Raw genomic sequence first — 72089 nt, 5'->3', positions numbered from 1 at the left:
ATGTCATATGCTCATTCTTGCAATAATCAATCAACCTCAGTTGAAGAAAAAGGATCCAGAAGGAGAAGACGTTTGGCTTATACCCCAGTTGAGTTGCCTGTGGGAGTGGAGCTGAAGCCATCGCTAGACCGTTATTCCGCTGCTGTTGTTTTTCTTTTCTTTTGTAAGTATGTAACGTTATTATTATGATGGATTTGTATATTAAATTGTCAGTTTGTGTACCTCGGCTGATTCCTGGACGAGGATTTTATGCACAAATTAGTTCGGAAATTATTAGTGAATTTCCGGGCGTGACACAATATCCCATCCCACACAAGTTAAGAATTTAGAGTCTAGTCAAGTATAATACACGTCCCAGTGCTCAATAACCGTGAGCACGGCTATTCGAATAGATTTGGTTTACTCACACTGCAGTGGATGTACACTTTACCCACACTCCGCGACTGCCCAACACATGAGCCTCGTCCCAACACATGAGACGCGTCACGGCAAAGCTTTTCGATAACCTCGCATTGGCAGTACCCGCTCCATGAACTTTAGCCCTCATGCACTCTAGGCGTCATACGTTTCTAGCAGTGAGAGGAGTTCTAACGCTCCCGGGAAGGGAAAAACACACATTCCTACGTTGCTTCTTGTCGTTGAACCCAGTCCATCATGATTGTTCTCTTATGGGTATCCTCATGTAGTATTGCCAAGCCAGCCTCTGACCATCCGGAACATCCGCCAGCAGACTGCTTGCCGCATCACACACCTAAAAGAAGACCACTACGCATGGATACTGCCTCCGCTCAGCTATCTACTCCGCTAGGTCTATACCCATACGAGAAGTGCGGTTGTACGGGGGTCGTTTCATGCTTAACTTCATGGCTTGGTCCTTAACTGACCAGGGATGGCACTAGCCTTTTCCGGACACCACCCAAATCCTCCAGCCGCCCCAGTCGAAAACAGTTGTTTCACTTTATTTTCCTTTCACAAATCATGTCATCAATATCATGGCAATGTGGCGCTCATGTCTCCACATGCCGCATCTCAATTACCTTCCCAAAGGTAATTGCCCAAGCATATAGCATTTGATAAATATGAGTATGCATGATTCTAGAATAACATTTCTAAGTAATGGTCATAGTTGACTAGGGACTCATACGTAATCATGGTAACAAAGATTTAAGGGTAAACAATAATCAAGGCATGGCATATTCACAAGTAGGATGTTCATCATTGCATGCAATTTTATTTGTAAACAAAACAATTTCGCAATTGGGATCAACATGTTCAAGGAATAGTGATGACTTGCCTTGCTCGAAGCTTTGCGGGTCTTGGTCCTCGCTCGTATCCGCAACTCCCTCGGGCTCTAAAATTACGTGCGAAGAAACGATTTGAATTCGGTTAGAATTCAAATAAAGATCCAAGTAAATCCAAGAAGATATCAAGCGCGGAAGTCGGTTTCTTACATTATCTATTTTCGTTCGGGAAATAGAGCTACTCCGTTTGTTTAACTCTATCCATCCCCAAACTATTTTGTGGCATAAATATTTTATTAGCGCAAGTTTTTAATTTAATCCGCCCGGGTATTACATCCATATAATAGGTTAGAAATTTCTATCGCAAGCTAAATATCGGACAAAATCCTAAAATTATCTTATAATATTGTACGATTTAATTTAGTCTATGACTAAACGATTAAATATAATACACGGCTAAAATTCCTAGTAATTAAATCCGAATTTCTACCGTGAATCGATTACTTATAGAGATTACCCAAAAATAATCTATAATTATATTAAATTTTGCAATTCTACGACTATAATTAATCTATAATTAAATTCTAATTATTTTAAAATTTCTAAACTTCCTTAATCTCCCTCTAATTTCTATTTATTTTTCCTTTTCTTTTTCTCTCCTCTTTTCTTTCTTTTCTTTTTCTCTCCTTCTTTCTTTTCTTTTTCTCCCATTCCTTTCTTTTCTTTTTCTCTCCTCCCTCCCGGCTTCTTTCTACCTCTCTCTCGGCTCTTGCTCACCCGGGCGGCGACGGCGGTGGGCGCGAGGTGGAGGGGGAAGACGGCTCACCGGCGGCGGCGGTGGTGGCGACGACGGCGACGGCGGCGCAGGACGCGGCGCGGCACCCGGTGCGGTGTGGCGTCACCGAAGTCGGCGGCGCGGCGGCTCAAATGCGGCGGAGCAGCGGCGCGAAGGCGGCGGCGCGGCGGCACAACGGCGACACGGTGGAGTGAGTAGAGGAGAGGAGGAGGGAATGGAGTGGGGAGAGGGAAGAATGGTGGGCTTTTATAGGGGAGAGAGGGAATAAGGGGGGAGAGGGAAGAGAGGGGGGGGCGGTGAAGGGGGTGACGCGACGGCGGCGCGGCGGCGCGGGGCACGAGGCGGCGATGGGACGCGCACGCGGCGACAGAACGGCGATAGCGACGGCGCGGCAGCGGCGGCACGGGGCGCGAGGTGGCGATGGAACGCGCGCGGCAACGGGACGTTGACGGCGACGGCGACAGCGGTGGTGCGCGGCTCGGGGCGGGACGCGACGGGCGGCGACACGGGCTCGAGGCGGTGACGGCGACGGTGCGACGAGCGGCGATGGCGACGGGCGACGCGACGGCGACGGCGCGCGGCACATGCACGAGGGCGACGGTGGCACTAGGACGGCGCGGCGCGGCGCGGGGCTCGACGGCGATAGGCGTGCGCGGCAGAGAAGGAGGATGGCTAGGAGACGCACTCGAGCACCTAGCGGGCAATGAATAGTGATCTTTCCTATTTATTCCGATTTTAGCCTATTTTCTATTTAAATATAGCCCTATAAATTCTAATTTTTGCATAAATGAAGTTTACTCAATATTTGTGTTATTCTAACTAAAAATTCACCCTAGATTAATATTACCCATATTTTATTTTTATATAATTTATTTGAATTTTTAATTAGGGTTAATTCTTGCTCCATCGCACTTAACTTTAATTAGTACCATTATGGTCACGATAGTATTTTATTTATTTCTATCCTCACCTAATCTTTATTTTAAATTATATTTATTTTGCCAATTTATTTTTAGGGTTTATTCCTAATTAACTATTCTTTTCTCACGACTAATGAACTTCGAAATCAAATCCAAATAAAATAGGCGAATAAAATCGGCATGATGCAATTAATTTAAAAAGTTTTCGAAGGTCTGTATTTTTAGAGTTTTGTTTTTATTGGTCAAATTTTCAGGGTGTTACAACCCGGCGCGTTCAAACATTTCTGCCGCCGAGCTCGCCGTCGCGCCAGCCGCCACCTCTCCTCCTCTCCCGCCGCCACCGTCCCTGCTCCGCCGCCAGCCACCTCTCCCCCTATATCGCCGCACCTGCTCGAGAGAACCAGGAGAAAAGAGAAGAGAAAAAGAAAAAAAAAGAGAAATGTGGGACCCACACCATTTTTTCATTTACATGTGTGCCCCTCCTTAATTTTAATTATTTTTGCTGACTAGGATGCCACGTTAGCGAAATCAGGCCTTTATACTGCCTTGGGACCTTTTATGCACGGTTTTACATAGTTGAGGGGTAAACATTTCTGATTTTGTGGTTAAGGGTCATCAAAAATCTCGGTGTAAAGTTGAGGGAGGGCCCGTGAACTTATTCCTAGTACCCTTTGATGTGCTATGTTAATCGGCCCAAAAGGGCAACACTCACTGCCAGCCTGGAACGGCCCAGCCCAAGTACGGTTATCCTTTTGTTTTCTTTTTTTTTTTTCCTTGAGAAAATTTGTTCAATGCCAGTAAGTTCACTCGTGATCAATACTAGTAGCTAACATACAATTGAAATCTATTCTATATCTATCCTATATAGTTGAACAAATGGTTTTATTACTCATTCATCATTCATCATGTCACATATCCAATGATCGAAAATCAACCGATGAACTTGATCCGACGGCTCCTATTGATAACAAATCGTGCACCTCCCCTCCCCATCCCCATCAGTATCGCACAAAACGCGTCCCCACCCGGCTCGCGGCGCTGATCGCGCTCCTCCCTCCCTCTCGATCAGATCGCGCTCGCTCCTCTCCCTCTCGCGCCGCCGCGCGCCCATCACCCCTTCCACCGCCGCCGCACGATCGGCGGTAATCCGCCCGCCGTGCGTCCACCCCAGCACCCCACTCCACGCGCTCCCTCCCTTCCTCCGCGCCGCGCCCCACGCCCGTCACAAGAATCGTTGCCGTCCATGCCGTCTATCCTCAGGTCGTCGTCGATCTCCATCGCGCCGCCATCAATGTGTTAGGGCCACGCCGATTTCCTCCCGCGTGGGTAAGCATGTGCCGCCACCACGCTGATTTCCTCCATGTCGCCCTCCGCCGTCGTCCAGGACCGTCGCCCACGGCGCCGGCGATGAATCACCGCCGCCGTCCTTCAAGACTGTCGTCCACAGCGCCGGCGACGAATCACCGCCGTCCTCATCGTCCAACACCACGACTCGGCCCTTCGTCCTCCACGTCCACCGCGCCTGAGCCGCGATTCACGATCGTCCTGGAAGAACGCCGTTGCAGTGCCCAAGCTCAGCCTCCGTCATCGATGATTGCTGGTCTGCGGCACTCCATCGACACCTACGGCCGCGTCCCCCTGGCTCATTCGCTGCTAACTCCGCCGACGAGGTAACTAGATTTATCAAGCTTTACTGTATCAAATAGTTAGCTCTGTGATTGTTGAACCATAATTTTGTTTCGATCATTATTTTGATCTGTTCACGAAAATCATTATTTTGATCTGAGCTTGCTCTGTTTCTCTCTGTTTCTCTTACTTACGGATGTTTTCTACAGATTGTACTGCAAGGTGCAGCAGATATATTAATGGTCACCACTTGCATTGACCCATTTGAATTGATGGCATGTTTAAAGGTATGTTGCATCTTTTGTACTGCTGCTAAACCATTTTTATCTTTCTGACACTACAAATATACAGGTTGAGAGCCAAAATGCTCATCAGTTCTGCATACAGCCACCTGGTGAACCTGTACTTTTTTGGTTTATTTGCTACATGGAGGATCGATAATTTAATCAAAACACCAGTACTCAAGGAATTTTGGGGAATAGGAATTTTGAAGATGGAATGTTTGGATGCTGGATGCTAGCGGACAGAACTAATCCAGTGCCTGAACTCTGCTTGATCTAACCTGGTGGCTCACATTGACAAGTGAGTTCTTGTGTGGTAATTCTTGATATTCCAGAATGACTGATAATCATTTCCTTTGAATAATGTTCACTGTTATTTGTTTCAGCAATAATAATATATTTGTTCTGCTATGGAGAAACACCTGGCCCTTGCGTATAGCAGGCTCAAGCTAAGGTGATCTTCATTTTACCTTGATGAACCTTAGAGAAAATAGGTGTCCATGGGCACAATGTTCTAAAATACATGGAAAGAGTGGTTATTACCAGGAGTGAAAGTCTCCTACTACAGCATATCAGGCTTAATCAATTCCCTGAAACAATGCTTTTGATCTGTTCTTCACACGTCTTCCTGACCAATTTGCTAAACAATTCAAAGAAATACCTTCTTTACCTATATGCACACTCTTTTTCTGCTAATTATTAATTGCTATTGTATACGAGTAGTGCACTACAGTTACTTTATACTCCATCATGCAGATAAACCATGAGCCAGTACTGTGTTTTACTACTTAATTTCCCCACCTCCTTTTCAGAATTTAAGACATCATTTTTTTTCTATTCCAAACCGTGTGTTATTTTACTTATGTAGGAAATTTCTTCTGCATCCTTTTCCTCAAGGTGTTTTGTCACTTATCTCATTTCAAGATATTTACATAAGGATGTATTCGTAATTCTAAAGTAGAGTCAATAATTCATAGTCTGACATAGGTTTCCATGATGGAAAATGATTTTTATGTAGGACTATTGAATGGACGAGTAAGCTATTTATCAGTTGAATTTGTCAAAACAGAAACAAGTTAGATTCAGAGTGTTAATAGATACAAGATTTATTGATGTATGCTGCTATACTGTACGTCTGTACGAGGTGCACTAATTTTCAGTGGCTAATTGATGGGGATAAGAACTAGAAGCAGCTAATTTTTCTTCTTGAATACAATATCAGAAATGCTGGGTACACTTTATCTGATCATTGTGTTAAAAAATCATTGTGTTAGGCTGAAGGTGTGCGAAAGGTTAAGCTTGTATACCTGGGGTTCAGTTGCCTGCTTGAATTCTCCGGTCGCAACTTAGGAAATATGAATGTGCAATTCAAGAAGAAATATATGCCTAACTTCCTCTTTGTTGAATTTAAATATTTGCTAACCTTTACTACTTAATATATACCATACTACCTTAGCAAATTAATCAGATTCGTCATAATTTTGGTTTGTTCTGATCAAGCAAATGATTTCCTCTAATTGATCTGTGCATACTGAAGTTAGGACTTCATGGGCTCGAGTTCCCACACTGCCGCTGGCTTTGAGCCACCATGCTGTTGTAGGTCTCCTAGCAGCTTGTGCTCAGATTTGGAATTAAGAGAATTGGGGATAAATCATAGTGTTCTAAGCTGGCTATTGTACTACTAAAGGGACTAGGAATATGATTTTCTTAGTTCACATTCCACCCAACTCCCATGATATATATATAGGCCGGGTTTAATTAGTTGATTACAATCAAGTGTAATGAAAGAAAAGTTCTGAAATTAAGAACGGGTTAAACACATCCCGATAAAACATGATGTCAACGGGACAGCCTGGAGAAAACCCATGTCTCACATGAACCATCGTTCTCATCCTTTACGCTGTGAGCCATTGGATTCCCTTTAAGTCAAGTCGTCTAATCGCCGCCCACATTGCCAACTTCTTATCTGAACCTGACAAATCTAGAGATAGTCCTATTTTCTGAACTTTGGCCGTGACATCTCCATTACAGTTATCAACGAAGCATGTGTATAGTTATAGTCTTCTATCTGATCTACCAGCTGCTTGGTCCCTTAAACTGGTATTGGAAGTAACATGTTTCTTAATATTTCTATTGGGACGCATTAACTCAGATAGTTGCCCTCCATGTGTTGTTTTGTTAGATGTGGCAATATTAAGATAAACCTCATATTTCTATCCTTTTGACAAGGTCATCTTTATTAATCTTAAGGTGCAGACAAGTGGTGAAAATGCATATTTATAGCTCGTGTGTTGTGATGGTTGGCTAGATGTAGTAGATGGAGTTGGCATATGGTTATTTGGAGGTAACTAAATGCATTTTTTTCTGAACTGCTGTTTTGTTGTATAACCGTTTAACTCCATGGTTTTTTGAGTGGACCAACATTGATGGAATAATTAATATTGTATTCTTTGCTACTTACCTCAAAGATAGCAAGTTTTTCTTGTAATTGTTACAATAAACTTTTGACTTTGATTGAATTGATTAGCCTTTGTCGTAATGCATCCTCTAGCTTAATTTACTTATTCATTGTTGTCACATTTGAGTTGCAGGTGTGTGAAAAGGATTCCAAGGTTATGAACAAAGAGGCTTCAACACAGTTGCGGTCCTGATTGCTTGTGTAATTTGGAAGGAACAAAATAATGAGTCTTCAATTAGGAAAACAAGAACGGCTGGAAGAATCATTGCCGTGGGTACCTGCTGGGGACTGACTAGGGAGTCTTGGTCTTTTAGGTCACAATTCTGGTTTTGAGGGTAGTTTATTTATTAATACTAAAGTCCTTGATGATCAACAAGTTTCTTCTTGCTAAAACAAAATGATCTTCTGATACAGACAAGAAGCTTCTTTTCCATTGCCAATGGAACTGGTTGCACATGCTCTTGTCTTCCTGCAGAAGTGTTGCTGGCATCTATGTTACCCCGATACGAGGATACGGATACGCGATACGGGGATACCGGGATACGGCTATTTTTGAAAAACATGGATATGGGGATACGTCTATATATACATAATAAATTAAGAAAAACAATGCACTCCTCAAAGAAAATGGGAGAATTGATTGAGGCCAAAATAATGAACATGCAAATAATTGAAAGATAACTAATAGAGCAAAACACAGATACATTAAAGCTTAGAATTGTATAGCTTTGATCAGATCAACAGTACTGCAGTAGTACTGGATCTTCAAAAGTCACTTATGGCTTTGTAGTCTTGTACTTTGCGGTGTCCAAAATCACAACATCAAGATCCAGGATGCACTGAACCATCAATACGTGAGACCTCACTTGAATGAAGTAATCCCTGACCCCGGAGCAGCGGTGGTGCTGCGCGCGCTAAGCTAGGGGGCGTACGGCGTGTGGTGGCGGCTCCTATCCCTAATTATTTCTTTTTTCTGAAAATCGGGAAAATAGAGGCTACGTACAGGATACGTATCGGAGCGTATCCGATACGGATACGCTTCTCCACAGCCGTACCAGGGTATCCTAGGCTGGCATTTGTGATTTCTGTATTTGATTTTACTGATAAAAAGTGTGGATCATGCAATTTATTGATAGGGGCAATGTTTGCTGGCTGAAAAAAAATGAGATGTGATTTCTTAATTGTGATCGTTTGGGATTACATTTTAAACAGATAATGTCCTGCCGGTTGACATTCAGTATATGGAGATAAGAATCTAAGTATATAATTATTTTGAAAATTATAGTATGACAATATTTTTCATTTGTCAAATAATAATTTTCTTGAAAATGCGTTACAATACATTGTTAAATATCATCGTAGCGTTAGCACGGGCATATTACTAGTGTTTATTTATTACACACGTCTACTACACACACATCACACACACATTTGCTAATACCACTTGTCGAACCATACTGTTGAATTTATAAGCACATAATGATTTAATTTATTTTATAAATAAATCATAAAATTGCAGATGTAAACTAGTATAAACGCATCATGAGATCTACACATGTATATTAGACAGTAAAGCATTAACAGATCAAATATGCGCAACATGCTGAATACGTACCAAGGGTACCAGAAGACCGGTTGCTCAGTAGGAAGTACTTGTGGTTGCGGACATTGACGACGGCGTGTAGCACGCGTGCGAAGAGGAAGACGAGCCGTTGTGGTCAAATAGGGAGCGGTCGCGCAAAGCGCTTCCCAAAAACCTTATTGCCGCCTTCTCCCAGTGCAGGACATCGAAGGTGAAGGTTCCAGAGATCTACTCTCCCGATCGCCGGTGCATGCCGACGAGCGGGATGGAGTAGACTACGAGTGACGGCGCAATGCAAAGGAAGAGGCAAACCCTATATTGATTTCGCGTGTGTTGCATGGAGATGGCGGGAGATATCAGGACACCTATACTATCTCTGCTCCGCGTAACCGAACCGGATAAGTCGCGCGTAACTTATCCGGACTCCACGCCGTTTCACGCACCGGAGTATTCGGAGTGTTTCCAAAACAAACAAATCCGAATTTCCCACAGCAAAACAAAACTGCAAAAGGAGGGCCGTTTCACGCACTGGAGTATTCGGAGTGTTTCCAAAACAAACAAATCCGAATTTCCTGCAGCAAAACAAAACTGCAAAAAGAGGCTGCATTTGCGCAAGGGCAATTTTGGCGGACCATTCGACGCGTAGCGTACGTCGTGCACGCGCGCCGCCATGCCATGCCAGACGAGCGAGCGCGCGCGTGTTCCCCCTCTTCTCTCCACCTCACATGCTTCAAGTGGCTAGGAGAGCATCCTCCCTTGTAAGGAGGTCTCCTTCTCCTAGAATAAGTAAGGTGGTATTAAACTCCCCATTAATGCTATTTCATAAGGTGGGCTTTTGTGATTTTTCAAATAATTAATTTTTGAATGGGCTAAGGCCCCTCTATTAATTCCAACAGATACATGACCGAGTCTGTCCTATGCTATTGGATCATCTATTTTCTTTTTTTTAAAAAAAACCCAACATACTGCTAGAGCAGAAGGGTTCGACAACTAATTTTCTCTTTTACTGCTTTTCTATAAGTGTGAAGAAAATTTGTATAGCTTCCTTGCACAGTACAGAAATTTGTCTATATGTTTTAAGATTTTTGCATGTTTTAGTTGTTCTCAAAGTATAGTCTCTCTCATATTCCACATAGAATATTCTGTGTTGTTGATTTGTGTATGTGCATCATTTTTTGTACGTTTGTGCAAAATATATTTTTGAGCCATTATCTTTTGGGTAAGTGGTTCTTTTTTCATCTGCCGCATAAGAATATTTGCTTCAAAAAACAAAAATATGAAAAAAAAAAAAGAAGGAGAGATCTTAAAACACATACACTGGCTTCTTTTCTGTGCAGGGAAAATAATTGAAGTGCATGAGTTAAAAGGCTTAGCATGAGATTCCAAATTATTTGGACCTACTAGTACTCCCTCCATTCCATAATATAAGGCACAACTACTTTTTTAGATGTTCCATAATATAAGGCATGCATGCATGCATACACTTAACTAGGACCTCTTCTCCATTAAATTATTACTTTTTTAAATCCTCCACCCTCAAGATCTCTAATTCTATTGGATGCATGCATTATATTTATTAGGGTGATCCAAACTAGGAGATGATAATAATGGTTTCTTGGTCTTTGGGTTAAGGATGGTTGTGCCTTATATTTTGGAACGGAGGGAGTACTATATTCATCCTCTTGCTTCATTCCATAGCAACACTTATCCTCCTCTTGTTTTTCTTTTTTTCCCCCCTTTTTTTCCACTAAGAAGAACACTTTATTAGTTATCCAACAAAATGACCCCACAAAAGGTCGATTCCAACTTCCAAGCACCATTAGTACTACCAATTAGGCCATTAGAATCACATCATCACAACCGTGTTAAACATGTTGAGTTGTGTAGGCCAAACCCCCGAAGTGGCAGGCAACCTTTATTCCCAGTTCCTGTCCCACAAGGCCATCCCGGACAAGCAATTCTGGAATTTGCTGAGCTGAAAAGCAGTACAGCTAGTGGAAGAAGTAGCAGCAGCCATTATTCATTGTTCTTGCCTCTTATACTTCATGTCCACCACCACCAGCACAAAATACTCAGCAGCTTTATTCAGCACCAGATTGCTCGTAATCCCTGGCTTTCATCATTGAAGATTTGGCATTGTGCTTCAGTGCAGGAATAAAAGGGTTTTTGTCAACTGTAGGCCATGGCTAGTGATGCTGTAGAAACTAGTGGCTGTTGCTTTCAGCCAGTGACATTTCTTCGGATGGTTTTATTGTACCATTTGAAGTGGAAAAGAAGGGCAAAAAGTGGAGTGATAGTTGACATGATTTGACATTATCGGTTAGTAGTAGTAGACATTCACTAAGTTCAAATATTCAAGTGACAAAGGGCCTGAACAATCGGATTAAATTTCATTATCGGTAAAAGTTCAGTCCTGATGACGAACCTGAGCCGCTCATATAAAAGAAGTTCACTCCAAGTGATGAAGAGTTTGCACTGTCGGATAAAATTTCATTATCGGAAAAAAGTTTCTGTTTAGTACTCCTAGTGATGAGAGGCCAACTGGACTGAACTTGCAAGAATTTGGGCACTGTTTTGGTACGAATTCTAACAGAGATTTTAAAAAAAAAAACATCCTGCATTTACTTAGCAGAGTATTCCGTTCTCGCCGTCCAGCCAGGGGGGACAATTTCATTCAAATTTCAAATTCCTTATCAGGGTAGTAGTTGTAGATTAACCGCAAGATTTTACTTTTACCAACTTACTCTCCTATACTTAATTACAGTGAGACGCCAGTAGTTGACAGCATCATTGGATTGGGCGTGCAGCAACCAACCAACGCGTACGCCAATAAGAACATGGCGGATAGTTACCAGCTGAGGCTGAGCTGTTGTGCTCAATAAATTCAGCGTGTACGACTGAAATCTGAAACCCAAGAACAGCGAAGCACACAGTTGTCACCCGCTTGTCTGCTTCCCTGCACTGCAGTCTGCACCACATCCAAACCTCGCCGTTGGGCGTTAGATTCATCACTAACTAAATTAATCATCTTGTGCTAATCATCGAGTTAATAATCAAAGCATCCTACCAAACCGCGTCAAACGGACGAACATGTAGCGTGCGGAATCCGAAACGGGTCAAACAGCTGCAGATAATTTTACTGTTTATTTTGTTCATACCTGAGAGCATAAGCATGTGCTCACTTGCTCAGCATCAGCAACAAATTTTACACCCTTTTCTTTTTCAGTTTTTCACACCGCCCAACTGTGCAAGATGAACTCTAGTAGTAATAATTGGATCGAGTAACAAGAAGAAGAAAAAAATTGGCGGTAATAGTAATTCACCATCAACCTGTCTCTGTAACTGTAACAAATGGAGAACGAATGGATGGCAAAATGTACATGGATCAAGAAGAAGAAGACGAAGACGAAGACGAAAACAAGAACAAGAAGCAATTACAAATCATTGCCAAGAACTCATCAATGGAGGAGGATTTGAATCGATCGAGTTCAAAATCACTTGCGGTAGCACTCGGCGGGGAAGCCCTGGGGGAAGCGCCAGCCGTCGGCGCAGTAGTTGTAGGACATGTAGTTGCGCTCGGCCCACGCGACGGTGCCGAGCTCGGCGCCGTCGAGCTCGCGGTGGATCCACGCCGACGTGCCCTCGGGGCACCACGACGACGACCACCCGCCGGCGGGATTGTTGTTGACGCACGCGTTGGCGCTGTACCCGCGGTACGACACCACGAACGGCGCGCCGCTCCAGTCGATCTTGACGTCGCCGTGCCTCGTCGCCCAGTAGCTGCCGTCCCACAGCGTCGCGTGCAGCCTCATCGGCTTGCTCTGCGGGTACGCCAGGTCGTCGTACTTCTTGAACGTCCTCACCGGCACGTCGTCCACCTGGAATCTGTATCATAGCGGAAGTAATCAGTAATTCAGCAAATTAACGCGATGATTGTTTGATTGACGAAGAGAGGATTATTGAGTTCGTTTTTGTGATGCGTACATGATGTTTTGGGGATTCCAGATGATCTTGTAGGTGTGGAAGTCGGCGGTGGGGTCGAACCAGAGGTAGAACTGGTGCTCCTTCTTGCCGTCGCCATTAGCCCAGACGTTGGTGTTCATGACGTAGGGGTTGCCGCTGAGGTTGCCCATGAACTCGATGTCGATCTCGTCGTGGCCGTCGCCCTCGCCGGAGGAGAGGTAGAAGGAGGTGACGGTGCCGGCGGAGTTGCCGCCGACGAGCTTCATCTGGACGCTGAACTCGCCGAACAGGTAGGTGTCCTTGGAGGTGAACCCGGACCCGGAGCTCCGGTCCAGCGTCAGCGCCACCTGCTGCGTCTTCCCGTCGTCGCTCACCACCCTCACGTGGTCGCCGGCGCCCACCACGTCGAACTTCTCGTAGAACCCCGCCGCCGCCGCCGACGACGCCGCCAGCCACGACACGGCCACCGCGGCGGCCACGGACAGCGCGAGATGCTTCGCCATGGCTACTGTACTTGCTTGCTTTGTCTTTGGGTGGTGGATGAGTGAGTGGCACGGCGAGGGGGAGGCCGGATTTATACTGGCGCGAGGAGGAGGAGGAGGCGCTGCTCCGGCGGCGGGTGGTGGTGGTGGTGGCGCGGTTTGGTGACGTCGCTGTCGGGTGGGGACGAAGGCTTGTGGGCTGTGGCTAATCTACTACGTTAACAATGATAATTAGCAAATAAATAAAGATGATTAGCGCTAATGTTGGGAAGTTTCGCTACGTGTCCCAAAAGGCAGAGTACCGGTGCTCTGCAAAAAGAAAGGGAAAAAAAAAAAGAAAGAAAGAAAAGAAGGAAGAGCAGAGTCAGTCAGTTTGAGTTGCTCTGTGTTCTTCTGGAGGGGGTTGGGAACACCTTCCTTCACATGCAAAATGGAGTGACGAATTAACGCATGATTAATTAAGCAGTAACTTAAAAGATTTAAAAATAAATTAATATGATCTTTTACACTAACTTTTGTATAAAAAATTTTTTTTAAAAAAAACACACCGTTCAATAGTTTAGCAGACGTGTATGCGGAAAACGAGAGAGGTGAGGTTAGAACCTCAATGAAGAACACAAATTTGGTTCCAAAATTAGGATCGGAGAATCTCTTGGTGACTTGTATGATTGCAGCCGAGTGCCGACACATACTGGGGGTAAATTAACAACTTCCAAAATGTGTACTTTTTTTTTTGAGAAACTGTTTCATTGGTTAGGTGTATACATGCTGGACCTTTTGAGTCATCTGGTTGGTGCCGATTGATCCAAATTCATCAGTTCGTTTGGTTGGTGCCAATTAGTCCAAATTCATCAGTTCAGTTCAATGGGTTGGTGCTAATTAAATCCAAATCCATCAGTTTAAGTATTGGAACTATACATCTGGATTAATTACAACATATTCGTAATAAAAATAATTCAAGTTTAAATGAAGATTGAGATAAACAATTTATACTATGAATAAGATAAAGCACCTTGGACACAAGTAGGGGAAACAAGAACTGAAAACAAACTTAAGCAATAATTACTTGTAGCTTTTTTAAGATAATGAATAGAAATTTGCACGATAATATTTTTAGCTTCACAAGAAAGGATTTCTTAAGAATAAAAGGGATACACTCAACATACAACACTACGCACGCACCCTAATATTATTCTTATACACTCTCCTTAAGAAAAAAAGAAAGTGACAACAACAAAAGCTGAACTGGAGTGTCTTAAATGCACTACTTTTGTAATTAGCCAGCTGGTTAGAGATAACTATACAAGCTTAAACTTAAAATGTTAATTTGATTAAAAATAAATCTAGTGTACACTTATCTACGGCTCCCATGCATGCTAGCTTGGCATCAGTGTCCACTACGGACAGTGGCTTCAGACACTTTTGACTGTAATTTCTGGGCCCCAAATTACGATCTTAAATAAATCTATTGGTGACGCGTTACAGTCGCCGACACAGATCAGGTTAGCTACTTTTTGCAATATATATATAATAATAATCCGGCATATTTTGGGACGCGGCGCTTTACTAAACAAGTTCGTTGTTGGCTACGTAGCCAGATGGCACTAGATATTGTGTGTGGTTTAAGCAAGGGAGTCAAATTTAAAAATAAAGCCTAGCTAAAATCTGCATTTATGGCTCAAAATATATATTATAATCTACGAAGAGCTAGCTTTTAGCTTAATTGATGTACTAACAACTGATTAATGTACTAGCCCGAAGTGTTAATAGTTAACAAAGGACAGGGGTGCAATTACAAGGTAGCAATCGCGGGGATATATATGTACAGTGCGAATTACAAGATGTGTTAGGACACAATCATAGGTGTATGCGTGTGCATATGTGCATTTTTCACTTAACTAATTGAAGAAAATAGTGGTCTCAAGCTAGCTACTACTCCCTCCGTTTTAGATTATCATTTATCATTTTAGGAAATTTTACACCAAATAAAAAGATGAGCAAAATTCTATCGTTATTATCCTCCTTAACTGCATTCCAATTATTTCCTAAAACATCATCAACTCTTGGCCGAGTTTAGTTCCAAAATTTTTCTTCAAACTTTCAACTTATCCATTACATAAACTTCTCTACACACACAAACTTTCAACTTTTCCGTCACATCATTCCAATTTCAACAAACTTCTAATTTTGGCGTAAACTAAACACACCCCTTATTAATTAACAACTCAACGTCTAATAACAATTGTGCATGGCTGCATTATTGATGAAGGGTAAAAGTATAATGTCAACTCTAAAATTAGATCAAATTGATCTACATGTACACCAAGACCAAGAAAAACTAATACTCCCTCCATTCTAAAATATAAGGCACAACCACCCTTAACCCAAAGACCAAGAAACAATTATTATCACCTCTTTGTTTGAATCAATCCAACTAATACAATACATGCACCCAATAGAATTAAACATCTTGTGAGTGTATGATTTAAAAAATAATAATTTAGGAGAGAAGTGATGCTTATTAATTGTCATGTATGCATGCACGCCTTATATTATGAAACACCTTTAAAAAGTAGTTGCGCCCTATATTTTGGAACGGAGGGAGTAACTCTCTCAGGGCAGTCCCAACCTATAACACTAGACATGGTTTCCATAAACTCCACATCATCAAGAAACTAGTACTAGACACTACTCTTCCAATTCAAACACCACTATTCCATACTTCAATTTAATGCTACTTATCTCACATGATGTTTTGGATGTTGTGTAGAAACCATGTCTCATGTAAGACATGGTTTTCTTCTTTTTCCTCATTTATTCACTTGTCACATTATTTTTTTTTGTCCTAGGTGGCAACTTATTTAATGCTATGGACACTATCCTAGTCATTGGGTTGGGAATGCCCTCATACTATATTTACTCTAGCAACAAACTCAATGCATACACCATCCCCACTATTTTCTAGCCAATAGCAAATCAAGATATTGTATGTGGGTTATAAATGCTTGTGTGCATGGATGCATACATCAATATCCATTTACTCCAACGCACAAATAACAAATAGACCTAATGAATGAATACAAATATGTAGATCATTTAGGAATAACTTAAAAAAACTATATGTAGATCAATTTGGAATGGAGTGAGTATTTTGATAAAAATGTAAGTGCTACAATAATAAAGTATTGTGAAAAGAAGGGACGATTACTAATTGGGTGCTAATTATTGGTGTTAGTTGGTGAGTACTACTACGTGGTGTAGTAATTGGTTAGGCTCTCTGCTTCAGGGATCAAATCAAACCGGTCAGGCCGCCCATGACCATGAGAGGATCGATGAGCGATCGATTGATTAATCAGGAGGCGAATCTGGATTAATTAGCTGGTGGGTGTGTAGTTAGCTTCAGATTGGAGTCTATCGATGTCGATCAGTCTAAATTAACAGCCCGGCCGCGATAGCTAGGAACGATTCCATCGGAAGGTGGATATGTTTTGACAACATAAATGTGAGGGCATGCAGTGTCAATTTCACGAATCAAGATCCAATGCACGCAGTTGCACACAATCTGATCCATCCATATTTTATCGCAGAGTCTAAATTGAATGCCAGAGTCTAATAAATGACTGTTTTCTCCTTTTTTTTTTAATTACACGGTAGACGCATACGCACACCCACACGTATACACACCACTATACATGCAACAACACACTCATATTTCTACGAATGTGTCTTCTATTACATGCTCTAAGAGACGGAAATCAGTGGCACATCCTTAATCTCCACTAAAATCCGTTTGAAAGCTATTCGTGGGCATCAGGATTTGTACCCTGGTGGGTGGAGTCATGCACCCATAATTCTACCACCACATCACTGTTTTCTGGGGGGAATTATGAAGTGAAAACCATTAAATAATTAAAAAACCATGAAAAACCATGTCTGAAAGTTTTCTAAAAATTCATAAAAAAATTACTAGAGATAGATATAGGCATGAAATTCATCCAAACCAAATCTCAATTCTAAAATCAGCTTCATTTTACAGAAATTAAAAAGACAAATTTTACGTGAACATATAGTACTATTCACTCATTTTTTTTATATTTTACTTTCAAATAAGTTATTGCATCTGAGATTTGGTGAGAATGTAGTTTATGCCTAAATCTGTTTGCAGTAATTTTCTCATAAATTTAGTGAATTTTAGATCTGGTTTTTACGAGTTAATTTTTTTTTCATTTGATGGATTTCGCGGGATATGTCCCTGTTTTCTATTCCCAAACGGTCAAAAAAAGAAAACGAGCATTTCAGATTTACGACTGTATATGATCTTCGATATGATGAGGTCCAAGTTTTTGCATGGACATATAGGCAGATGGGAACATGCGCATGCGTGCATGCGTGCAAATGGATATATATGGATGCGTCGACCTGTGGTGGTTTGCGCGTTGCCCTCGATCGATTGGCGGCCGGCATGCACACATCATGTACAGCTGATCAGCACTCCGGTCGGGCCGGCTGCAGGATCGCCGATTCGCCGTTGCGCCGTCGCTCTTGGCTTTTGACCCAACAACCGCGTACACGGTACACGCGCATATGTACATGCAGGAGCAGGAGTGTGTAGCAGCCTACGTACTACTACGCTCGATCGATCAATAGGTCATGAGATGTACGTGTACGTATGTATATGCAGCTGAGCTGACGATATGATCGATGTGATGATGAGTTCGGTTGCCGGCGACGAGACTAGCTATTAGCTATGTATACGTAGTCGATCAATATATATGCGTGATATGGATGCATGGCGGTAGCTAGGGTGTCGCCGATAATATGCCTCAGCGTCAATCGTACGTGCATGTATGCGGTTGTGTATACATGTGTGCCCGGCTCTGCATGCCCCTGCAGGGGAGGTTACCAAGTCGATCGCCAGCCGCGATCGACACACCGCAACATCTGTTGTGTAGCTACCACAGGATTAGATCATTAGAGAGGTGCGTACTTCACTACTACGATACCTATTTTCCTATGCGGACGTTTTATACGGTTGTCCGGCCCATCTGTAGCCCGACGTCTGAGGAAAATCGGTATTTTTACATACGGGCGACCCGACGACCGCACGGGATAATTGATTATCCCGTACGGTTGTCTTATGCCACCCGCACGGAAAAAAAAACCAAAAAAAAACATGAAAATAGCCGTTGCCCGCCGGATCTGGGCGGGGCCCCACCTGCTCGTCGCCACATAGGAAGGGAGGCAGTGGTCGACGTGCACGACATGGACGACCACCAGGAGGAGGTCCGCCGCCGCGCCCGACCGTCGCCGCGCCTGGCTCGCTGCCTCGCCAGCTTGGTGGTCACCGCGCCTTGCTCACCGCCTCTCCCGCTCGCCGCCGCGCCCGGCTCGCCACCGCGCCGGCCCGCCATCTCGCCCGGCCGTCGCCGCGCCTGGCTCGCCGCCTCGCCGGCCTGACAGAGGGAAGGGGGGAGGAGTGGAAGGTGTGGAGGGAGTTGACTGAGGGGAAGAGATAAGGTAGAGAGAGAGGGGGTAGTTGAGGGAGAATAAAAGAAAAAAAAGTAAGAGAGAGGATGTGAAAAATTTGAAGTGGATGGGAGGGAAAGGAGAGAGGTATTTTCCTATGCAGTTCACTTAAAAAGCCCGCACGGGAAAATCGATTTTTCCGTGCGGTCCACTTAAATCGATCGCACGGGATAATGATGATTATCCCGTGCGGTCGGATTAGGAGGCTCGCATGGGAAAATCGATTTTCCCGTGCGGGCGACAGCCCCGCGCCGCTCCCCTTATTTTTCCGTACGGTTCCACTTACGAACCACTTGAAAACAAAAAGGGGCGGCGTCCAGAAAAATTTATCATGTAGTGTGCTTGGTCCCTTTATTTATGATTAAGCTATAAATTTTATCTACGATGTACTTCATAAGAAAACTTCATATATGAAAGTTTCTTTAAAATAATATATATTTTTTCTCTCATGTTTAATTATAATAATTAAACTAAATCAATCATATCATAATGTTTTTCTATTTTTACGTATCATAAGTTTGTCTTTATCTTCAGCAAAAGCGAACACAACCGTACTCCTCAAAATCCAGCAACTAGATGTCTTGCAAAAAAAAATTCAACATGATGCAGCCTAGGTATCATCATATTAGTAGCGTTGTGCCTTCCCATGCATGCGCCAGTGGGCAATGCAGTGCACAGTTCGGAGCTAACCTTTACTTGCTGTTTTTTTTTTCTTTATCGATCTTCTCTTTGAAAACATAAAGAACTTCAGCTTGATCGAGTTTCTTTGGCCTTAGTTACCACTAGCTAGTACTCGAACAAGCAACGCTTTTAATTACAATCGACTATCGCTACTTAAAATATTCATTTTGAAGATACCCATATAGGCGAATCATAAAGCGAAACAACGGCATATAAGATGAACCATATGAGAAAACACATTTTCGTAAACAAGTGACTTAAGTGGTCGACATGTACATTGTAAATAGTTTGTTTTCATATGAGGGGTGCTTAAGTGGTGCACCTTTTGTAATTAATTAACCTAATTTACATAGTCAGTCCATCTAAGTGTTCGTCTTTGTTTAATTTATTCACCGAGGAACACGCGTAAAAATGTTCACTATGTAAGACCTCTTTGTCCACGGGCTGCTCCATTCAGAGTTTCAGACCACTCTCTTCGATTCAAAAACTCACAAAATATAGTTGCATCAGGCCATGCACCACTTGTCAAAGAAAAGGGACAGCCTCCACGATTTAACCATCGCTGCTCTATGGCTGCCATCACCACTGCTCCCTAGCCCTCTTCTTCTGCAGTGGACGAGGCGACTTCACATGCGGTGGCGACGATGGCTCAGGCAACCTCTGCTGCAAATTGGGTTGTAGCCTTGAATAGACCAGTATCTTGGCACCGGAAACATATATAGGAGAAAGGAGGGAATCGAGTAGATGAGGAGGAGGAGGAAGTAGCACGCGGATGCCTAGCTGGAAGGCCCATTACACATACGCATCACGTTGGATTAAAACTGTCCTAAATTCGAATCAAGTTGTAATTCATCCGATCAAAAGAGTTCGGGTGTTGAATATGAAAGTATTTGAAGCAAAAATTCAAATGGGGGTTAATATTATCTTTGTTCCTTGAGAAATTTTAAAGTACTTAAGAGGCACTAAAATTTTTAGTGGAAATTTACGTACCTTCTAATATCTGGAGGTACTAAAATTTTTAATGCAAATTTTCGTACCTTCTAGTATTGAAGATACTAAAAAAATCTAAATTTTACGCTAAAAAATATGGAAGCTCATAAACAACCGTAAAATTACTCTTCTTTCCTTGAATGAAATAAAAAAAATACGCAAATATTAAGGAATGACCTAGTATCAAATAATTAGAAGCTTTGAATTCAGGTCGTGTAGCCCACCACCTTATGAAGCTAGCCGGAAAACCCCTGAACGTTTCTCTTCTTGAATGAAATCGCTTAGCACCTAAAAAGAAAAACAACTTTTATGAAAAAAGAAAGGGGGGAGAAACACCTGGCGCGCAGCTACATGTACACCCACCATTTTCTTTTCTTTCAATAAAATTAAGCTTGTAGTACATTTTAATCACCCACTAAATCAAGCATGATCGGCTTAATTCCTGATCAGAACTTGGTGGTGGCGCAGGACCGCGTGCAGTGGGATACGCATGATTTCATCATGCACGACGCCCATGAAAAGAGAACACAGTACATGTGGCAGCATGTATGGGAATGGATAGCACTAGCTAGCTGGGCCCCCCGTGACAGGCACGGGCTCCAGGAAGAGACCAGCCGACGTTCACGGGTTCTCCATATGGCATTGGGTATACCTGTCCCTTGTTCCAGACGTTACTACTGTCTAGTGCTGTCTGTGACAGGTTTGTTTGGCAAATGGAATTTTTCGGCAGATCAGCCGGTTGCCCGTGCACCTTCACCGCGCCCAATTGCGAAAATGCATGTGATTCTTGCGAGGTTTGGTTGGTGCGACACGCACATCCTGAGACTGAGAGGCCGGGTTTCTGTGCATGTCCGTCAGGCCGTCTGCTGGTGTTGACCTACCAACCGTCCCCAAGTTCGGTTCGGTATATACGTGTGCGTCCGGGAAGGCTATAGCCATTGATCACTGATTCCTTGGATATATTGTTCCGTATATATATCTGAATTGAGAGAAATCAATGCCCATGTTCGGCACACATTGTCTAGCTAGCCATGCATCACAAAATTGTTAATTTTGTGCATGTTTTGTTTCCATTTTGAAAAAGAAAGGAAAGTATAAATGCGCGTCAGGTTCAGGTTCTTGACCCGGCCGCGGTGTAGTTGGCGGCGCATACATGCAGCGCAGCGCTAAAGTTTAGAGCGATCGAGCCCATGTGCTGTGGGACGCGTTGTCCCCCGAACATGCTTACGCTCCGCGCGCCGGTGGACGCGGCGCGGCGCGGTGTATGCAGCGAAGCGAGGAAACAGCCTGTACGTGTGCCATGCTGCTGCTGCTGCTACTGTACGCGTACGCGCGTCGCCGCCGCACTACTGTCTCTCGCCCGCGCGGGGGGCTACGGTTGGTGAGGCCGTTGAAAACGCGCGCGCACCGCATCGTGTACCTAACCGATTTTCCACTACAAAATCAAAAGCGAGAGACGAGCTAGCTAGCTAGCTAGCTGCATGATCATATCAATGCACACCGCACTTGTATCATTGCCCGCGGTTTAATTTCCAGCGCAGACTGCAAATTAAACGGCTAAATTCGGCCAAAAGGGAGTCACTCTTTGGTCGGTCCACCAAATTCCACAATAGTCCCGATTCATTAAAAACCGGAACTAAAAACGATTTTTAATCCCGGTTAAAAAAATTTTGATCTTTACCAACCGGGACCAAAAATAAAACCACCCGCGCGCGGAACAGAGTCTCGATCTTATCGTTCCATCCCCTTCCTCTCTCTCTACTCCCTAGCTCTCATAAACAGCAACCTTAGATCGGATCTGGCATTATGCCACAGAGTCTTCTCCTCTCCCCTTTCTCCTTCCCCTCTCCTCCTCCTCCTCCTCTACCAGAGCGTGCCCGGGCGGCGGCGGCGCTGGCGGTGGGCCACGGGCGGCGGCTGGCGGCTGGCCGCGGGCGGTAGGGAGCGTGGCCGCGGGCGGCAGGGAGCGCGGCGGGCCGCGGGCCGCGGGCGATGGCAGGGAGCGCGGCCGTAGGCGGCGGCTGGCGGCGGGCCGCGGGCGGCAGGGAGCGCAGCGATGGCGGGAGCTGGTGGCCGGCGGCGCCCTCTCCTCTGCCGGAGGGGGGGAGGCGGCAGCGGAAGCACAATTTTCTTTTTTTTTCCGAATGTTTGATACATTTGGATCTAAGAACTTGTGATTCATTGGATCTGTGATGTATATGATGTGTGATGTATTTTTTTAAGAATTTGAGTTGTAGATTTTAGAGAATTTGTGATGTGAATGATTCATTGATTTGGGGATGATACTTTGATTTTGGGATATTTGGGATATTTGGGAGATTTGGGAAGGAGCCACTATTTGGAAAGAAACAATAAAAATAAAAAGAAGAAAAAAATGGTAACCAACCGGGACTGTGCTGCTATCTTTAGTCCCGGTTATTTCAACCGGGACTAAAGATAGTGATCTTTAGTTCCAGATTCATAGTCCCGTTTGAAAATCCGGGACTATAAAGGAGTTACCAACCGAGACTACAAACCATCTCTCCACTTGTATCACTGCCCACGGTTTAATTTCCAGCGCAGACTGCAAATTAAACGGCTAAATTCGGCCAAAAGGGAGCAGCTAGCTTTTAGTACGTTTTTTAAACATTTATATATAGATGTTCCTTTAAAATATTAAATATATCTATTTATCAAGTTTATAATAATTAAAATTTCATTAATGTTTTCTCGTTTTACATACTTCAACTTAATCTTTATCTTTCATCAGTTTCATATAAAGGGCAAAACGAGCTAAGATAGCAATATGTGCATGCATCATATCGCAACCACTTTCCCATGTAGCTCTCGATCGCTAGATCATCACCAACTAACAGGAAATAATTAAATGGACAGCACCAAAGCTAAGCTCCAACATAACAACCCTGCATTATATATGCATGTGTGTACATGTACTCTCTGTGTACTGCCTGCCACCAGGAAGATCATTCAATCAGAGATTTTTGTGCCTAATCATTGGGCTTCTTCCATAATGCCTGATTGCCTATACTAGCTGGTTGCTATTAGCTCCATGCTGTATGTGCGTATATGTCCATAAAGATCAATCTATAGCACAACTCCTGCACTAATCGCTTTTTGGATAGGTAAACACGTACTGCATTCAAACCTATACGAGAAGTATATGTATAGTACACATTACTGCCAAATTGGCCATAGCACATGGGTCATCTTTGCAGCTGTTGTCCAGGTTAGTTTTGAAGATGCATGGAACATTCCAACGACCTTAAGTTATACTTCCTCCCTTTCACAATGTAAGTCATTCTAGCATTTTTCATATTTATATTAATATTAATGAATATATATATATATATATATATATATATATATATGTCTAGATTCATTAATATCAATATGAATGTGGAAAATACTAGAATGACTTATATTATGAAACGGAGGGAGTACTATATTTTGTTTGGCCAAGTACTCTATGCACCGTCACAAATGAATGTTATATATGTCAGCCTTTTCATTCTTTGACCACTAATATAATCCTTGATGGAAGCTGCAAAGTCTTGATTTGTAGCGTCCAAAATTTATCCGGCCAAAACTTGATTTCTAAGGGTTATAGCCACTCAGACTAAGGCTGAGTTTGGTGGTGAGGTTAAGGTGGGATTTTTCGCCGTACGTAAAATGACACAAATCATTAGCGTATAATTAATTAAGTATTATAAACATGAAAAATATGTTTATTTTATTTTTTTAAAAGGAACTTCTATACAATTGTTTTACCGAAAACATACTGTTTAATAATTTAGAAAGTACTAACAAGAAAGGATAAATAAAGTTGACACCTCTAAACTCACTATCAAACGGGGTCCAAGACATGTATTTGATTGGAACACCAAAAATACAACAAAGAGTATTAATGAGAAACACCATAATCATATTTCTTCCCACTACTAATTTGTCCGATAATTGCAAGGAAACAAGTATTTGTGGGAGGGGAGGGAGGAATCAAGTGTACATCTATGCAAAGTTATATACTGGCTACCCCGGAGTAATAATGTTGGATTTGTCTTGCAATATATGTATATCGCTGTATAACTAATATATGATTCCCATTATTTCCATGTGTATTACAATTAGAGTCTATATATATCCTCAAGATTTTGCATTACAAATTTTGGATAATCATCTAAAACGCACTACTAGAAAAAAAGCATTTTTCCCGACGTGAGGGTCTTATTTTCGCAAGCGGACATGACCCTTAGAGCCAAATGACCGCCTACAAAAATATAAATCGAGGTGAAATTTGATGTCCGCCTACGAAAATAGACTTGGGATAGGAGTAGATTCACCTCACCACTCACGGCCGGCAAGCTTATCCATTCATCCCCTCACCTCTCCCGGCGGCGGTGGTGGCGAGGAGGGTCAAGGCGGCGCGGCTCCCGGCCCCTCCCTCCCAAATCTGGCCGGAGGGGGGCGGGGGGAGAGCGGTGGCCGGCGGCTCCTGGCACCTCCCCTCCCCGATCTGGCCGGAGGGGGGCGGGGGGGGGGGGGAGCAAGGCGGCGGGTGGTGGCGGCGAGGAGGGTCGAGGCGGCGACGCGGCCATGGCGGCGAGGGGGGTTGAGGCGGCGGCGGCGGCTCCTGGCCGCCCCTCCCTCCTAGATCTGGCGGAGGGGGGCGTGCCACGGCTGTGCGGCGGCGGACGACGGCTGGGCGGCGGCCGTGATTTCTTGAATGTTTTTATTTGCTTTCTTTGCTAGAATTGATTCGGTGATTTTGGATGAACTGTGGATGAATTGATTCGGTGATTTTTTGATGAATTGAATGGATTGGATGGGGAATGGGTGGGAACTGGATTGGAAATGGGAAGCTATCGCCGGAAACGGCGGTGACTGCCCATTTTTTTTAGCGCTCGAAGTTATTTTCGCAGGCAGACCTGTTGCGCGCCTACGAAAATCAACTATTTTCGCAGGCATTGAGGTGCAGGCGGATGGCTTGTCCGCCTGCGAAAATATGATTGGGCTGCCTGGGAAAAGACTTTTTCTAGTAGTGACGACCCCTGTTTTTTTGGACGACAAGGAATCAGCAATTATTTGCCGAGGTTATCCATGGGGTAAACCATATATATCTCTTATTTCTGGCTGGTTTTAAAGTCCAGATATATAGTTTTAGCCTTATTTTGTTCTTCAATTATACAAATCTGCTTTATATATTCCCCTGTTCCTTAAAGAAAAGAATTCACAATCATGCAGATGTGCTTTAGTTTGTTCATCAATGCCTCTTCCAATTCAGATGGAATTGATGCCAACTCTCAGTTGTATTTTCTATACACTTTACAAGGGCGATTCCATCCTAATTTTTCCACGTGGTTGTTCCTGTGGTAGATTAGATTTGACGCTCGCAGTGGCAGAGCTTGAGCCAATTTCAAGAGGGGGCCAAATAACTACTATATTGAACGGTACTAAATAATTGAGTTTTCAACATGTAACTAGTGGAAAAAAATATTTGCACGATATGTTAAGAAAAAAATTCATGTTATACCTAGTATTATTACAAGTATTAAAGAAAAAAAAGCCACACAAAACTGAAAAAGAAGAAGTAAAAGAGTGGACAAGCACTGCAAAAAGAGAGAAAAAAATAGACCGGAAAGAGTGAGCTTTGAATGATTCGAACTCTCAACCTCCATATTATATTTTACAAAAAAGAAAAGAAATACAAAAGCTTAAAAACTTCCATGTTGTATAAGAAGGCCATATAAAAATGGATTTGCTATAAATGTGTCGCCAGATTTTCTAAGAAAAAACAGTCGAATTGTTGCCCGTACGATATTCATCGAGATTCGTGTCAGTGCAAAGGAAAAAAGTTCAGGCGCAGTGGTGGGGGAGTCGAACTCTGGTCTTCTAGGTTATAGACATAGCGACTAACTAGGGCTGTCAAAATAGCTCGAGGCTTGCGAGCAGCTGAGATTGGCTCGTCCTAGGCTCGATTCGAGCTCGGCTCGAGCTTCAAATGAGCCAAACCCGAGCTTGGGCAAAAGCTCGCGAGCTTTACCGAGCCGAGCTCGAGCTTCTACCGACCCTGGCCGAGCTTATACACACTGTGTATAGTTCATATTGCATGTTCACCTTATTAATATAATAAACTAACAGATAAATATATATTAGTATCAATTTACACAATAAATTAGTATGTGTTAGCACAATATATTTATTTTAATCATTTTCTACTCTTTTATTAGTGTGATTAAATAGAAAATAATTATACTTATCAAAAAATTATCATTAAAATATATATTATACTACCTATGGCCGAGCTCGGTAGCCGAGCTCGAGCCGAGCTAGTTCGAGCTCGAACCGAGCTTGCCTCAAAGCTCGAAGGTGGAATAGGCTCAGCTCGAGCTTGTGTCGAGCTCGAGCTTAGGCAGACGAGCTCGAGCGAGCTTGTTGACAGCCCTACGACTAACCAACTGAGTGTAGTAGGATTAATAATTTCAATGCCAAAATTAAGTTAAAATTCATTCACGAGGTACTTACAGTACTTATGCCATACTTACATATCACTTACATACCACTTACACTACACTTACAACATAATTACATACCACTTACACTACAGTTACAATATAATTACATACCACTTACATTACTAGTTATAGAATAATTACATTGTAATTTTTATGTGTTATTAATCATATGGTTTAAAAAATAAAATATGTACTAGTCCCTAATTAATCGTAAAAGGGTGTACGTAGTTGGAGGTCCACTCAGTCATTAGGTATGGATTAGCAGTAGAGAAATCCGACTGCGTTTGGGTTTGTTTTATGGTGAATGATTTGTAGATAGTCCCTATAAAAATTTTCATATTTTTTTAGACTTCTAATGAGATAATTAAATTGTAAATCTTGTATGTGCATAAGGATATTTTTAGGTATTTTTGAAAAGAATGCCTAACCCAATACCGTATTATAGAACAATTGATAAAAAAAGTCGCTAATATATTATAGAAAGAGATAATGTCAGTGGCAAATTATTGAATTCAAACAAATTCAGTAGTATAAAATAGATTTTCTCATTTATATATATCGGTCTAATCTTTTGAATGCGCTACTCATATGAATAAGGGGGCGTATGCGTATTCGTAGGGCTGAGTAACACATGAGTGTCTATGAACATCTACACTTGTACTCCCTCCTATGGTCAAACCTGACACTGTCTTCAAAACTAATCTTTGACTTATAATTTATCATATACTATAAAGTTTACTATAACAAAATTATAATCATCTTATAGTAAATTTAAATGTCTATCTAATGATATTAATTTTAGCAAATAAAATTTAATTTATATTACAATAATTGTTGGTTAAATGTTTTTAAAGTTGCATCTTGAAATATGTGCATGCTTATATTATGGGATGGGGGAAGTACTGTCTTTCGAGGAAAAAAACCATAATATCAGAGCAAGAGGGTCCTCCCGTTGACCTTGATCTTTCTCTTACTCAAATAAAATTTGAAAAATTAATTAAAAGTGCAGTGGCTCTAATGTCTCATTAAGGTTGGCTCTAGGGAAGTCGGAGGAGAGAGCACTCATCTTGAGATGGGCTTACTACTTATATGCTTTCAGCAGTTATCCTTTCCATACTTGGTTACCCAGCGTTTACCGTAGGCACGATAATTGGTACACCAAAAGTGCGTCCTTCCCGGTCCTCTCGTACTAGGACAATAATGCACATAGATGCAGGGAGTCCATCGTACCTCTTAATGCACAATTAACCAAACAAGAGCATGGGTACCAACATGTTGAGGGATCCACCGGATCATGACCATTCGATCAACTGTGATACATATGAGTATATGACGACCAGACAACCCGGAGTCATGCGTGTAACCACGTAGACATGGCCCCATGAACAATTTCTTTTTCTCCGAATAAATCACCCAAATCAAGCACCGAACAATTTCTTTTCTCCTCAGTGCTGCATGGAGCCCTTATAGTCCTTCCAAACAAATCACCGAAATCTGACAAAAAAAAAGGACTAAGAAATATAAATTATAATTTCTTTTTTCTAAAATCTTACAGGAAATGATAAACCAATTAACTTATGGACTCGATCCCAAAAATGTGAAACTGAAACTTTCAATTAAGAGAGCAACAAATTCCAATAAATAAATACAATTTGGATGGAGACTGCTTAATTATACATGTACAGCATGACAGGCCTCCCTCCAAATTAAACTAGCACGACTATTTCGTGATTTATAGTGCCTGCTAATTGCCATCGCTGATCGCTGTCAGTACTGTAGCAGCAAGCAAAGCAAAGATGTGTTTGGTGTGCCGTGCACCTCTCCATCTCCATCTCGATGCTGCTCGATCGGAAGGCTATCCTGAATGATGGATAGTCCTAATTGTTTGGATAGGTTTCTCCACGTCGACTTTCACTTGCTTCCACGCTGGTGGGGCAGGATGTACGACACTAGGACACTAGCTGAAAAAAAGGGCACAAATCCTTTGGAATTATAGGGCATAATTTTATAATTTCTGTATGGCTCAGATCGTTTCTTTTGAAAATTCATTAAACTCCTATGCAGCACTAACTTTTTTGTTTGAAAGAAAAAGGAAATTTTTTACTGGTATTAAACAATTACATCGAGATAATACACGGTTATTTTAAGACCACTCTTAACCTAAGTATCACTGAATGCATAGTTTCGTTAAAAAAAACCACGCCTACTTTGGAAAGGGTTTCTATGAGAGAGTTTAACTGATTTGCGTGAAAATTCTACAAATTACTGCAAAAAGATTTTAGTTTTTTCTACGACTAGCATATTGCCCCTAAGTTGCAACGGATTTTAATTGAAGAAAATTATGATCAACACATTATTATCATCATTTTTCCTTCATAAATCATTTCTTAATTTCTTATATATATTTGTTACTAACATGTGATGCTCTAGACCCTCACACTGTTCTTTTTTCTTTTAATAAAATGTAATGAATTGATAGTAGAGGTTGGTTGACATGTGGACCCTTTGGTCCTATTGTCAATTTTTTTTTTCAAATAGTAGAGAGTTGGTGGTGCGAGCTATGGTAGATTCACCACTCACCACCATCACTACTCTCTTTTATAAGAGTAAAAATAATTTTATATTAACGAGCAAGGTACCACTTTCGAGTACACCTCCTCTTTCACGTAGAAATGTGAAGCTTGCCCTATATGTGGACACCGTGCTAGTACCAGAGCATCTCCAAGAGTTCCGTATGGCCGTATACATGTGGCTCCTAAATCTTAACTTTAGGAATTAAGTCACAATCTAGGCCTTCAATAAAATACCCATAAGCTCTCTAAATTTTTACTCACGCTTAATATCGACGCCTTACCGAGCCAAATATTGGGCACGTATCGGCACTCCTGGTGTCGAATCAGCCACTATCATTCGATCCGCTTGGTAGCAATTAATGATCTCTCCCTCACAACGAAAAAAAGAAAAGCAGAAACAATTAAAAGGAGGACTCACTCAAATTTAGGATTACTGTTGGGGCAGAGGGTGATTTGTTGGTCTAATTCTTTTCAAGGATGGCCTAAATCAAGAATTTCGAGTGTCAAATTTTAGTATACTCTTAAAGATGCTCTAAGATAAGATTACACACAAAGTTACATCCATGCATTGATCTCTTTTTCCTTGTTGATTTGATTTTAGGACGCGGCATAATTTTAAAATTTCGATGTGAATTGTAAAATTATGTGACATTTCCATGCAGGGCTAAGTATGTAGTTTCTTTTATAAGAGTAAGCCTCTTTTTGAACAGAGTATATTTGTAGGATTCCTACAAGAATTGAACTAATTTTCCATGAAATTTCTTTTTTTGAAAAGACGTTCTTGTGTTTCAAAGGAATACTAATTTATTGTTCCACTTCAAAATTTTGTTTCAGAAGGTATTGCCGAGGTCTACGATAATAAATTTAGGGAAAAATCCAAATAACGCACCTTTTCAATCCCCCATACAACTTACTCTCTCCGTTTCACAATGTAAATCATTCTAGCATTTCTCATATTCATATTGATGTTAATATCTCTAGATTCATTAACATCAATATGAATGTGACAAATGTTAGAATGACTTGCATTGTGAAACAGGGAAAGTAGTTTTGTAATTTCCCTCCTCTATCTAGTTTTTAGTGATTCTCATCGCACTCCTTAGCGATTTCTCTAGCATATGGTGAGCAAATTAAGACCCTATGTTCTCTCTTATTGGACATAAGATTTGATACGCCTTATCTAATAATATGAGGTCATTGTCATGTTTTATCGCCGTGTCTTTGGTGAAATTAAAGCATGCAAAAGCGAAAACAAAATGAAAAGTAGCTTTGGTGTCAAGAGGCAACTTAGTGGGAGACCCATGAGGCATGAGAAATTGCTGAAAACTGGATAGAGGTGAAAAGTTGAAAGAGAAAATGAACTAGTGTGGAGTGTTTTGTACCAAAATAATTTGTAGGGGAGATTAGAAATATGAGCGACTTTTAGAGGTATTTGGAATTTCCCCATAATTTTAGAGGCAATCGGTACCACTTCATGTTTTATGATTAGTATAAATTCTCCCATCTGTGGACACATCAAACCGTACACATGCCACGTGGCTAAGATAAGATTAGGTGCAAATTAAACTACATCCATGCATCTCTCTTCCTTTGTTCCCATGCTGATTCGATTTTGAGCTGATCTTGATCGGTAGTTCAAGGGTTTCTACCACGAGTGGGGTCCACATGTCGGGATCACCTTGGGCACGCACCCAACGGAATGTGGGCCCCAAAAGTGGCAGTTGGAACAATTGCTGGCCGTGGCCCATGAGCTGAAAGGCACTGGTAACGGAAAACACCGGTCCAATCTAGAGGGCTCCTGTGCTGACACGTGGAAAAATGAACGGTCAGGATTGCCTGCATCTCCATCGTCTTGGCTTTCCAAATACCAGGAAAAAAATGATTTTTTAATGTGGGTCCAGAGAAAAGTTGGAGGCTGAGGCTGGTTTCATCGATTTGTGTTGTGTCCATCTGAACAGAGAAAAGAAAAGGATAGTATGAGTAATGTTTATACATCAAATAAAATTTCAAAAAACCATGAATGAAAAAAGGAACCAGTCATAAATAAAACAATCTATTCCTGCTGATATATTAGGGATGCCCATCACGAATAAATCTTCTGAAATATCTAATCTGATATGGAAGTTCTATCTACTCCATTTAATTACTCTGGAAAAGGGAAAAGACAAGATGGAACAGAAGTGGAGAATGGCATACCTTGCTGCATGCATACACATTGCAAAATATTTGAGAATAATGAGGTAGTTTTCCAAACAATATTGCAATGTAACTTGAAAGGTGCCGACTGGGTACCAAGATGGGCATCCTAGACAAGCAGGTTCAGAGACAACAAAGAGAGAGAACACTCTTCTTGCATGATGCCATTCTCCTTCTACCAAATAAGACTGTCCAGTAATGACTCTTTGCAATGACTCTTCAGGTCTAAATAGAGAGGTTCCCCTCTGCCGTCCAAGGTGCAGATAAACACATTAACTGCAACATAGGAGGTCAATAAGACAACATTAGTGTAAATGACAAGCATTTCTTTGGTGTACAAGAAAACCAGAGGGAGACTAGTAGCAACACAGGTAAATGTTAGATGGCATAGAAAATTACTCTGTAAGGGTCTTAACTGTATCTAGCATCTGATGTTCAAAAGGAGGAAACCTCATCATATCATATCGTATGGGAACTAAAAGATCCACTACATAAAAGCAGTGACATGAGAGACCCATAAACACTACAGGGAGCACTACGTGAAGTTATGACATCAGAGGAATTATTCATGGAAGCAATGGCGTCAATCTCAACAAGAACTGCTTGCAAATTTACATAATATGAGAGCAATTTAAGCCCAACTAATTGAAGTGCAGAACAAAGTTTGGCTGCAGAATTGGCGCTAGACAAGATGGTAGAGGCTATATAGCATTAGGAAACTGTAAAATTAAAAGACATGGGGAGGACATATCTAGCTAACTAGGGATTAATTGTAGAAATGGCTGAAATTAGCAAATGAGACGTCAAAGCTGAATAATAAGGTTCTGCATGGGCAATCAAGACAAAATTTTAACCTCTAAAGTAAAATGTTGGTCATAGTCAAGTAGTGATTTCACTCAAAGCAAAGACAAATTAAGCATAATCAGTTAAATATTGCTGTTTGAGCACATCCCATGCTTTCTTTCAGAATACCATCTGAGTTCTCATAAGAAATTTTGCACCAAATTTCTTGGAACTGATTCTGACAAATGAGGAAACAAACAACGAATTGTGAAGGAAGTATTACCAGCTCATGCTTCAAAACAAATGGAACACTGAAAAGTTGGGGAAGGACGAAAATTGTCAGTCCTCCCCACCAGTTTGTTTTGGGGGAAAAAAAAAACTTGCCACCGATCATTTGAGTCAGCTAGAAAAATCAAGAAAAAATGTCTTCTGGTGACAAATTTCTGCTTTTTTAATTTGTTTCTTTCTTACGAAAAGAATCAGTCAGCCATACCAAAAGGTTTCAAAAGGATGTTGGAGACATTTTCCCTTTCCCAATTTGCATGTCCTATCTGAATGAAACTAATTTATGCAGTACACCAGACCTAGCAAAAATATTGCTCCAATCAGCTACAGCTAAAATTACCAGTAGTCAGGTTTGAGCACCCATGTTGCACCATTTGTGCATCTTTACAACACTGCTATTTCCTTCAACAGATTCTGAAACTGCGCCACATCGCTGCACAGAATGCAGTTCTTGAAATGTTCAGTTATTGCTTGCAGAGCTGGCTCAAGACTGAAGGTGCACATTGGCGAATTAGGACTGAGACTGAATAATAATGTTCCTAGTAGAAGAGCTTGATGCATGGCCTTTCTATGATGAACTTGGTGTGTGATTGGAAGCCAGTCCCAGGTTGAGCTGATGTTCCAGATCCTCTTTATCTTTTTCTTTGTAGCGAATTGCAAAGGGATGTTCAAGTGCATCTGAAGCAGCTCCTCACATTCCAGGTATCCTAACTAAAAGTTTGCCAGACTTTGGCCCTGCTATTCGAAGTTTGTGATGGCTGAGAAGAGCTAATTAAACCAGTGCCTATTGAGGTGTTGACTTAAACTTCAAGAACACAGAGGATGGTGCCCTGGCACACCAGCTCTTCCAGTCCAAGTAGCAACAGAAAAACTATCATGACTTCTGATTGGAGTCAAGCTTCAACTGCCGTTTGTGCCACCTGTTAAGCTTCTGCTTCTAGGTACAGCTTCTGGCCATCGTTAGCCTGCATTATGACATCATGACTAATTGCAGTCTGAGAAAATTAGGAAAAAAATCATTTTCAGAAACAAAAACTGTGACAAATTATTTGCGTTAGGGATCAGAAATTAGTGCTTACATGAATCCAGAGCATCAGAAAAAATATGCAGAATGTCGGATTCTTCGTTCATGCCGGGATGTATTTTTTCCCCATGCCATGCCTGGATGAGTTTGGTTCAGCCTCAGGGGTCGTCTGCACATACATGATCTTGTCGCTAGTCATTTGGAACCTTGATATTCACATCTTCAGACAATTGGCTGAAAATATTGGAGGTTTCAGTCAAACATTTACTGAAATTATTGGATGATCAGTCTATATACTATCACATGGAGTATGTTGTATATGGAGGAGTGTTACGAAGTAATCGAACTATTTTGCAATTGGTTCAATTATCCCATGAGTGAGTAGCAATGAGTTCAACAGGGGAAAAAATAAATCTAATGTTACAAATTTCAAAAAGCCAAGCGCTAGTGTCTAGCGCTGCCTCCACCGAGAGACCCGACTGTGTGCCTCTATAGGGCATCTTTTCGGCAGGGGGTCGCCTGCCGTGGGGGGATCTTTTCACTGCTCCATTTTTTTTTTTTTTTTTGCAGCTGGCCGGCAGGGGGTCGCCTGCCGTGCCCCAAAGTAGGGGATCTTTTCACTGCTTTTTTTTTTTTGCAGCTGAAACGGTAGGGAGGATACACGCCCTACCGCTGCCCATTGCAGTCGGGGTGGGTGTCTCTGGGGTGGCGATGGAATAGAATCAAATCGAGCTAATAAACAGGTCGTGTTGTCTCAGAATCGGCGATATGGTACAAAACTAATTGCCGGATGGATTCAATCGGAGCCAAAGAACAGCGCGCATATCGACCTAGGAGTAGAAGCGAAGCATACCTGCTCTCCACGGAAGCCCGGCGGCGAGGGGCGCCGTCGATCTAAGCCGGTACAGAATCTTCGCGCCGCCGATGCCGGCATGCCGCGGAGACTACACCGGAGATCCACATCCTCCTGGAGCTTCGACGGCGCGTCCGCAGCCTGCTGCTCGCCGCCGGAGCCGGAATTGGGGAAGCGGCGGCGTCGGGGGAGAAGAGGAAGCGACAAGGTGAGGGGGCGATCGAGGGTTCCCATCGTCCATCGTCCCATCGAATCACAAGTGTCGATGTAAGCCACGGGCTGGGCTTCTCTCTTCACGCCTGGGCATCAAGCCCAAGCTGCTGCAGGCCCAGTCCACGCCTCTTTTTTTTCTTTTCTTTTTTTTTCTAAAGGATTTTTGTTTGTGCTCAAATTGGTAATGCGGTTGTTTGGTTTTAGCACGCGGTTACAAGTTGAAGGGATTTGATGCTATTTTCAACCTTGCCAAATTTTGGTAAAGTTGCTAAAAAAATTAGATACATTTAGTTTACTGCCAAATTTTGAAAATCCTACCAAAATTTTAGCAATATTTTTTTAGCATAAAAGTGAACAGGCCCGAAATAAGTAAGCCAAGACTATATTGATTTGTTCACGAAGGCATGTAGCCTGCCCAAAAATTTGGCAGAGGACAATAGAATCAGTACTTCTCAGGAAATGTTTGCATATCTACCGATGATAGACTTTGTCATCTATCGATACATCTATCTACATTCACTCATTCACTCATTCTTTTATTCCTCATAGAACGGTCTGGATCATCTCTGTGTAAATCCAACGCTCAGGATCATCCCTCTCAACCGCACCCTCCTCTCCGCGCCCTTTCTCTCGCTCTCACACGCCGCCGCCCCTCCCCAACCGCGCGCCCCTCCCCAACCCTAATCACTCCCTCTCACGCGGCGCCACCGCCGTCGCCGCCGCCCTCGACTGCCGCCACTCGCCGCCCCTTCCCAACCCTAATCTCTCCCTCTCACGCGGCGCCACCACCGTCGCCGCCGCCCTCGACAGCCGCCGCTCCGCCGTCGTCGCATCCGTCGTCTCGCCGCCACCGATCCCCCCCCGCCGGCTCGCCATCAACCGATCCTCATCGACGTCGTCGCATCTGTCGTCGTCTTGGATTCACGTCGCCGCCACCGATCCCCACCGACGGATCACCCTCCACCGATCCCCGCCAGGATTCACGTCGCCGCCAACGCCTTCCATCGCCTGGTCGCTGCCGACACCTTCCGCCTAGATCTGCTCCTCGACGCCACCGATCCCCGCCGCCAGCTCGCCCTCAACCGATCCCCATCGCCGCCGTCGAGCCGCCGGCTCGCCCTCGCCATTGTCTCCCCGCAGGTCAGTCTCGCGCCGCCGCCACTCGCATCTCCTCACCCTTGCGTTTCCCAACCTTCTCCTCATCATCTCCCCGCCCGGCGTCATTGTATACAATAACTCTTATTCATCTTTTGATTATCATGAATGACACTATTTGATTCGAGACTTGCTACTTTATATGCTGACATTGTGGCCTTTTAGATCTTTATTGCATAACCCTGTGAGTTTAATATGAGCTATATTATCATGTATACTTTTAAGTTTTTAAAGCCTATGCTCACAGTCACACTAGAGAGTACCATGTGGTTACTGTATGTCGCTTATGTGCAGAACATAGATCTAAAATTGTGTTCTATTTTGATTTATTCTCATTTTCAAGTTTCTATAATGGTTTGACAAGGACGTTCTTCACTGAATATAATCATATTTTGGTGCATACTGAATTGTGTTGATGTTTATTGCATGATCTTCACTACTCCCTCTTATTCATCTTTTGATAATGATGAATGATTGGAGATACAATGCAAAACATTTGATAGATAATACAATGAATATACATGATATAAATTAAACTCACTGTCATTCATCTTTTGATTATCATGAATGACATTCTGCCTGAGATAGCCAATTTTATGACACTCTTCTTAATTCATAAAATTGCCTTGAACCTCTTGATGGGTGGCTATCAAAGCTCTATCAGGGTTGTTATCAGGGTTGAACTTTAATGGTTGATATGCCCTTTCTGTAAGTTGTTCAGTGGTCCTTGCAAAAGAAACAAATGCTCATTGCTGGCTAGATTAGTTTCTAGAAATTCGATCTGGACCAGGTATGTCCAACAGAATGAGATATGTTACTAATCTATATCCATAACAACTGAGGTCAGGGGTTTATGATTTTTTTTCTCCATGTGATACTATATATTTGCTGTACAACTTTTATAAGTGAGCAAGCTCGACCAGATTAAGTGATGGATAATGCTCTGTTCTGATGCATTATAGTACAGGAGACTAGCTAATAATTGTGAGTTCTTTGAGAAAATAGCTCCATGTAGTTCAGATGGGATACTCTTTTGTGATGGCAGATCTTTTAATTCTTGAGTGCTTATTAGGAATAGAACTATATTTTTAGATGAAAGATGAAGGCTCAAAATTCAATAATTCAGAGATGCAGACCTTCCTTTTTATCTCTAACAAAATACTGGTGTGAAAAATGCAAATTCTTTAAACATTTTTTATTGTTTCACATATCCGTGCTAAGACGACCTGCACATGTTTTTGGCATAATGTAGGTGCTGATCTGATGATGCACTGAGAACAAACTGAAGGTGCTGATACAGTGCATTACCTGTTTCTGATCTGATGATGTCTGGGCCACTGACCTTAAACATCAATTTCTTCGGTTAGTTTTTCTCTGGCATAACTGACATTTTAGTTCGTTTGATCTAACTAAATTTGGAGGCAAAACCGACACCCATGCACAAAAATAAATACATTAATTTAAAAGAGTATATGAGAGAACATCATAGTTTCCAGTGTGTTGCTTTCTTATGAAAAAAAATACACATATATGAATAATCTGATTTCTGACATAATGCATTTTTCTTAAATTTAGGGTATAGCCGATGAGGTGTACCTCGCCAAGGACTACATCCACGTCATTGCCTGGGTGTCCACCTCGCTGATCTCATTCGCGTAGCCGTAACTCCATTGGCAAGCCTCGCCAATCTGGTCCGCCGACACGCCGCCAGGACTCCATCCCCTGCCTCGTCGATCTGCTCCGCCGCCGAGCTGCGGGCTCCTGCACCGACGCACTTCGCCCCCGATCTCTGCCTCGATCGTCTCCGCACTGTCGGATCAACGTCGACGTCGCCCGCTTGGCCAGTCTTCTCAGCGGCACCAGCTATCTCCGCCAACGTGTCGCTGTCTCCTCAATAAAAGCGTTGTTGTCCCCTCTGCTGGAAGCTCCACCGCCATTTTTGTTGGATAATGCTGTGAGGGTTGATGCGGCCAATATTAAAGGTAACTATTTTCCAATATACAGGGTTGAGGTTAGCATCATATGTATGTAATTTATCTAAATGTCCGAGCTTTATTGTCGATGGGTTGAGACTTGATCTTTTTAACCTAAATACCTGGTCTCTGTTGGAGTGTTGTATAACAATTAATTAAGAACAATGATTCACCCAGGCATGACTGCAAATTTTGTTAGTACAACATTAGTGGTTTGTCAGAACTTCAGTCATATTCAACATTTTGACAGCATATAGATATGTTCGGAGTAGCGTGTAGTGTCTGAATTTACGACAGTACACATGTAGATAGTACCACATATTTGTAGGCTTCGGCATGGTATTTAACCCATCAAAATCTTGCTGCTCATTCCATACCTTGCTGCTCATGAACTGCTCGATTTGAGATGATGTTAGTGATCAGGTCCCAGATTTGAGATGATGTTCTTTTCCAGTGCATTTATTAGTTCTATGCATTCTTTTTCAAATAATGTGTGATTTTTCAGAATAAATAATTTGTGCTTATTTCAGAATGAAAATAAAAAAATGACAGTTGTTTCTAATATTTACTGGGCCATCTGAAATTTACAACCCTGAAGTTTACATTGTTATAGTCCCTTGATGCTATAATTTGCTTCTTATACGAGTGCTTAAGTGAATTTATTATTAGACAGTACATTTAATTTCAGAATGTACAGTATCATTCTATAATTTTATTGGATTTTTCATTTCTAACAACTGAAACTCATTTGATGATCAGTGGTTAAGCTCGAGTGTTTTTTCCCCTCTAGGATTGACTGATATGTGTTAATTGTTTGTTATATGCTATTTTCACTGGTTAGTTAACGGATCTTTTTTTACGATTATAATCCAGCCCTTAAATTTAAAGTTTTTCTTATTTCTTAAATTTTGTATCAATTTACACCTTTTTAGGTCTTGATACTGTTTGCTCTCAATGCTTTTACACATAATTTGCATGAAAAGAACCATGACTGACTATGCTAATTTCTATCAGAAAGTGACGACTGTTGAGCTTGTTGCGTGCCATACATTAAAATGGGAAATTTGGGGGAAGCAATAGACAAGTTGCTCTGCTGTGTACAAATGAACCAGTTAAATGTAGGAATGATGGAAAGATTTGGGAAATATGACGAGGTTCTTCAACATGGATGGCCGTGTGCCATGGGATAATTGGAACTCGTTCAGCTGTGCTACTGGTAAGCGGCTGAGCGCAGGATAAGGCATATGCAGCTATACGTTCATTGCGAGACAAAGACAAAGGTACTATGACATATTACTTTTCACAAGTTAAGACATCTGTTTTATCTTCTTCATGCATCACATTTGCTGATAAATGAGTTATCTGAAGCACTAGCAAAAAAAACATGCTCTATCTGACTTTGTTACTATCATATGTTAAAGAAAATGGTGATCGTTTTAGAGAAGGAATATATTCGTGTGGGAATTTCAGCTATTGGTAGACTATTTTAAAGACAAATATTGGCTCGCTCCATTGCTTGACATGAACAACTGACTGGTGTATGAATGATAAACATTTTCCAGTCATATTTTTTTACCGATGTATGTGTTCCAATAGATGCAACTTGTGAAATCAAAATTTTTCAGTGTTTACATGTTCGTCTACTGATTTTCATTCTGGCTTGTAAGATACTACTACTAGATATTTTGTGTTTTCCCTTACGAGTTCCACCTCCACTTATGGCCAGTTACTTATACTTATTTTTCTTTATTTGTCTCAAAACAGATCAGTGTGTTATAAGTTTCAATTAAACTAAATTGGAGAGATAGTGTGAAATGCAGGGAAGGGAACAAGGGGGTGTCGTTTAGACACTAATGCTCTTTATTGGAAATCTCTGTTGATCCTAAAGAATGGTGATATGTACGTTTGACTCGGTGCTTATTTATTGGCATGGCTTTGAACAAGTGAAATTTGATCAAGATTCTATAGTGATCAGAATATGGGAGATATGCTATGAAGGGATGACATGCGAGTTATTTGTGTCCAATTTACACATGGTTTTATCTATCTTGAGTTTTTTTTTCCAGATTTTAGGATGTAATAATGTGAAATGGAGGAAACCGTGTACTATTGCTTGCTCATAGCATTTATTATTTGCATGTCATTTGGCTCACAACTATGTTGGATAGTTTTTATTTTGTGCAACATTAGTTTGATGTAGAGACTCCCGATGTGAAGAAAAACGTTTCTGGACTAAATTTCTTGTGCACCTGTTATGAACTATGGAATGATTACAATTAACATGTCATTTGCATTTCATCGAAATATAGTCGTAGCGTTAGCACGGGCATATTACTAGTATCTCCTAGTTTTCCCAGTTTTCCATGAACATTCCCTAGCCTACTCAACAGATGATTTAATCTGGTATGGTTATTAGACACAAATGAAAATTTGCAGAGAAATTTACTACTGAAATAAAATCACGTATAAACCGGAAATTAATAAATAGCAAGGCTTTACATTTGGGTATGATCCAAACCATTCATCTGCCAGGTCATCTGTCACTAGCATCCAATCGAAACTCGGCAAGTCGATTAGAAATTTTGCAAGAATCCTAGCATAAATGTCTCTAAAACCCAGGCCATCTTGCTTCTTTGCCTTTTTCAGTTTATCCCAACTGATCCAATGCGTTTTTTTTCTGCTTCTCTTGCTGGATCCACCAATACCTAGAAATGAGAGTGCTTACCTGGTCACCTTTGTCAAATCAAAATATGCCATGGTGTAGATAGGGATAGCTTGAGCATCTTTGATCATAATCTCCTTTCACCTGTGAATTCTTTGCCAGACTCTTATCTGTTAGATACTCAAGAGCTTCAGCTCTAGATTTTCTAATATACATTGGAAGCCCCAGATATTTCTCATTTTGTGTTTCCTTTGTTATGTGCAACATTTGCATCACCTCACTTCTCTTCTGATCCCTAGTGTTCTTGCTAAAAATTACAGCCGACTCATTGTTATTTATCATTTGCCCAGAAGACAGCTCATATAATTGGAGAATTCCTTTCAATTGCGTTTGCATCCTCCCTGTTTGCACGAATCAGAATTAAAGAATCATCGGCAACAGCAGGTGAGAGATGCTTGGTGCTCCTGGGCAAATTTTAACCCTGCCAATTCTTCCTTCATTCTCTGCCTTCAGTAATACAGCAGAAAGCCTTCAGCACAGAGCAACAAATATGGTGATAATGGATCACCTTGCCTCAATCCAAATGGTTCTCCTCGTATACAGTAAACAACCAAGTCCAGCTATATTTCCATAAGAAAAACATCAGGATACCAATTAGCAAACAACATTTACCACATATTTAGCAGTAGTTGACAAATACCTAGCACTGATTCCCCGCAAAAAAAAAAAAAAAAAAAAAAAAAAAAAAAAAAAAAAAAAAAAAACCCTAGCACTGATGTTCGAAGAAGGATAGCATAGTATATGGGAATTAAAAATTCACTACTTCTGCATAAGAGCAAAGACCCGAAACAAAAATACTAAGGATCGATTTATGGAGGCAATTATATCAACAGCCTGGACAGGTACTGCATGTAATTGGAAGTGCAATTCATAACCATTACATAATCGATTTATGAGAGAAATTCAAGCCCAACTGATTGAGGTGCAGAGCAAAATGTTTGCTAAAGAATTGACGCTACATGTGAAAGCTGTAAAATACAAACATGGAGAATTTTTTTTTCCCATTTTAGATAAACATGGAGAAGACTTATGTAGGCAGGGATGAACTGTACAAAATGGTTGAAACAAACAAACGAAATGTCAAAATTGAATAATAAGTTCCTGCATGGGCAATCAGAAAAATGAAATTAAAATGCTGGTACTAGTCAGATAATGTATGCCTAATATCAAGTCCAAGTGTTGAGTTCAGTTACTTCTTGCTATCTCAAAGCAAATAACAAATTAAGAATGATCAGTTAATCATTCTGTTGTCATACCTTTTTCACGTGTACACTCTATACCAGGTTCCCATAACAAACTTTGCACCAAATTTGTTGGGGCTCATAATCTGACAAATGAGAAAGAACGAATTGTGAAGGAAGTATTACCAGGACATGCTTCAATACATATATGGCAATGAAAGTTGGGAAAGAACGAATTGTTGCAGTCCTCTAGTCAATACCAAATGTTTGTATTCCAGTATGTACAACATGTCAACTACATGTTCTTGTTTCAGATTTGTTTCTTTCCTACAAAAGAACCAGCTAGCCATACCAGAAGGTTTTAAAAAGACATGGGAGACATTTCCCATAAATCAAATTTGCATGTCTTATCTGAATGAAATTAACGTTTGCTGTATGCTATACTAACCAAACATTGCTATGGTCAGCTTCAGCTAAAATTATTGGCAGTTATTCTTCAGCATCCATGTTTCAGCTTTTAAGCCTCTTTGCGACAGTGCTATTTCCTCCAGCATATTTATGTACTCTGAGAAAATTAAAAAAGGACAGTCATTTTTACAAACAAAAATCGAGGAAAATCATTTGACTTAAGGATCAGAAATTATTGCTTACATGAATCCCTGAGCAACATAAAAGACTCTTCAAAATGCTGGATTCTTCATCTACCTAATCAGAACTATGCTGCTATGGTCTATTTTTTCCGTTTCCATGCCTGGACAAATTCAGTTCAGTCTCAGGCTCTCAGCGGTTGTCTGCAACTCTGCACATACCTGATCTTGCTGCTTTGCAACCTTGGTAATCACATCTTCAGACAATCGGCTGAAAATATTGGATGTTCCAGCCAAATCTTTACTGTCATAGACTTGCAGCGTGAAAAATTCATCATGTCTCTAGCTTTAAAAGATCTCCTCAGGTGTAGCTCGCTGAATTCTCTGTGCACTTCGCAAGCCTAACCCGCAGAGAATTTAATCTGTTAAGTATGGTAATATGATAATTCAGATACAAACGCACATTTTACAGAAAAAAATACTATTAAAAATAGAATTATATATAAGCCAAAAATTCGGTGATTAAATGACAAGGCATTACTTATACTATGCTAACCATAGTATCTGCAGAGTACGATACAAAATTATTCATGTGCCAAGTCATCTCTGACAGGTATCTAGTGGAAACTTGGAAATGCAGTCGGTTAGAAGTTTTGCGTCTTAAGGCCAAATTGCTAGCAGTAAGGGCATATCAAAACAGCAATGTATCTCCTCTCCTCTCCTACCCTATCTTTAATGTTTTAAGACTTTATTTAAGCTTCTCTTGGCTTAAGACAAGGAATTGAAAAACGATTCAACAGAAAAAAGAATTTCATTCAAATTCACCTTATTTAAGCTTCTCTTGGCATAAGACAAGGAATTAAAAAAAAGCTAAGCGCTAGTGTCTAGCGCTGCCTCCACCAGAGGCCCGACTGCATGTATATGCCGTATTTGACAACTTACCGTTGCCGTATTGACATCTTAACGTGGATGCAGCTAACCGGCAGGGGGTCGCCTGCCGTGCCCCATAACGGGAGGGGATCTTTTCACTGCTCCTTTTCTTTTTTTTTTTTACAGCCATTATTATAACCGGAAGGGGATACACGCCCAGCCGATGCCCACATTTGGGATCTTTTCGCTGTATTCGGTCGGGGTGGGTGCCCCTGGGGAGGCGATGGAGTAGAGTCGAACCGACCTTATAAAGAGGTCGCGCTTGATCAGAATCGGCGATGTGGGATAAAACGAGTTACTAGGATCGATCGGCGCCGAAGCGCGGCGCACGGACCGAGCTAGGAGTAGAGGCAGGCGGGCATACCTGGCCCCATCGAAAACCGGCGGCGAGGGCGCCGTCGATCTGGCCGGAGCTGAAGTTTCCCGTTGCCGTCGCCGACGCCGCCGAGACTACGCCCGCCGGATCGAGAGCCGGCTGCTCGCCATTGGACGTCGGGAAGCGACGCCCTCGACGGAGGTCGGGAGGGGATCGATGAAGTATGAGGCCCAGTTCGCATCTGGGCTGCTTTTTTTTTTTTCAAAACAACGGTTCATGGTTATTCATTTATGCTTTTCTTTTTCTGTTTGACTTGTGATCTGTTAAGAGTGCACATCGCTCCTTCCATTAAAAAAAAACTATTTGTGACTTGTAATCAGAGGATGTGTCATATTTAGAATTAAATTTTAAAAAACTGTTCATTGAAATTTGTTTAGAATATTTGAGATGCACAATTTTTTACGAAAATATACTGTTGATCTTGTACAACCGTTGTGCGAAAATGATGTGGGCGTAACGTCGCGGGTGGTCACACAGTAAAAGTGTGAGAGACCGCGCGGTCTTATGGAACGAAAGTGAACCAAACAGCGATACCGGTGTCATGCCGATTTAATTAGTAATTAGTTATCCTGATTAGTCGATTAACTAATTATTAATTAGTCGCTAATTAGGATAATTAATCACTTTTATTATTAGTTAATAGTTAATTAGGTAGTTAATCACTAATCAAATGGAGCCGTTAGACGGTGTCGCTGATTGGTTCAGCGAGACTGTTCCGTTCCGCGAGACCGCGCAATATTGTCCACGACGTCACGTCCATGTCATTTTCGCGTAATGGTTGTGCGAGATCGATGGTATATTTCTACAAAAGAAAAAAAAAACTTGGATGAACAGTATATTTTCAAATTTAATTCGTCATATTTATACTAGGTTTTTTACATGATGGAGAGGTTATGTTGTATGGAGTAATGGAATAATGCTACATTCATCTTGAAATATAAATTATAAATATATTTTAACTAAATTTAGACAAGCGCTCATCAAGATTCCAAGTTAGAGATATTTTAGTGGTATGGATATCACCACTAGCATTGTTTTCAAATGTGTTAGGCACCTTCGGCTTAGTTCTTTTTTAGAACATTAGCCCATAATTTTTCTCTCAAACCTTGCTATACATATGATTTTTGCCTCATCCAAATAGTTTTGATCATGAGTTGACTTGTACTAATATATTGACATGTAATTCTTTTGTGTGTTTGTGAAAAAGAGTTGACTTATAATTTTCTTTGGGCTGCATTCCAACCTATGTTTGGAATAAACTGATATGTTCCACACGAAACAAGGTAGGAGGTTATTAGTGAATAATTAATTAGATATTAACAATTATAAAATTGAAAAATGAGTATATTTCATTTTTTAAAATAAACTTATATGTAAAAAGGTTTTGCAAACACACACCATTTAATAATTTGGAAAACGTGATCACGACAAATGATAGAATTGCAAAAGCTAAACGAACTTTCGAACTGAGCCTATATTGCCCTTATTTCATACTTATATGCTAGCCTATTTGGGAAAACAAAATTCTCAATGCGAAAAAAACACTCATTTGCAAAATAAACAAAGATGATAGAATTATTTGATCACAAATTTGACAACTGAAATTTAAATTTTTAAATAAATTTCAGACCAAAATTGATGGAATGCAGACAATATTGCCACCAAAAGATCACCAATTGACGGCGATCTGCGAGGCCGTGCGGTTCACGGAGCGCGTCTGTGGGAGGAGAGGCGGGCCTCACGGGTGCGGCGGGTGGTGAAGAGCTCGGAGGCGCTCGTCATGGCGGGTGGGGGAGGGTGTGGCACACTTGGCGCGGTGGCGATGGTGCGAGACTGCGAGCTCCTGTCTCCTACCGGACGCAGCGATGGCGAGGGCACAGCCATGGAAGCCTCAGCGCGGAGATGGCGGCGACGGTGGGGGTACGGCGCAGAGATGGCGTCCCTCCCCCTCCCTCTCCTCCTCGTCCTTGGCCTCTTCGTTTCTTTTGTCGAATCTGGGAGACGGTGGCGGCAGGGACTGGGGCTCGAGGGAGATGATGGCAGATCCAGGAGGACGACAATAACGACGGTGGCGTGGTAATTGAGTTCAGCCTGATCCGCGCTAATGTGTTTGATTCGTTACCTCGTGATGTGATATTGCTGCTAATCCATGGGGATTAATTAGGTTTCTTGGGATCAAATTCGTGAGCTCTAGATTAAATTTGGTCTTTTTCGTGCTGTTTTTGGTTGTCTCGTTGATTAATTGATTTGGGGGATTGGATAGCAGATCAGATTAGAAATCGGATTCGGTGAGAAAAATAGCGCCGGATAAATCGAATAACGCGGTGGTGACGGACGAAACAACGCTGGTGAAAAGATGTGACGATTGGAAAAATATCAATCTTTTAATTACTTAAGATTAAGACTTAAGATATTATTCACTTATCTGTATGCCTGCTAGATAATATTCTCAAAGTGAAACTAATTAGATGAGCCAATTATGCAAGGTCTGCAAGAGCTGTTGATTAGATGTTTTTTTGAGTAATAAATAAAAGCGAATCTGAATAGTGGTTACAGATATTTGCATTAGTACTTTGATTAGCTGACCGCAATTTGCATATGATTTCAAATAAATTGAACTTTGTTTTATATGACATGTAACATGATGGTGCAAAGTTGCTGAAGAGCACCTAACGAAGTTCAGCACTGCGATTTGTTTAAGTTGTTATGTTGTTTTAGTTTTTTCATAGTTGGAGCATCACTTAAGAAACCTTCTGCCATCAGTTTTGTGAACACCTTTGATATTTATATTTACATGTTTGTCAGTTTGACATTCTAATTGTAAATACATATTTGTCTATTCTGCCTTCTAGCTTAATAGAAATTCCTCTTGATTAATGTTTTATCTAACACAAAATATTTCACGCAGCTGAGCATTTTGGGCTGCCCACGGTTAACTTTGGATGGCCTTATTTCCAATCTCAAGTCATTTAATACGAATGCGGTGTTTGGAATTAAGCACCTCAGAGTTGGAACACTCTTCAGTTTACGGAAGGAGCAGTACGAAGAGTTATTATCCTTGTTGAATACCGACAAGACACAGGAGGTGCATAACCGGGGGCCAAAGATTCCTTCATGCTAATCAGTTTTTATCAGATTGCAATGATGGATAGATATGCTCCTGATATTGAGATGTGATCTATTTGTCAGAACTACAAACTTGTTTATGATTGCCGAGATGAAGGATGTGATGATAGAGGCCGAGTTTAGTTCCAAATTTTTTCTTCATACTTTCAACTTTTCTATCACATCAAAACTTTTCTACACACACAAACTTCCAACTTTTCCATTACATCGTTCCAATTTCAACCAAACTTTCAATTTTAGTGTGAACTAAACACACCCAGAAGATCAGGTAATTTCAAGGGTTGTGCTGTTTGCATACTCAGATGTTATGAGTGTGGAAGGTGTGTAGACAAGTTGGCATTCAAGGAGTCATTTTCTTTGGACTGGGTTTGCCCTAATTGTCAAGAGAAGAAGGATCTGTCTCCCCCAATGAAATAGGGGTTTGTCCCCCAACGAACACTCTTCCTCTGCTAACAGAGAACAGCGTGCAATGCTGTCATGCAAGCCATCTTAACGTATCATTTCTACTGAGAAAACAGACAAAAAAAACGATGAGTTTGTTATTCTTGAAGGCGCAGCCATCCTGACATGCTGCATTAGCTTCTTGCAAGAAAAAGAACAAAAAAAGAGTAGTTAGTTTGATTCAGCAAAAAAAAAAAGAAAAAAAAAGATTGTTTCGCTACTATCGTCTAACTGGTGACATTTCAGAGGTGAGTTTTTCCTGATTGCTTTGATGTTATACATCCCATTGAATTTAGTCTTATGTGAGAGATCATTTCCTATCTTTGGTTTGGGGTTGCTTCCAAGGATTGCTGTTCAAGAGCGGAAGCACAACGTGAACTTTACGTCAGTATTGCAGCAGCAGCTGATATTCTTGGAATGTTAAGATCGAAGATGAACTGCTCTCCTCCTCTCACGGTCTCACCAGAGCAAATAAAGAGAGGATTGCTGTAATTTACCTTATACATGCGTGCCGCAATGTTGATGTTGTGTAATTCTGAAAACATTTGTCACACTACCATGTAATTTACAACTACTTGCAGAGAAATAAATGACTTCTAACCAAACTTTTGCTTTCATGTCAATTTGTCAAGTATGGTGAATGGCCGTCCTCGTTGGTAACATGATGGGAATATCCTGGAAGCAAACAACACCTGTCGGAGTGAATTTCTGCTGTTTCGCGTAGTAGAGAATGAAAAAGAGAAGGCCAACTCAACAATTACATTTGGCAAATGAAAAGAAAAGAAAAACCAAAGTTCAGTTTGAGATCGTCATGTTGAGTTAGGCTATAGCACATAGGGGAAAAAAGCAAATTATATTTGTGCCTCTGTTTGGCTAATCTGCAAGTCTGCTTGATTCATTGCCACCTGTTTCAAGGATGAAAATCTGAGAAAACATGTGGAACTACGACAAGACGTATCATGGAACATTTTATACGCTCCAAAACCGCAGTAAAAACACCAACGGTTTGAGAACTAGTCACGCAATTAAATGTTTTTGATTGAAAGAATAAATAATCAGAATACAGTGTGCAGCCATTGGCAGAGCTAATCATGGGAAGAATTCTACATGACCGCCAATATCCTTGCACAACAACTTGGCTTCAGAAGCAAGCTTCCTGCTTCTAAAAATCACCAGGTTTGTCAACCGGTGCTTGGGCTGTGGTTCAAAGGATCTAGCTTCGGCCTCCTTACCAAGCAGCACCAGCTCCCGGGCCGGCATCACATTCCCCCACCAGAAATCACGCAGGACTTCATGGATGAGCTCCCAGTACCCGCGATCTCGAGGTACTCGGAAAACGCTGCTTCCGTTGGGAGTCCAACAGTAGAGCTCGACCCAATCTCTGCCCATTATCTCCATCAGGCCCTGCACCTGTGGCATGTAATAGTATGGCATAGCGCGCCATGGCAGAGCGAGCTCAGGCTTACCCTTGTTGAACGGGCACTTGACTTCTAGGATCCCACCGTCTGGGTCACACCCTAGAACACCATCAGGTGAAGCTCCGAGCCACCCAAAGTTGGCCTCAGTGTGCACTGCGAAGCCAAGGGAACCCACTGACCGTCCGGTGATGCTTGTGTACTGCTCTATAGCTACACTTTCATTCACCGTGCCCCAGTTCATGGCAGACCTCGCCGCATCCTCCAACTTGATTTCTGTTGATCCAAATACTTTCTCGCTCCACAGCTCTGACCGTCTGTTGCCAGCCCAGAAGCCCAAGGCAGTGCTGAAGGTGCTTGTGGTGAGCTTGTCCTTGCGGAGAGCAAACCATTCCTCTGATCGCTGAGCAACATCCGAAGAGTTCAGCTGGGAGGACACCACGAGAGCTGAAGATGGTGAGAGAGATAGCAGGGATGACTGGCTATAGATCTGCAATGATGAACCTGAGCAGCTCTGAGGAATATAGCCTTCAAAATTTCGTCTTGATGGCAAGAATGCAGGTGAGGTCAACCGCACACGAACTGTTGAGCGAAAGGCTGTTGGAATTGGCAGGAGTGTCCTGAACAAATATGGAACTGCGCAATGGTTAAACATCATGCTAAATGATGGTGCAGTCTGCATAAATATAGCATAGCTGAGAAAGCATACAGGAAGTTCTCAACAAGAATGGTTAACCTCTGAATGTGGCATACATGAAAAGCTATACTTATTTTTATATGATGAACATGCTTGGCTTTTTGCAAGAATAATGCAAGCAAGTAGCAAGGGTTTATTCCTTGCTTGATTTTAGGAAGCAGGCTTGCTTGGGGCAAGTAAAAGTCTGGACTAAAACTAAGAAAGAGATCCCAGCTTCTCAAGCAATGGAGTATACTACAATGAAGCAAACTCCAGGAAGATGAAAAACTTCAAGCTCTAACCTCTCGCGCCGGACAACAAAGATTCCATTTACAGTTCGATCAAGGGATATTTGTCTCCTGCTTCTTTTATCTATGTGTTATCAAATTATATAGGCCGAGCATACTTCAGTCAGTATTTAACATGAATCCAAGCCTCATGTATACTACTAAAACAATCTATTCAGGTGCAGTCCTGATGACGAGTGAAGCTAAATTTAAGTCACACCCCTGATAAAGCTGAAGAATTGATAAGTACAGCTATACACATGATATGAATCAGCAGGATAATTTGCACAATTTTCTGAAGGCAAGCAAGAATTTCAGAAAACGAAATTACAGCTCATTGAGAGTATTCAAATCTTATAATCCTTCACATTTCCCCTTATCTCTTCATATATCTTCCTTTCTCCCAAAATCCCTTTGGCATTTGGCACAAATACTCAATTAACTTGTATGCGCCCCAAAATCAACGCTAGGAGTGTCCTTGCCCCCAATTGCAAGATTCAGTTAACCAAAATGTACTATGCATCCTAATGGTCAATGGAGCATTTGGTTTCATTCCATACTTTGTTTTGTAGTTGCAAGCTCCTCCAGAGTTTCATGCCATTATTAAGCGTTCACTTCCCACCTAGTGAACACCAAAAGACACTATCCTAAACCCCGATCTCCCGGTACTTCACCAAGCCCGTCTAACCACGCAGCGCCCACCCAGGCACAGATATCCAGACAAAAGGCCACAAATCTTCACCCCATAGCTATCGAGGACGACATGTCTTATGGCTACGAGGGAACAACCAAGAAAAAAAAAGCTCCATCCCTTCCAGTACCTGAAGCGGCCGGGCAGGCGGCGCGCCCAGCCACGCGCAGCGGCGGCGTCCTCCGGGAGGACGCGGACACGGACGCGGCGGCGGCCGCCGGCGGGGCGCGGAGGCCAGCGGTCCGGGGCGGCGCGCGCCTCTGCGGCATATGGTCGAGCACATAGCGCGCGTCCAGTAGAGTGGCGCGGCGGCGGGAGTAGCAGCTGTGGGGAGGTGGTGCCCTTACTGCCGCTCTCATTCTGCCCCTCCTATTTATCCCCAAACAAAGCGCCGCGCCTCGCAAGCCGTAACGGGGAGGGCGCGGCCAGGCGGGGCGGGGCAGGGCGCGCCGGCGAGGGGCGGAGAGGGCGCGGCCGCGCGGGCGCTGGCGCGGCGCGCGAAGGCAGCGGGAGGCGGAGCGCCGGCCGCCGGAGTCGCGGGCTCGCGGCTCGCGGGAGCGCCGTCGCCTGTCGGGAGTGGGAGGCCGCGGGAGAGTGAGTGGAGAGGGGAGAGAAAGTTAGGTGTATAGCAAGATATGAATTGATAAGTTAGCATCTCTTAGGGCGTGAGCAATGCGTCCTGTTTTGCTCAGACTGGGGTGCCAAATATGACATAGGCTGACATAGGCTGTGTTTAGATCTAAAGTTTAGATCCAAATTTCAGTCTTTTTCCACCACATCAACCTGTCATATACACACAACTTTTCAGTCACATCATTTCAAATTTCAACCAAAATCTAAACTTTACGCTGAACTAAACACAACCATAAGAACTTCAAAAGACACAAGTTACACAATGCAATGTTACCTCAAACCGAGTCCATTCCTATTTGAGGACACACATTTAGCTACTCAGCCCACAGTGGGCGTGACCAAAGCCCACGGAGCAGAGCTCTCAGCAAATGCGAAATTACGTGCGTGCCCTCAAAATCGCGTCGTCTCTGCCCCTTCGACTCTTTCTCTCTCGCGACCGGACCCGTCCGAGCTCTCGCGATTGCGAGCGCCTGGCGATCTCCCTGCCTCACGCAGCCTCGGCGCAACCGCAGAACGGATGGCTTACTTTGGTCACACGCGCTTCTTTCCTATGGGCCCTCTCTGGCACGTGGCGCTGGCTTTTTCCATGAGCCTACGTGTGAGCTCGAGGCCAAACCCATCGCATTGTAAAAGCCCTTAGCCAAATTCTAGAGTAGTTCTAAACCTACCTGGACTAAACCTACCTGGACTACCCTTTAAGCCCTCCACATTGACAAGTTGAGGGATCTTCGGTGTACTTTTTTCTTATTCTTTTGTCCTTTTTTTTCTGTTTGACTTGTGATTTGTTCAGAATGCACGATGATGCAGAGTACTCCTTCCATTCCATATAAAAAAACTAATACTCCCTCCGTACTCGTAAAGAAGTCGTTTAGGACAATGTTTAAGTCAAACCTTGGAGATATAAATTATGAATAACTCTTGAGTTGTTGAGTTTAAAAATATAAAATTTATATGAATAGATTTGTCTTGAAAAATACTTTTATAAAAGTATACATATATCACTTTTCAATAAATATTTTAATAGAAACAAGAAGTCAAAGTTGTGTTTTGGAGACCGTGTCGCTGTCCTAAACGACTTCCTTTACGAGTACGTTTTGTGACTTATGGTCGGCTCATACTATTAGGATGTGACGTTCATATTAGGTTTATTTTTTATGGGACAGAGAGGGTATGTTATGGAATAATGGGATAATGATTACATTCATTTTGAAATATAAAATATAAAGATTCTTACTCTAAATTTAGACAAGCTATCATCAAGATTCGAAGCTAGAAATATTTTAGTGGCCTGGATATCACCAAATGCATTGTTTTCAAACGTGTTAGGCAACTTCGGCTTAGTTTTTTTTTTGCGAACATTAGCCCATAAATTTTCCCTCAAACCTTTCTATACATATGAATTTTTGCCTCATCCAAATAGTTTTGATCGTGAGTTGACTTGTAATTTTCCTTCAAAATGATTATGGCTGCTTCCAACCTATGTTTGGGGGTAAACTGATATGTTCCACGCAGAACAACACAGGAGGTTAGTGAATGATTAATTAAGTATTGACAATTATAAAATTGAAAAATGAGTATATTTGATTTTTTTTTTAAAAAATAAACTTATATGTAAAAAGATTTTGCAAAACACACATCATTTAATAATTTGGAAACGTGATCACGGCAAATGATAGAGTTGCAAAAGCTAAATGAGCTTTCAAACTGAGCCTATATTGCCCTTATCTCATACTTGTATGCTAGCCTATTTGGGAAAACAAAATTCTCAATGTGAAAAAAGACTCATTTGTAAAATAAAAAAAGATGGTAGAATTATTTGATCACAAATTTGACAACTGAAATTTAAATCTTTAAATAAATTTCAGACCGAAATTGATGGAATGTGGACAATATTACCACCAAAATTTAAACCCAAACAAAACAAATCATGGTTTTTAATTTCTTGGTGAAACTCCTGTATGTGTTTAATCAAATTCTTCAAAATTTGGCTAAAAGTTTCAATTTTCAAATTTGGCATCAAATAATTTCGTTCCCTTTGATTTTATTTTAAAGCAAAACCATATTAAGATTTATAGTTTCAAATAAGTTGCCTTTAAGGATGAGAGAAGGGCAAGATAACCATTTTAGAGAAATCTAACTATCAACTCACAGTCAAGTACTCCCTCCGTCTCACAATGTAAGTCATTCTAGTATTTCCCACATTCATATTGATGATAATGAATCTATATATATATATATATATATATATATTGATTATATATATATATATATATATATATATATATATATATATATATATTCATTATCATCAATCCCTCCGTCTCACAATGTAAGTCATTCTAGTATTTCCCACATTCATATTGATGATAATGAATCTATATATATATATATATTGAATATGGGAATATTGATTATATATATATATAGATTCATTATCATCAATATGAATATGGGAAATGCTAAAATAACTTACATTGTGAAATGGAGGAAGTAGGTATATAAGAAAACAAAATAAAACTTACGGGTATATAATGGATGACGCAAAATTCAAGAGCATACAAGATATTGAGAAAAAGAAACTCATGTGCATATAGGGATTTTTCCCTTCTTTTTGAGATTATTTATTGGGTTATTGAAACGGATATTTGTCCCATGCATTGAAAAATAAATTTTTTTCAAAAAAAAACTTTATTCTACTATTAATTCGTTAGGGAAATTTGTTAGATTAAGTCTTATTTAAGTTGTAATTCGTTCAATAAGATCAACAAGGAGAAATGAATCTAATATCTCTCTCGTTTTTCTTCCCACTGGTGTGCCCATCCCCTCTCTGCATTTCTTTATTTCTTGGATCTGTCGTCTCCGTGCCTCGCCGGCCGTGGGGACTACGGCCTCGCCCGCCTGTCACTCATCGCTACAGCCTTCGCTCTTTGCCAGGGCGTGACACTGTCTCAAAGCAAAGAAAAACCAAGCATAATCAAATTTTGCGCTAAATTTGCTGTGGCTAGTAATCTGACAAATAAGGACAGAACAAATCGTCAAGTATTTCTAGGTCATGCTTCATCCCTTCATACACACACAGCACTGCAAGCTGGGAAAATAATGAATTGTTGCGGTTTTGCCAGTTCATTAAGCATTCCGGTGATAAATTCGAGTCAACCACATAAATCCATAAGAAATGCCTTCCAGTGAAAAATGTTTGTTTTCCTGTGTTTACAACCAGTCACCCAACATGCTCTTGTTTGAAATTTGTTTCTTTTGTACAAAAAGAATCAGTAAGCCAAACCCAAAGACTTTAAAAAGATATTATTTAGGGACATGCCTCCTCTATCAAATTCGCAGCGCGTTACACCTAGACAATACTTTGCTCCGATCAGCTACAGCTAAAATTTGTGGTAGTCAGGTTTCAGCACCCATATTGCATCATTTGCACATCCTTGCAACGTTGCTGTTGGCTTAAGCAGGTTCTCAAACAGAAGCATATCCATGGATAGAATGTGGTTCTTGTTCTTAAAAAAAGAGTTCTTGGCATGTTCAGCTATGCCCATTGAGCTGAATGAACCACCATGCAGTTGTATGAAGGTGTAGATTGGCAGATTAGGACTTCAGGATGAACAAGTATCTTCCTAGTAGGAGGTCTTAAAACAGTTCAGCAGGGAACAGTGCTTTGCCATTTGAGCACCCACATAAAGACAGAGAATGGTGCTCCAACAGCACCACAGCACCAGCTCATCCAATGATCCCGTCCATGTAGCAACAGAAAAATTGTTACAACTTTTGAGTATCCATAATAGGTATAAACCTTAAAAGCTTCAGCTTCCCTTTATGCCGCCTGTGAAGCTTCTGCTTCTTCTAGGCGCAACTTCTGGTAATCGTTAGCATGCATTATGCCATCATGATTGATTGCACTCTGAGAGAAGTAGAAAAAAGGGTATCATTTTCAGAAACAAAAATTGACGCAAATTATTCGTGTTAGAGATCATAATTTTTTTGCTTACATGAATGCCCTCAGCACAAAAATGACTCTTCAAAATGTTGGGTATTTCGTCCATGCTTGGATGAGCTCAGCTGAGTCTCAGACTCTCAGTCCCAGAGGTTGTCAGAGCAGCCAAAGCTGCGCATAGCTGATCTTATTGCTTTATTTGGAATTCCGGTATTGACATCTTCAGACAGTTGGCTGAAAATATTTGATTGATGTTTCAGTTCAATCATTATTGCCATTGTCTTGTAGCGTGAACAAATCCTTCACATCTCTAGCTTAAAAAAAATCACCTCTGCTAAGAGTATTTCAGTACTTCGTTTCACAGGAAATTCTTACATACCTGGTGATGATAGGCTTTCTCCTCTATCGTCACACCTCTAATTTTCCCCGTAGTCTATACCACAGATAATTTAAGGTGGTAAGTATGGTATTCAAATACAAATGCAAAGGAAATTGGAATTCAAACGCAGAGGGGGTTCAAATGCAGGCCTCCATTGCTGCTATCGTGATTAATCAATGGAAAAAAATAATTTGATCATACAAAATTTCAAAAAAGCAAAGCGCCAATGTCTAGCGCTGCCTCCACCAGGAGACCCGACTGTATGTATGCCGTATTTGACATCTTAACGTGTATGGATGGATGCAACCTAACCGGCAGGCGCCTGCCGTACCCCGTAACGGGAGGGGACCTTATGACTGCTCCATTTTTATTTTGTACAGCAGAAGGTGTCCGCCAAACCGTGGCCACGGTGGGGATCTGTCCGCTATATCTAGTCGGTGTGGGTGTCTCCGGGGAGGCGACACAACAGACTCCACCAGAGTTTATAAAGAGGTCGCTCTATCGCAAAATGAGCGAGGTAGGACAAAACTAATTGCGGGATGGATTCAACGCGTCGCGCAGACCAAGCTAGGAGTAGAGACAAGGCCAACCTGCTCTCAGCGGAGGCCCGGCGGCGAGGGCGCCGTTGATCTGGCCGGAGCTGAAGCTTCCTGCCGCCGTCGCCGATGTCGCGGAGACTACTGCCGATGGATGCGGGTCCTCCAGGAGCAGAGATGGCGCATCTGTAGCTGGCTGCTTGCCGCCGGACGTCGGGAAGCGCCGCCATCGGGAAGGAGAGGGACGGCAGGACGGGAAGCGAGATCGAGCCTTCCATATAAGGTGGGCCATGTGGTAAGATTACCATGAGTCCAGTTCATGTCCTCCAGGCCCAGTTCACGGCTGGGCAGTTTTGCCTTTTTTTTTCTTCTTTTTTTTTTAATGTTTTCCCCAAGGATTGTTGTTTCTTGTATGTGCTCAAATTGGTATTGGGGTTGTTTGGTTAGTACTAGCCATTCCGTCCCAAAATAAATATACCAATCTAAATAAGAATTTGATATAAGCTATGACAACAAATGCGGGCAGGTTATATCAAATCCTATTCTAGATTCGTTTATTTTGTGACTGATAAAGTATGCACTATGTGTTTCTTTTTTTTATGATCACATACACTCGACCGTAATTAGTCCTAAATATGAGCGCCCATATTACTAATGAATACGAGCATTTGTACTACCACTTTGAACCCAAGTGGACAAGTATTACCGCAAGAAACCTACCTACGGTTTGTTTGTTGTATCTTCAAAATTTTAAAAATACATCGGTTTGTTTGTTGTATCTTCAAAATTTAAAAAATGCATCAATGAATTTTTAATACGATTATAGAGTTAAGCTTAGGGATCTAATTAATACACCCTCGTCTCTACCCCTATACACAACCTATTTGTACCACCACAGCTACGAGCTTGGGGCGCTAAGATTTGGCCACCCTAACCCACGTGTTGATGCAAAAAAACACACACTGGCCTGGGAGATCTACTTAGCTCCAGTGTAGGTCCAAAGGTTGATAATATGCGGCGTGCCAGTCAGTTTGATCCTACAATTGACAAGACATGTAAACAACATATCAAATAGCTGATTGACTGACAAGCCAATGGAGTAATTCCAGTCGATAGCCGATGTCAATGGGGTTTTGAGTAATCGGCTATATGTCCTATGTAAATAATGATGCAAAGACAATCGGCTGATGATAATAAAATATAAAAATAATATAATCCAATAGAAACCAATCGGCTAATAATAATATGAGAGTGTAAGTACTTATCCGAAGGTTAAAGCATACATCGGCTGGAGGTCCGACGTCATAAAATCTAAACGATTAGATAAACAATGAAACCTTGTCGTCACTGGCTAAATCCAACTTGTATGCAATCCTTATAAGCCGATGCAATATCCAGATAATTCATCGGTTGAAACCCCGATGAAACCCTTATTAGCAATCGGGAAGCATGCAAGAGATTATGGTTCTAAGCACGACTTAGTAGATCAAACTTAACCTATGCAACACTAAGTATGTAAAGAAACACAATATCTAGACAATCAAACCCTTGACTGATTTCTCAGGGTGGTAGATGTCTAAGCTAATTTAATCTAGCAAGGCAATTTAGTCGATACCGGTAGAAACCCTAAAGCGAGAAACAACCGATAGAGCTAAATCGAGATGCTAATACTAGATTAACAGATATATATGATAAATTGGTAGGCAAATATATCATTCAAACCAGAGCAATCCAAGAGGTAAAATGTACTGATGCAGCCATGAACGACGCCAACGTAGACAATATAATTGCCTAGGGCGGCGGAAAATTGGATTTACCCCTTCCCCGGAGATCGAAAACCGGTGCAGCCCCACGTCAGGTGCCAAATTCCGCAGTGATAAATAAAAAGTGGAAAAGGTAAAAGGTGGCGATGCGCCAAATTGTATTGATCGTGGAGATAGTTTACAATGACCCCAGGTGTCCATATTTATACCCATGGGTAGATACTAGTACTTGTAGGACAAGAAAGAAACTTTTCTAAAGATAAAAGGAAACTAACAAACTATTCATAATTAATAGATAACTTGCCACGCCGCATCCTCCTTGAACTCGGTCACTTCTAGATAAGTTTCCTTTAATAGATTAATTTCCTTAACTGAATATAGCATGAATCCGGCTATTGACAACGTGATAATTCTCTTAGGGACTTACCAAATTTCACTATTATAAACCAATCTAGGTAAGAATCTGATAAAAGCTATGACAACGAATGTGGATAACTATGACAACCCCCTCCCATTCCCCCACACCCCCACCTCGGCGAGTTCACTGGCGGCGAACTCCGCCGCCTCTGGCGTCCCCCTACTCCGCCACCTCTGCAACGAACTTTCCCCGTCAGCGGCCTCTCCCCTCTCCCTATCGGTGCCTCTCCACTTCCGGTGGCGTGGAGCTCGGCGCTGGGCGGAGTGGCGACAGCGACGACATCCTCTCCCCTCTCCCCTTCCGCGACCACGAGCTCCACCACGAGCTCCAGATCTAGCCTAGCGCTGGGCGGCGAGGGCGGAGGTCGATCTTGGCGGCGCAAATCGGGTCGACGAGCTCCCCAACAGCGGTGCAGAGTGAGAGGCTACAGCCGCCTGGCTTGAGGCGGCGAGGGTGGAGATGTACCTCAGCGGCGCAAATTGAGTCGATGAGCTCTCCGGCGGCGGCGCAAATCGAGTCCACGAGCTCCCCGACGATGGTGCGGAGTGGGAGGTTGCAGCCGCCGTCGAGCTCATCCGGCGGTCATGGAGGCTTCCGCCATCGAGCTCATGTGTAGTGGTTGTATGTGGCGAGGAAGTGGCATGGAGAACGGCTTTTTCATCTTTACATGTGCCCTTTTCATCTTTTCCAGACGAGGAACTCGCCTCTTTGTTGAGGAACGAAAAGCTCTGCGAAGGTGCAAGAGCCCACACCCTCTCTCCTCCACGGCATCGCGAAGTCTACATGGTGGGACGGAACGCTCCAGTGTGGATGCCTGAGCCAATGCAAAATACTGTAGTTCCTCTGTATTTTACTCTTCAACGTAGAGGATCTATAGTATTTCAGTAATACTATAATCTTTTTTTTCCTTGTCTTGGACTCTTCTTAAAATCTACTTTTCACCGTAAACTCAAAATTGGTAATTTTCACTTCAAATTTATTTTTTTTCCTTTTTGCATTTGTGGAATGAAATGCTCACTACTACATGATAATCAGCTCTTGCTTCGTTTACAGCTGCAGCAAACAACGATTAATCGGTGTCGTGAACATTTAAAGAAAAATCTTTAAATCAGGGAGAAAAAATGATCAAAAGAAAAAAGGAACAGAACTCCAGCCAAGGGCGTCTCTACAGACACACCATACTTGGTAATAGGACAGGTGAAAATCACACGTTGAGCTGCATCAAGCAAATTTTTCATTTTACTACGGAACATCAAGCAAAGGAAAAACAACTTTCAGAACATATTTTCCCATTAATTTCAAAGTAAAGAAAAAGGGTTATACAAACTCTGCTGCAGTCAAATACTGTTTGCCGTGACTAACGGTGTTCGTATTTGGGAAGTATTGATTGCTCATATTGACAACAGAGACATCATCAGCTTGACAGGGCAAATACCAGCAAAAATACTTTAGATAGCATGTACAAATCTTGTGCCGAGGCATCCTCAACAGCACCCCATTCTCTCCCATAGTATGAAATCTGAACCTGCACGGACAAACAATAAGTTTCATGTACGAAGCAAAGTTTTTGGACAAAAAAACATTTTGAGATAGTTTGCTCGATGCGGTAACAAACGAGCATGTAAAAGCAAATAAATTTTTTTTTTGTTTCTTTAGCCAGCCAAAGTTCCTAGCAGCTCAAGCCTCCACATGCAATGGTGAGGTGACATGCATCTGTAACCATGGCCCTCTCAACTTGTAACTTGCACTTCAAATGGTACCCCTGCATATGTAAATGACCTAGTTCACCTATATTTCCATGAGAAACATCAGGATAGCAAACCTGTGTCACAATCCAGATGATGCTGAGGATTGTCAGCAACAGCGCAACAAAATTTGAGCAATGGTTAGGGAACAAAATATGAGCGGCTATAGATTTGAAAAGATAAGATAGATTCATACATTTTTAAGCAGTTCTGTGTTCAAGACAATCTGCTCCAGTTAGCTATATATCTCTGGTTTCACTATAGCTGGAGCCTGGCCTTCAATAATGCACTACAATTTCACATTTTCACTTGACTTACAATAGAAACCTTCCTGCTTGGGGTGTAGTGTAGCACATCGCAGTTACGCCAAGATTTACTCCAACTACCATGGTCTTTGACTACCGAGTGATCAGTACTGCTTTTTAATATTGAAACAATTTTTGAAAAAAAAATTTATTATGTGAGCCAATCAAATTATCATGTTGTATTTGTCAAGTGTGGAATGATGATGTGTTTCTGTTTTAAATGGCTGCAAACAAGTGACATTTCTTAATCTTCAGCGCTACAATTCGCCCTAACTAGTAATATAGTGTCGCCATATATAGCACACTCAAAGAGCAACAGTTTTGAAAAATTATTGCAATAAATTGTGAAACTGCCTCTGTGCTTTGATTGGTTAGGATGTCATTTTCTGATACATTGCCATCATTCGGTTCAATTTTTCACCCCTAGACCTTCCTGCGCAACTCATTGCATGACTTGTCCAATGTGTTATTTGTCACCCTGGAAAATTGGGGACTTGCTTGTACTGACATGTTGCTTCCATACCGTTATGGTACGGCTACGCCCAGAAAAAAAAAAATCAAGATTATTCACTTTACATCAGTAGTTGACTAACTTGATACTTTCCCTTTCCCAAGTCCAGGTCCAGCTCAACGTTCTTGTGAGTTGTGATTATCCCTGACGTGGTGTTTTAATTCATGTGCACATAATAGGAGGTTTTTGTGTCATGAATTTATTCCCTTACATGAGAACCAAGCAGTACATCTTGCAGAGCCCAAGGGAAGAACCTCCTCTGGCCAAACAATGCCCCCTTATATGATCCCTCTGTGCCTGATTCCCTTCATCATCCAAGCTAGTCATTCCATGGGAGCTCAGATCAACGAGACAACCATTCCTGAAGGTTCTGAAATCAACATAGCTGGCCCCCAAAGTTGGGTCTCCCCCTCAGGGCGCTTTGCGTTTGGCTTCTATCCTGAAGGAGAGGGATTCTCCATTGGTGTGTGGCTTGTCACTGATCCATCCAGGTTCATCATGTGGACAGCCTTCAGAAATGATCCCCCGGTTTCTGGTGGTTCAATTCTGTTAACCGCTGGTGGTTCACTTCAATGGATTCCACCTAATCAAGGATTCCAAGGGAAGGTAATATCTGCCGCCCCTACTTCAGCTACTTCTGCTGCTATCTTGGACACCGGCAACTTTGTGTTGTATGACGCCAAAAAACAGGTCGCATGGTCTACCTTTGGTACTCCGACAGACACCCTGTTACCAGGGCAGAACTTGCCTCCTTGCAATCAGCTGTTCTCAAGTGTCTCTGACACCAACCATGCCATAGGAAAGTATCGCATTTCCAACCAGCCAGATGGCAACCTTGTGATGTATCCGATTGGAGCGATAGATCCTAATAGTGCATACTGGAATACTGGTACTTATGCACAAAACTTTCTTCTCACTCTTACACTGGATCCCAATGGCACACTATGGTTGTTCAACCGAAATAGTCCATATAGAATGGTGTTGTTTCTGACTAATCAGTCATTAAGTGCCTCCCCAGAATCAGAGAGCTACTACCATCTGACATTGGATGCTGATGGCATACTGCGACTCTACTCGCATGTGTTCTTCAAGCAAGGAGGAGCGCCCAAAACAAAGGTTGAATGGTTGGTGCCACCGAGCAATGATCGCTGCAGTGTTAAAGGTGTTTGTGGTCCAAATAGCTTCTGCCAAGTAACTAGTAGTGGAGAAACCAGATGTTCCTGCCTTCCAGGGTTTGAATTCTTAAGTGCTAACCAAAGCACTCAAGGTTGCCGGAGGGCGCAGACTGCCATTTTTGAGGTAGACACGTGCTCCACAACATCATGAAACTGAATTTGATGAGGAGAGCATTGGCATCTGACCATACTCTTTCCATGATCTAGAGTTGTCAACAAATGGCTATGCTGAAGAGCTAGGAATGGGTGCATATGGCACAGTGTTCAAAGGTGTTCTAACAAATAGTGGGAACAAGGGCATTGCAGTGAAGAGGCTTGAGAGGATGGCAGAAGATGGGGAGCGAGAGTTCCAACGGGAAGTGCGTGCGATCGCACGAACACACCATAGGAACCTGGTGCGTTTGCTCGGGTTCTGCAACGAAGGTGCGTATCGCCTTGTCTATGAGTACATGCCAAATGGCTCCCTTGCCAATCTTCTCTTCAAGCGCGATGCAACACTACCTAGCTGGAGCAACAGAATTGCAATTGCGCTGGATGTGGCTAGGGGGTTACAATACCTGCATGAGGAGATAGAGGTCCCTATAATTCACTGCGACATCAAGCCAGAGAACATACTGATTGACAGCTCAGGAATGGCAAAGATCGCAGATTTTGGCCTGGCAAAGCTGCTGATAGGGATCCAAACCAAGACCTTCACCGGTGTCCGGGGCACGCGTGGCTATCTCGCACCAGAGTGGAGCAAGAACACAGCGATCACTGTGAAGGTAGACATCTACAGCTTTGGCGTGATGCTTCTGGAGATCATAAGCTGCAGGAAGAGCATGGCACTTAAGTTGGCCGGCGAGGAGTGCAACATCTCTGAGTGGGCCTACGAGTACATGTTCTCAGGTGAAATGAAAGAAGTGGCAGCCGGCAAAGGTGTCGACAAGGTTGAGCTGGAGCGGATGGTGAAGATCGGCATTTGGTGCACTCAAGATGAGCCAGTGGCACGGCCTGCGATGAAGAGTGTCATTCAGATGATGGAAGGAAGTGTGCAAGTTCAGCGTCCTCCACCACCGGCATCATTTTCACAGTCACTACGCTGAAATCATCCAGAGTATTTCATGTCCTATACTCCTATTGTCCTAAGTCAGAAGGCAAAGGATGACAAATCATCCAGAGTATGATCGAAATTGTGCGTCTTACGGCAAAACTGCTAGCAGTAAGGGCATATCAAAACATCAATGTATCTCCTCTGCTACCTATCTTAATGTCTAGTTGGGTGTTTATTGTAAGATTCTTTCAAGAAATTAAACTTCTCTCGGCTAAATACACTGTTTTTGGAGTATTATATATGGAGTATTCGAACTATGTATCCAAAGGATGGAATGATCAAATTGCAATTGGTTCGATTAACCCATTAGTAGCAATGAGTTGAACAGAGAAAAAATGGTCAAATTGCAATTGGTTCGATTAACCCATTAGTAGCAATGAGTTCAACAGAAAAAAAATGGTCAAATTGCAATTGGTTCGATTAACCCATTAGTAGCAATGAGTTCAACAGAAAAAAAATGGTCAAATTGCAATGAGTTGAACAGAGAAAAAAATAAATCTAATGTTAGAAATTTCAAAAAGCCAAGCGCTAGTGTCTAGCGCTGCCTCCACCGAGAGACCCGACTGTGTACCTCTTATATGGCATCTTTTTCGGCAGGGGGTCGCCTGCCGTGGGGATCTTTTCACTGCTCTTTTTTTTTTTTTTTTTTGCAGCTGGCCGGCAGGACGGTAGGGCGGATACACGCCCTACCGCTGCCCATTGCAGTCGGGGTGGGTGTCCCTGGGGTGGTGATGGAATAGAATCAAATCGAGCTAATAAACAGGTCGTGTTGTCTCAGAATGGGCGATATGGTACAAAACTCGTAACCGGATGGATTCAGTCGGAGCCAAAGAACAGCGCGCAGAGCGACCTAGGGCTAGGAGTAGAGGTGCGTGGCATACCTGCTCTCCACCCCACGTCGAGGGCGCCGTCGATCTGGCCGTGCTGGTGAAGTTTCCTGCCGCCTGGCCGTCTCCGGCAGCAACAGAGAGGGCGCATCCCAAGCTGGCTGCTCGCCGCCGGTCTGGGGGAAGCGGCGGCGTCGGGGAGAGTGGAGAGACTCGGGAGGGAGGAGACATCGAGCCTAGCTCCCATCGGTGACTCAGGTATACTATGCAGGATGCTGGGCCATGACCTAAAGGACGATTGAGTCCATCCTTCTAACACATGGGGCTCGAGACGAAGCTTTGCCAGGCCCAGTTTGCTACTGGGTTGATTTGTTTTCTTTCGTTTTTGAAAGGAATAAGTTTATTTTCGGTCCCTTAACTTGACAGTACCAGATACAATCGGTCACTGGACTGTGGTCCCAGGTGATTTGGACAGTGGTTTTAGCCGACGTGACACACTACGTGGCTAATTTGACTCGGTTTTCATCCAACGTGGCATATGAAACAAAATTTAATAATTTGAAAATTAAAACAAAATATATGGGCCCATGTCAGTCAAAAAATAATTCCCAGATGGCCTGTTGAAGCTGAACTCAATTAGAACAACCGTTTGGGTTTCTCCATTCATAGTTCTAGTTTCCTTCAATCCCAAAAAAAAAAAAGAATGCTGGTTTCCTTTAAATATACATTTATCCATTTAGTTTTACATTTCTTTTTTTTTTATCTTATGCATATGTCACTTGTGAATATCTATATCTATACCTACTTAAAAAATAAGTAAGGCTTTTGGGGTTTTTTCGTCCATCGTTTTTTTACCGCACACAATTTTTTTATCCAATTCGTTTTGGTTTTTCTGCCCGATATTTTTGCACGCGTGGTTTTTCCACCCGGTTTTTTCGCGGTTTTTTTTTATTCGTTTTGTTTTCTGCCCAGTTTTTTTCGCATGCGCGGTTTTCTCGCCCGGTTTTTGTCTGATTCATTTGGTTTTCTTTTCCTGGTTTTTTCGTCTGATTCGTTTTCTTTTCACGCGCCGCTCCTCTCCCTTGCCACTGCACCACGCCTCGCACCACTCCTCTCCTCTCTCTCTCTCCCGCCGCCGCGCCGTAGCCGCTCCTCTCCCCCGCTGAGCTCGCCATAGCGCCGACCGTCTCCTCTCCTCCTCTCCCATCGCCGTTGTCGCGCTGGCCGAGCTCGCCGTCGCACCGACTACCTCCTCTCCCACCGCCTCCATTGCGCCGGCCGCCTCTCTCCCCTCTCCCGCCGCCCCCGATCCGCCGCCGACCGCCTCTCTCTCCCTTTCCTGCCACCGCCGTCCCCGCTCTGCCGCTAGTCACCTCTCCCCCCCCCCTCTGCCGCCGCATCCGCTCGAGAGAATCAGGAGAGAAGAGAAGAGGAAAAGAAAAGAAAGGAGAAATGTGGGGCCCACACCATTTGCTCTCACTTACATGTGGGCCCTACATATTAATTTTAATTATTTTTGCTGACTAGGATGCCACGTTAGTGAAACCAGGCCTCTATACTGCCTCGGAACCTTTTTTTTGACGATTTTACATAGTTTAGGGGTACACGGTTAGAGACCTTAAATAGACTCGGTGTAAAGTTGAGGGACGCCGGTGAACTTATTCCAAATTGATACTAGGATTGTTTGATTTGTTGCTGGATAACTTTGGCTATGCTCTTTTGTATCTTCATAATTTTAATCTTAAATCAATAGGGTTTTAGTGTGACTATGTAACTAAGGTTAGGGCTCTAATTGATCCACACCCTCGTCTTTGCCCCTTTGCATAATCCATTTGTACAAATTATGGCAAGTCTCACGTCAAATTTGTAACGATAGGGCTCGACATACATATAGAAAAATATATGAGCATATATCATGTTTAGTTTTTTTTTTCAGTTTTATTTTGTATGTGTTCGGATTTGACGTCTCTATATATGTTCTGTAGTTTAATATACGTTGTTTCCACTTTCCAGTGGTGGAGCCAAGTGTAGGATAGCTTGAGTTTGAACCCGGCCGTACACGTTCCAGAAAATTTTCTTAACACTAAATTCTACAGCTTAGATTTTGAATAAAAACAAACTATATTTCTCAGCCTTTACTCTCGTAAAATGCTGCCGCTTATCATTTCTATTTTGATTTGGTGGTGTGAAGACCCATTTTATCGGAAACTACTTCATATTTGACAAAAAGCATGGCTGAAGATAGACTAGACAAATTAGCACGCCTACTGACACTGAATTTTGTATGTTTTCTTAGAACTTCTTTATTTCCCATTTAAACTTCTGCAAAGATCATACATTTGAAAGTAGTGGGAGTATTGTGTGTAATTGACATGTAGTTTTACTTGTACAAAGTGAATTTTGAATGTGTTTGACAATTGAGGATAGACATATCTGAGAAATAAAGGTGTATTTTTTTTAATGAAATCCTTAAATATTTTTATGTTTTCTAAAATTTCTAGCTAAAGTTAGAGCAAATCGATAATTTCAATAGGAACAGTTGCACTTTTCTTTCTTAGTTATGCTTATTTCTGCTGCTAATTTTCTTTTTTTAAAAAAAAACACATATGCTCACAATGTTGCTGCTTATTTTCTAGAGAAAATCTCCTATGTACCCATGAAAATTCACCTAATCTCTTTTATACCTCTGAATTTTGCTCAATCCCTTACATACCCCTGAATTTTAGTTTGGATCTCTTCCATGCCCTTTCCGCTAGTTGACCGTTAAATTCTTTTGAAAAAGTCCATTTTTCCCTTTGCTATGAAGAAACATAATAAATTAATGAAGTACATTGTTGAAATGTAAAAATTTATTGGATGAGACTATTATATTTATGAGTCTGTGATGCACCATATTATTTGTGACAAATTTCATTTTACATATGATATAAAAAGTTAATACTTATTTATTAGTTATTAAAAGTTCATTTATGTAGCATATGTGTTTTCATAGTAATACAACAAATTTATTTATTACTATCAGAACAAATATGCTAAAAAAATCTTTTAATAACTAATAAATAAGTATTAATTTTTTATGTCATATCTAAAAGTATATTTATCGCAAATAATATGGTGCATAGCTATCTCATAAACATAATAGTCTCATATAACAAATTTCTATGCTCCAACAATATACTCTATTAATTTATATGCTTCTTTATACCAAAGGGCAAAATGGACTTTTTGTTAAGAATTTAACGGTCAACTAGCGGAAAGGGCATGGAAAGGATCTAAACTAAAATTCAAGGGTATGTAAGGGATTGAGCAAAATTCAAGGATACACATGAGATTTTCTCTATTTTGTAGTATATGCCTGAACCTAAAATTATTATATTTTTCTTTCTTCTTCCCCCGTTATGCTGTCTGCTAGGCCAATTGGCCCATTTAATGAGTACAGTTTGGTTCATAGGCAAGGTTGGTTCATAGGCAAGGTTGGATAGGATATGGTTATTCATACTTGCAGGGATGTGGTGGTCCAGTTTTTTTAGTTGTGTGGATATAGCCATCCAGTTTCTTGTTTGGTTAGGTGGATGAGAATAGATTGTATGAAAACAATAACATACTAATTGATAATAAAACATGTTAATTATCATTAATATAGCCATAATTTATACTAATTAACAACATAACAGACTAATTATATCTAATCAACACTAATTTTGATAAGTTAATTACTAACTAACAACAAAATACATTAAATGATTGCTAATCAATTACTAATGATCAAGATTAGCAATTGTGGATATCCTCATCCAGCATCTCCGTGGAATACTCTCTCTCCGGGCCGTATTATCCATCCTGCCCACCACCCAAACACACTAAATTAAAACTGTATCGCCATTTCCCATCTAGGGATATTCCTCCAACCAAACACACCTTTATCACTACACCAGGCCCATACAGACCAAACTGCACTTCTGCAGTTCTGCTCGTGCCAACCAGCCGCAGGTCACGCAGCAGGGTGCCAGATTCCTCCATATATGGTTTTGGATTCTTTTTATTTGTGTCCCTGACAACTCGAATTTATCTTTATAGGCACCACGTGGACCAATCAAATGATGACATAACATCCAACATTAGATGTATAGATATATTAGAGAGGCAACACACCAGTGATTTGGAGGAGAAGTTCCTCTCGAAAGGAATAGTCATTTAGTAGAAGAGATCATGGGCTCCAAGCCCTCCAAGTTTAGTTGTAAATGGGCACCACTCTTTGATTCTCTCGTGATGCATATATACATTACGAAGAATGTCAAAATATAATTACTGGTGTGAACATGAAGTTATGGTTGTTTGGTTTCATTCATCAAGGTTCAAATCTTTATGTCCATATACACATCTCGCATGTGTATTTTAATTGGTGCAAAGAGGCAGACATTCTATTTCTCTTGTTAAAAAAAAAATCAAACTCTAACCATGTGTTCGCCATGCTTTATACCTTCCATACAAAACTTGGGTCATAAATGTGAGCTGCCAAAGTGATCTTAATGGTTTAGAAGTAAGTTGCTTCCTAACATGGCTCCTTTAAACCAAGATGAAATTAAGAAGCCCTCTTCCTAGTTGCGGGCTAGGAAGGGACATGCATGTGCGACTAACCATTTGTGGACACACACAACCAAGTAAAGCCCTCAAATCCACTCATATTGTTGTAGGACAGATAAGGTTGACAACACACCCAGGTTTTGTCCATGTTGATGATCAATTAGATTGGTTGTTCAACTGTCCCGATTAACATCTTCAAAGCAAAGCTTCCAACAGACCAACAGTACATTGAATGAACCGAACAAAACAGAAGAGAATAGATGGTTTCTTTGCATTCAAGTTTTATTGTACCATTTCGACTCATTTGTATTCAAGTTTTACGGAACTTCTTGATTAACTGAAAACTGGGCTAGGTATACTTAGCCCGACCAATCAGATATGACTATTCACCCTTCTTTTTTCACCAATTAACTAGGAAAGTAGCCCGCGCATGCATTCGTGTGGGGATGCATATATTAGTTTGTTTCAAAAACACATCAAAATCTAAATTAAAAGTAAGGTGTTTTTCCTTTACTCTAATTGAATGTTCATTGGCACTCTTTCGTTCCATAAGTAATCTCGATTTTTACCGCTGATGAATGTATTTTATTATAACGTCAAGCTGGACATCCCTCTAATAGGTTCAATTGCATATAGTTTACAAAATTGGAGGAAATATTAACTCGGTGATATTTGACACCATAAAATATGATGAGAAATGCTTGAAAAATTATTATGACATTGGTTATTACATATCAGCATCATGTACAATCAATGGTTCATGTAAGTAAAGGAATACAACGGCGAAAATGGATCGTAAATTGGATGTATAATTTAAATATGATGAACGTTCAAAGACAATGCTTCTATATTTTATTGGATTACTACTCATGGGTTTTCTTCTAGTTGTCTTGCTTAACACTGTTGTTGTAGGTGATTGGCCCTATGTCTGGCTCAATTATGAATTGATTCCAAAATTTTAGTGAATATGGTCCCATGTGACATGTTTTTAATCAAACACATAGTAGTTAAATAGTTTTTCTATGTAAACATGTTGGCACATTATCCAATTGCATTGTCCAGAGAGAACAATATGCCTTTAAAGAAAATGTAACAGCCAAAGAGGTACCGAGAAACACATGGAAAAATGTTCACTCGAACAACAATCCTTTGCAAACATTGAGTTATTATGGGATTTTGATATTTTCTCCTTATAAGATCTAATTTAGCTATGTATGTTTGTGAGGAAGTATATGATGGAATAATATATGCTGTCAAATTTCTGTGTTATTGTAAAGACTATTTAATTTGATCAAGAATGATAAGGGAAGAGTTAGAATATGGCTCCGCGTCATTCTTTTAATCAAACATAGTTAGATGTGATTTAATATTTTCCCTTTTATGCTTGAGGGTTCGGGACTTGGGGGTAGGGTAGGATATATATGTGAAAAGTGTTTTTAGTTATCGCGCAATCCAAGTACGCTTTAACGCTTTTTTTTTGTTACATTATAAATTTATGATCAAAGTTACACAATTTCAAAGCCGTGAAAATAATCAAACATAACATATTTTGAACTCAAACGGACTACTTCAACAACTACCCCCTCACCATTTTCACTGCCAATCAAAACAATTAAATGCGAGAAAACAGGACAACTCTACTAAAAAAACAAGTTTGACCAATGTTTGGCCTTCTATTTTTCCAGGCGAACCAAAAAGATACTCTCTTATAGCCGTTTGTGAAAATACCTAAAGAACCTCTAAATTTAGATCCGCCTAAAAAAAATCATTTTTTAGACGAACCCTTTAAGAGATCCTTTATTTTTATAGGCGAATCCCTTAAGAGGTTCGCTAAGAAAAAAAAATAATTTCTGCAAGCGGGACCTTAAGTGATCCACCTACAAAAAATACGATAACACTATAAAATTTGATAAAGTCCCAGCGCCATCCTTCACTTCTCTCCCTCTCCCTCACTTTCCTCTCCTTCCCCTCTCCCTCTCCCTTTCCCTCTACCTTGCACGGCGGCGGCGCCGGTCACAGCCGGCGCCAGGCCCTCCCCTCCCTCTCCCTCCAGCTCCCCTTCCTTCCCTCCCAGATCCCGCGGAGGGGAGAGGCGTCAACGATGGAATGGCCGGAGGGGGGATGGCGGTGGCGGTGGTGTGGCTCCCTCCCAGATCCGGTGGAGGGGAGGGGCATCGGTGGCGGTGCAGCTCCTCTCCCCTCCCTCTCCCTCTCCCTCCCCCTCCTAGATCCGGCGGGAGGGAGGAGCACCTGCGGCGGCAGTGCGGCTCTCCTCCCTCTCCCTCCCAAAACCCTAACCAGTTGTGCTCAAGAGCACAAGATCTGGTGGGAGGAAGGGACGTTGGTGGTGGCATGGCTAGAGGTGTGGCGGCCATGCGGCTCCTCTCCCCTTCCTCTCCCTCTCCCTCTCCCTCCTAGATCTGGTAGGGGGCAGGGTGTCAGAGGCAGCGCGACCGGAGGGGAGGGCGGTGGCGGTGCGGCTCTCCTCCCTCTCCCTCCCAAAACCCTAACCGTCTGTGCTCGAGAGCACCAGATTCGACACTGGCGGCGCTCTTCCCAAGCGTGCGACGGTGTCGACGGCTGAGGGCTGTGACAACGACGACGGAGACCTCGAGTGCACGACGACGACGCCAGGCAGCATCCACCACGGTCAGGCTCGGCTCCCGGCCTCCATCTCCTACTGCTCCTCCAGTCCTCTTCCCTTCCCTCCGAGATCTAGTGTGCGATGCAATTTGTGAATTTGGAATCGAATTTGTGAATGTGAATACTATGAAAGTTTTGTGATTGAACTTAGGGGTTTGATTGAGATTCGATGCCTGGATGAGGAGCAGTATACGCTGCGGATTTTTTTATCACTGAAAATAATTTTTCCAGGCGGACTGTATAACCAAGCCGCCTGTTAAAATTGATTTTTCCAGGCGGACGATATAACCTGGCTGCCTGGAAAGTTGATTTTCACAGGCGCCCGAGATGTTCGACTGCGAAAATACCGGATTTTCGTAGGCGACGTGTCTGGCCGCTTACGAAAACCTTTTTTAGCCGCCTACGAAAATGATTTTTCCAGTAGTGTACTACTAAAGTTAAAAAACAAAAAGATAATGGCAAACCTAGGGCGGGAGACCGGGACTACTACTCCACGAGGTACCAATGGTCAACAATCTGGATCATGCGTATGCATCTCCCTCCCATAGTCTGCCTAACGTCATACAACACGTTGCGTGGTTACTGCAGACGTCATGCGTTTCTGCACTTTAATTATTATTACTACGACTCTTCCATCTCCATCTCTCCATCCTCTTTCCCGGATCCTGCTTTGGATTAATTAATAAACTCATTAACAAGGCAAATAAAAACGCAAAGCGATCGCATTAGCCCCCAGTTGCGCTTCTGACTTGGATCGCAGCTTCTGCAAAAGCGCATGATCATATGCCGGGCTTTACTTAGCACTTGCACAAGTTGAGTTGCACTATCCATCAGATTTGACTTATCTCCTAGCTCCCACGTAAAGTACCACTAGTTAATAAGAAATTAAGTACTTTTACAAACGAAATAAAGAATTAAAAGATGCTCAAATCAAATCGATCGATACGGCCTTGATACACTCTAAAATATACTATTTTTTATGATTTTCCTTAAAA

General features: G+C 41.9%; 2 protein-coding genes and 3 long non-coding RNA genes across 8 annotated transcripts; 1 reads left to right on the top strand and 4 right to left on the bottom strand.

The window, feature by feature from the left end:
* Positions 1-3992: 3992 nt before the first annotated feature.
* Positions 3993-7773, top strand: LOC127781577 (uncharacterized). Of its 2 annotated transcripts, XR_008019029.1 has the most exons (6): positions 3993-4627; positions 4793-4870; positions 4935-5165; positions 5251-5318; positions 7115-7208; positions 7456-7773. It is a non-coding gene; the product is annotated as an uncharacterized LOC127781577 (long non-coding RNA). The 2 variants fall into 2 exon arrangements; XR_008019028.1 differs by lacking the exon at positions 7115-7208.
* A 4433-nt stretch (positions 7774-12206) lies between these two features.
* LOC127782964 (xyloglucan endotransglycosylase/hydrolase protein 8) lies at positions 12207-13428 on the bottom strand. The gene is made up of 2 exons (XM_052310257.1): positions 12889-13428; positions 12207-12789 (listed from the first exon to the last, which is right to left on the bottom strand). Exons 1-2 carry the CDS (start codon positions 13368-13370, stop codon positions 12399-12401), a joined length of 873 nt encoding a protein of 290 aa, XP_052166217.1. The 5' UTR covers positions 13371-13428; the 3' UTR covers positions 12207-12398.
* A 17485-nt stretch (positions 13429-30913) lies between these two features.
* On the bottom strand, positions 30914-35022 carry LOC127783327 (uncharacterized). Of its 3 annotated transcripts, none has more exons than XR_008019281.1 (5): positions 34770-35022; positions 33972-34150; positions 33233-33887; positions 31825-32100; positions 30914-31578 (listed from the first exon to the last, which is right to left on the bottom strand). It is a non-coding gene; the product is annotated as an uncharacterized LOC127783327 (long non-coding RNA). The 3 variants fall into 3 exon arrangements; XR_008019282.1 differs by having other exon boundaries at positions 33233-33876; XR_008019280.1 differs by having other exon boundaries at positions 30916-31578; positions 33233-33857; positions 34770-35020.
* Positions 35023-48416: 13394 nt separating this feature from the next.
* LOC127781295 (uncharacterized) lies at positions 48417-51145 on the bottom strand. The gene is made up of 2 exons (XM_052308235.1): positions 50673-51145; positions 48417-49524 (listed from the first exon to the last, which is right to left on the bottom strand). Exons 1-2 carry the CDS (start codon positions 50899-50901, stop codon positions 48563-48565), a joined length of 1191 nt encoding a protein of 396 aa, XP_052164195.1. The 5' UTR covers positions 50902-51145; the 3' UTR covers positions 48417-48562.
* An 8328-nt stretch (positions 51146-59473) lies between these two features.
* Positions 59474-64133, bottom strand: LOC127782658 (uncharacterized). The gene is made up of 2 exons (XR_008019215.1): positions 63922-64133; positions 59474-59736 (listed from the first exon to the last, which is right to left on the bottom strand). It is a non-coding gene; the product is annotated as an uncharacterized LOC127782658 (long non-coding RNA).
* Positions 64134-72089: the final 7956 nt, after the last annotated feature.

The sequence above is a fragment of the Oryza glaberrima genome, chromosome 8 (genome assembly GCF_000147395.1).
Source record: "Oryza glaberrima chromosome 8, OglaRS2, whole genome shotgun sequence".
In the NCBI taxonomy this organism is placed as follows: Eukaryota; Viridiplantae; Streptophyta; class Magnoliopsida; order Poales; family Poaceae; genus Oryza; species Oryza glaberrima.
This window is presented reverse-complemented; position numbering and strand designations above follow the sequence as displayed.

Excerpts from the sequence above, each read along its gene's own strand:
- LOC127782964 (XM_052310257.1), bottom strand. The coding sequence starts at position 13,370 with ATGGCGAAGCATCTCGCGCTGTCCGTGGCCGCCGCGGTGGCCGTGTCG. Across the intron at positions 12,790-12,888 it reads TGGAATCCCCAAAACATCAT|ATTCCAGGTGGACGACGTGC; the intron begins GTACGCATCACA and ends GCTATGATACAG.
- LOC127781295 (XM_052308235.1), bottom strand. The coding sequence starts at position 50,901 with ATGAGAGCGGCAGTAAGGGCACCACCTCCCCACAGCTGCTACTCCCGC. Across the intron at positions 49,525-50,672 it reads CGCCTGCCCGGCCGCTTCAG|TTCCATATTTGTTCAGGACA; the intron begins GTACTGGAAGGG and ends ACCATTGCGCAG.